This window comes from Dromiciops gliroides, chromosome 2 (genome assembly GCF_019393635.1).
Source record: "Dromiciops gliroides isolate mDroGli1 chromosome 2, mDroGli1.pri, whole genome shotgun sequence".
NCBI classification, from domain to species: Eukaryota; Metazoa; Chordata; class Mammalia; order Microbiotheria; family Microbiotheriidae; genus Dromiciops; species Dromiciops gliroides.
The window spans coordinates 622,069,629-622,141,717 of NC_057862.1; the positions used below are offsets into that span (position 1 = coordinate 622,069,629).

The 72,089-nt window shown below is 37.8% G+C and overlaps 1 protein-coding gene and 1 pseudogene across 1 annotated transcript; one reads left to right on the forward strand and one right to left on the reverse strand.

Moving 5' to 3' along the window:
• Positions 1 to 5,297: 5,297 nt before the first annotated feature.
• On the reverse strand, positions 5,298 to 6,266 carry LOC122739391 (annotated as a pseudogene).
• A 23,256-nt stretch (positions 6,267 to 29,522) lies between these two features.
• LOC122740399 (zinc finger protein 501-like) lies at positions 29,523 to 53,460 on the forward strand. Its single transcript, XM_043982531.1, has 6 exons — positions 29,523 to 30,181; positions 30,602 to 30,999; positions 32,707 to 32,798; positions 38,309 to 38,435; positions 38,807 to 38,902; positions 47,141 to 53,460. The coding sequence occupies exons 2-6, from the start codon at positions 30,966 to 30,968 to the stop codon at positions 48,367 to 48,369; spliced, it is 1,578 nt and encodes a 525-aa protein (XP_043838466.1). The 5' UTR covers positions 29,523 to 30,181; positions 30,602 to 30,965; the 3' UTR covers positions 48,370 to 53,460.
• The last annotated feature ends 18,629 nt before the right edge of the window (positions 53,461 to 72,089 follow it).

The following is a 72,089-nucleotide window of genomic DNA, read 5'->3' on the forward strand; positions in this document are numbered from 1 at the left end:
TGGCAGGTAGACTCCAAAATATTTTGTAAAATTCTATAGTTATTTTAAATGGAATTTCTCTTTCTATCTCTTTCTGCTGGGTTTTGTTGGTAATATATACACATGTTGAATATTTATGTGGATTGTTTTACACCTTGTAACTTTGCTGACGTTATTGTTTAAATTAATTTTTAGTTGACTAGGGTTCTCTAAGCTTCATATAATCTGCAAAAAGCAGTATTTTTGTTTGTTTTTTGTATATGCTTATTTCCTAAATTTTTTTTTCATATCTTCTTAAAATAGCTATCATTTTAAGCACTATATAAAATGGCAGTGGTGATTAGGGACATCCCTGCTCTATCTCTGATCTTACTGGAAAGACCCCTAATTAATATTCATGGTATAAAATGCTGGCTTTTAGTTTAGATGGATGCTACTTATGTTAAAGAATGGTCCATTTATTTCTAGTGTCTTTTTTTTCAACAGAAAAAATCTTAGATTTTTGCCACTATTGATATATTCACATAACTTTTTTTTGTTCTTGTTAATAATGTGGTTAATTATTTTTATACTTTTCCTAATATTGAACCAACCTTCTTTTCCTCACATAAATCCAACCTGTGACAGTGTATAATCTTTGTAATAGGTTGATGAAGACTCTTTCCTAATATTATATTTAGAATTTTTACATTAATATTCATGAAGAATATTGGTCTGTAGTTTTCTTTCTCTGTTTTGATTCTCCCTGGTTTAGCTCTTAAGACTATATTTATATGATTGAAGGACTTTAGTAGAATCCCTCATTTTCCTATTTTTTCTAACAATTTATGAAATTTTGGAATTAATTATTCTTTGAATGTTAAATAGAATTTGCTTATAAATCCACCTAGTCCCAGTAGGTTAGTCACCATCACCATCACCACCACCACCGCCGCCGCCACCATCATCATCATTATCATTATTTATGACTCATTAAATTTCTTTTTCTGAGATTGGGTTATTTACATTCTCCATTTCTTGCTGTTAATCTAGGTTTTTAATATTTTTGTAGTCATCCTTTTCATTTAACTCAGTAGTTTTGACATATAATTTCATGAAATAATTTATAAATAATTCCTTTATTTTTCCTTCATTTGTTGTGAATTTTTTTTTTTACTGTTAATTTGGTTTTCTCTTTCTTTTTAAAAATCAGATTAGCTAATTCTTCATGCATTTTATATTTTCCCCCAAAACAGTACCTAGCTGAATTTATTTATTTATTGCTTTTAGGTTTGTTCATTTCTTTGATTTTCAGAATTTATATTTTGGTGTTTAACAGGGTTTTAAAATTGATTAGTTTTATAGGTTTTATTAGTTCATTGATATTTTTTCCCTTTCTTTTTTGTTGGTTGTAAAGAATTAATTGTTATTTGAGGTTTTTATGTCTTGGTGCAAACTGGCCTGGGGCTCCGCAAACTGCATGGTGCTACACCCACTAGTTGTAGCCATTGCCATGGCACTGGCACCTCACGTCATCACCACTTGACAACGCCTACATGGGCCTGGCAAAATTATAATGATTGGAAGCCTCGTGAGGGCAGTCACGTGACTGTCAGAGTGGCCAGACAATTGGTTGGGGGCTGTGTGGGGTTTTGGGGAACGAGGAGAAGTTGCCATTCTAGCTGGAAGCTGGAAGGTGACAGGAGCTCTGCTGTGTATTCTCAGCTGATTCCTGGTCAGTGGTATTTTTTCAGGTTGTATAATTTCCCTTTCCCCATTTTATTTCCTTTCCCTTGATCCTACTGATCCTTGTTTGTGTGTGTGTTTTTTTTAAGTTCGTTCTTGTTAAAATAAATTTTGTTCTGTTTTGAGGGAGGCTGCCGGTCTCCTTCCTTGCCCCAATATTGTGGTGAGCCACTTAGCTAACACTCCCCAATTAAAAATTGGTCCCCACATGGTGAAAGTGTTTAGGATATAAATTTTCCCCATATTTTGGCATCTTTCCACAGATTTTGGTATTTTGTCTCATCATAGTAATTATCTTAAATGAAATTATCTGTTATTTATATACATTTTTGAACCACCAATTCTTTTTTTTTTTTTTGCGGGGCAATGGGGGTTAAGTGACTTGCCCAAGTCACACAGCTAGTAAGTGTCAAGTGTCTGAGGCCAGATTTGAACTCAGGTACTCCTGAATCCAAGGCCAGTGCTCTATCCACTATGCCACCTAGCTTCCCCCCAATTCTTTTTTATCATAAAAGTATTTTATTATTTTCCAATTACATGTAAACTTAGTTTTCAACATTTGTTTTCATAAGATTTTTAGTTCCACATTTTTCTCCCTCCCTCTCTTCCCTCCCCAAGACAACAAGCAATCTGATATAGGTTATATATGTACAATCACATTAAACATATTTCTGCATTAGTCGTATTGTGAAAGAAGAATCAGAACAAAAGGGAAAAACCTCAAAACCTCAAAACACACACACAAAAAGTAGAAACAATATGTTTCAATCTACATTCAGAATCCACAGTTCTTTTTTCCGGATGTGGAAAACATTTTCTATCATAAGTTCTTTGGAATTGTCTTGGATCATTGCACTTCTGAGAAGAACCAAGTCTATCACAGTTGATCATCACACAATGTTGCTATTACTATGTACAATATTCTCCCGGTTCTGCTCACTTCAGTCAGTATCGGTCCACTTAAGTCTTTCCAGGTTTTTCTGAAACCTGCCTGTTCATCATTTCTTATAGCACAATAGTATTCTATTATATTCATATACCACAACTTGTTCAGCCATTCCCCAATTGATGGGCATTCCCTCAATTTCCATTTCTTTGCCACCACAATGAAAGCTGCTATATTTTTTGTTTTGTTTTGTTTTTGTTTTGTTTTTTTTTTTGCAGGGCAATGAGGGTTAAGTGACTTGCCCAGGGTCACACAGCTAGTAAGTGGCAAGTGTCTGAGGCCGGATTTCCAGATTTGAACTCAGGTCCTCTTGAATCCAGGGCAGTGTTCTATCCACTGAGCCACCTAGCTGCCCCAATGAGAGCTGCTATATTTTTGTACATTGACCCTCTAATTCTTTTTACTCTGTAATTAATTTGTGTGTGTGTGTGTGAGGCAATTGGGGTTAAGTGACTTGCCCAGTGTTGCACAGCTAGTAAGTATCAAGTGTCTGAGGCCGGATTTGAACTCAGGTCCTCCTGAATCCAGGGCCAGTGCTTTATTCACTGTGCCACCTAGCTGCCCACCTTTGTTATTGCTTTGTATAAGATCATGATTGCTACTCCTGATTTTTTAGTTTACTTGAAGCATAACGAATTTTGCTCTCGTGCTTTATTTTAACTTCCTAAATCTGTTTCAAGTGAGTATTGTAAACAACAAATTTTTGGTTCCTGCTTTCTAATCAATTCTGCCTTCTCCTTTCCTTTTATGTTAGTTCATCCCATTCAAATTCATAGTTATGATCATTATTTTTATGTTTTTTCTCCATCCTATTCTCTTTTTCCCCCCTCACTTTGATCCATGATTCATTTACAAAGAAGTAGGTGGTTAGAGAAGAATGACCTTGGTATCAGTACTCTATGCTTGATGTAATCTTATGCTCCCCTCAATTGTCCTTTGTCTCTTTCTTTCTCCCAGATCCTAATCAGATATTTTTGTCCTTTCTTTCTTTACTTTTGAATTTTTTTTTTCTGTGATCCACCTTCCCAGGTTAGAGTCTGTTTTCTTTAACTCTAATTCCTCTATGAATCTACTCTCTCTTTTTAAAATAATAAAAGTTTTTATTTATAGTTTCGAGTTTCAAATTTTATCCGTCTTCACTCCCTTCCCTCCCCCCTTCCTGAGGTGGAAAGCAATCAGATATGGGTTATACATGTGCAATTATGTAAAACATTACCATATTAGTCATTTTGCACAAGAAAACTTGAATAAAATAAAGAATGAAGATGAAAAACAGCATACTTCAGTCTGTGTTCAATCAATATCAGTTCTTTCTTTGGAAGTGGATAGTATGTTTTATTAAGAGTTCTTTGGGATTGTTTTGGATAATTGTATTTCTGAGAATAGTTAAGTCATTCACAGTTCTTCATCAAACAATATTGCTGTCCCTGTGCACAATGTTCTCTTAGTTCTGTTCACTTCACTATATATCAGTTCATACAAGTCTATCCAGGCCTTTCTGAAGCCATCCTGCTTGTTATTTCTTATAGCACATTAATATTCTATCACTATTGTATACCACAGCTTGTTTAGTCATTCCTCCGTTGATGGGCATTCCTTTGATTTCCAATTCTTAGCCATTCTGTTTGGTCCATTGTAAGTTTTAAGATGTCTGTTACTTGGCCAAGGCTTTATACTTCTTGTACTAAACTGTCTCTAATTATTTCTGCTAGCATTTTCATTTCATTTATAAAATATTTTTTAAAATCTTTTGCTTCATTTCCCCCCAGAAATTTTAGTTGACTTTGTGTCCAAGCTCTGTTTTTCTTTAGAGCTTTGCTCATAGATGTTTTGGAATAATTTTCTTCTGGTTTTGGGTCTTGGGTAACTCTGTTTCCATAATAGCTTTTTGTCCTTGGAACATTTCTTTTTACTTATTTTTCCACATTTACTTTTCAAACTGTATTAGGACCAAGTTCTGCATACTTCTGAAAGGAATGTCTGGGCCTTATTTAGTCCTAGTTTGTCTTCTCTGCAGAGCTGCTGCTACTTTCTCTAAGTGTTGAGTACTCTGTTCTTCACAGGTTCAGGGTCCAATAAGGCAGGAAACTGCAAACTTTTAGTGAACTCTGTACCTTTGCAGAAGCTTTCACCTATGCCTGGAATGTTTTCCCTCTTTGCCTCTACAACTTGAAACTCCATTCTACCTACTTTAGGATGTCTTTCCTGATCTCCCCAGTTGTTAGTTTATTGGCTCCAAATCAATTTACTTTACTTTCTATATATGATTAGCTGTGAATGTGTTATATCCCTTTAGTAGAATATAAATTCTTCATGGACAAGGACGGTCTCATTTCTACATTTTCCCCCCTAGAGAAGTAATAAAATTTTATTGAGAATTCCTGAGAGACTTGCTATCTTCTTCTACCCTTGGAAAGAAACTAGCTATAGAAGAAATCATGGAGAAATCACACAGTTCTTGTACTCTAGGCCCCCAGCAAAATATGGGGAGGATTGAGTGGGAAAAGGAATGCATGTCAGTTTTCATTTATTTAATGGGATCAGGGAGAGTGATGGTGGTGGTATTAAAAAAGTCATCTAGTCGTGGGATAGGGAAGGTATACACCTTTGATGGATCCTTCAAAACTATAACTTGAGGAGGAACAGATCAGCTTTCCCTTGAGGTCATGATGAGGGCTCGATATTTCTTGCCCATGATGAAATTGTCACTTTCCTGCATAAGTTTTTATTCTGCAGGTTCTTCACAAGGTTTTCAGTGATGAGACAAACTGGGCTCTGAGGTTTGACAATTAGTTTTGGAAATGTTCTGGGCAGCTCAGATCTTATGATGTTTGATATAGCTGTGTTCTTGCCTCAGTGCTTACCAGATCATCTTGACAGCTTCAGGTTTTCTCTGAGGTAGAACTGTAATTCTCTGCTATTGCTCCTGCTTCTCTTCTATGAACTGAGCCTGCTGGGATTCCTGCTGGGCTACTTGCTTGGCCTCTATTGTAGCTGTTTATTTTCTGCTGAAGCTAAGCTCTGTGATTGCTACATCACCCAGAATGAGGCTGAAGTCCTTGGCCAGTTCTAATAGTCCCCAGTGGATCAGCAGGTATACTTGGGTCCACTGGGTAAAAAGCTGTGAGGCATTGAAATTAACCGCAACACTCGTGCACCTTGTTCACAATAAAAGTCAATACTTGTTCTTCAAAGCATAGCCTTAGACACTGGTACCTTCTAGGAAGCTTCAAGGCATTGAGACGGGACAATATTCACAGAGAGATGTTCGCCATCTGAGAGTCTTTGGAGACTATAGGAGAAGAGATCTTAGAGGACCTAACCTGGATGTCATGGATATTTTAATGTTGAAACCAGGAATCCTGAAGAATAGATTTTCTGGGTGGATGGTGTCCTGTTGCACATCCTCAATTTGATGAAAGAAAATGGATATCTGCCCATCTTCCATTGTAAACACTTCATAGGCCTCAGTCCCAGCCCTAGCTCTCAGCAGTAGGTTCAGTGAGGTGTTGATGCCTCTGGGACCACTGGGTAGCTATCCTGCAAAGTCTTTCATTTCTGAACCACATCTGCCCCCACCCCATGCCTCTCCTACACAAAGGTCTGTCACCAGCATGGCTCCTTCCAAGAGAGTCATACATTTGCATTCCTAGCATCTAACATTGTGACTGATACTTAGAAAATACTTAATCATTGCTTTCTGATTGATGATTGATTCACATTTTTCTAGAGGATTTTGCTGGGAAAAGGCTGTGTTCTGACCACATCCTTCTCAGCAGAATGTAATGTCCTTAGTTGGACATTACATCTGTGGTTTATTTTTTAAATCTTTGTGCCTCCAGTGCCAAGTATAGTGCCTTGCACATAAACCGTTCATGAATGTTTGTTGAATTAATCAATTTTAGAGTTGAAAGTGACCTTTGCAGCTGAGTTATAACAAGCAATTTTAGCATCTGGGGCCAGTTAGGGAATGGTGAGCTCAGCAGGAGTGTTGTACCCCACAATTGCACTGTGGAATTGAGATGTGGGCACAGAAGGAACTACCCCAAGAATGGGGTCATATTTACTCCACCCTGGTTATGGCTCTGCTCAGTAGCCATCTAGTCCAACTAATAACCAAACAGTAACCTACACTACAATATACCTGACAAATGGTCACCCATAAGGAGGCATCAATTACACTTTTGTTTAATTCTAATTGCGAAGAAGATTTTTTTTTTGGACATCAAACCTAAATTTGTCTATTTGCCGCTTCTACCCATAGTTCTTGGTTCTACCCTCTGGGGCAAATGAAGACAAATCTAATATTTCTTCCTCATGATAACCCTTCCAATGCTTGAAGACAGCTATCACATACATATCCCTTATTTTCTCTTCAGGCTGAAATGTTCTAAGTTCTTTCAATCAGTTCTCTGAAGGCATGGTCCAAGGCCTTTCACCATCCTGGTTGCCAACCCCTTCATATGTTCTTCAGCTTATCAGTATCCTTCCTGAAAGGTCACCTAGAAATGAATATATTACTCTGGATCTGATTAAAGCCTTTTTATTCCATTTTCCCCTTGTCTTTTGTTATATTGTCTCCTATTTATCTGGCTCTTCTATTTATCTGGCTACTCCTCAGTTTCTTTCAGAGCATTTATTTGTATAACCATAAAACATTGAACTAATAGAGTACAATTGAACTTTAAAATCTCCAACACAATGCTTCTCATGATTATGTTAATATCAATCAATATGCCTTAAAAGGAATAATTGACACAAACTTGGACTCAGTAACTGCAGTATTGAATTATTGTAGAATTTAGCCACTAATGCTAAGTAAATTCAAGTGAACTCATTGATTTCCTATCCCCTTTTTACAAGGATGCATAACAGCCCTCTCATAAGGAGAGACTGCAGTACCTGTCAGGCCTAGCTTAAGAAAATGCAGCTACATTTTCTTTGATTCCCTTTAGAAATAGGCATCACAAATTAAGGGGGTGCTTGAACAAGTTGTGGTATATGATTGTGATGGAATACTATTGTCCTCTCATAAATGATAAACTAGATGCTCTAGAAAAACCTGTACTTACATGAACTGATGCAGAGTGAAATGAGCAGAACAGGGAAAAGGCACACAGTAACAGCAATATTGCAAGATGATCAGCTGTGAATGACTTAGCTATTCTTAGCAGTACAATAATCCAAGACAATTCTAAAGTCCATATGATGAAAAATGCTATTAATTCCCAGAGAAAGAATTGATGGAATACAGATCAAAGTATACTTTTAAAAATTTATTTTTCTCGGGTTTTTATTTTGGTTGATGTTTTCTTTTATATGACTAATGTGGAAATCTGTTTTGCATGACTACCCATGTATAACCTATATCAAATTTCTTGCTGTCTCAATGAGGGAGTGGGGAGAAAGGGAGAGAATTTAGAACTCCATTTTAAAGACAAATGTTGAAGATTGTTTTTACATGCAATTGGGGGAAATAAAACACTAATTTAAAAAAAAGGAATAAACATGCTACTAGATTGTAAATTTAACTCTGATATAACACTAGCCCACCCCCCTCTAGAAATGTGAACCTATCAGGATTTGTCTTCTCTTATTAGGACAATTCATATTTAAAAGTAACCTGAGGCTGGAACTCGGAGCCTTGGCCATGCATGCCTTGTATGTTATAGTAATTTTTATATATAATTTTTATTATATTATATATTATATAATAAATTATATATAATTTTGTATACAGTATAATATATACCTATATATTATACTTTTTATATATAATTTCCTCCCCTAATTTTCCTGACCTTGCCTGATTCATTAGGGTGAAAACCTAATGAATTTTTCTTTGTACAATTTAATTAGCTAATCAGTCTGTGAACTAGCCATTTGTTAAGTACTTACACTCTAATGGGGGAGACAGGCAGGTAAACAAATAGATATGAACAAGTTACATGCAGAATAGATGGAAAGGAACTTAGAGGGGAAGGCTTAAGCTACTTCCCGGATGAGCAAGAATTGAGTCTTGAAGGGATCCTAAGAATCAGAGGTGAGATAGAGAGCATTCTGGCATGGGGGACATTCGGTACAAAGGTAAAGAGAAGAGAGACAGAGTGTGATGTGTGATGAATAGCAAATAGGCCAGAATCACTGGATTGTAGAGTACGGGGAGGGGAATAAAGTGGGAAAGGGAGGTTTACCTGTCAAACAAAGGATTTTATCTTTGACTCTGGAGGTAAAAGGGATCTATTGAAGTTTTACTGAATAGGAAAGGATTGTTGATAGACCTGTGGTTAGAAAAGGCTAGACCTTTTTTTCCCTTTAGCCAAAAAGAGTTCATTTATTTACAATAGAAAAATCCCATTTCCCACATTATTTACCTTCCATTAGAACAGGCTGCTTGGTACAGTCAGTGTATTCTTCCCCTCCCCTCCCTCCACAATCTTCCCTCACCCCCTCCCAGTTCAACCTCTCTCTTTCATGGTCAGAGTTGTATAAGGAGAGCCAGCCCCATCTCCACTAAGCCTTTCAAACCTAGCCTAAATGGTATCAGAACTTCCTCAAGGAAATAGCAGATTCACAGCTATGCTCCTTGTCCTTAGCAGAATTTAAAATGAACATCAAGCCTATGAGTGACTGCTTGCCCTCCAGCCCCAGCCTCAGCCCCAGCACATTGTGACTTCCCCAACTTGTCTGGAAGCAGCTATGCTCGAGCTGACTTCCTTGGTCCTTCCTGCCACGATTAGCTCCTTAGTGACCAAGGCTTTGAGTGTCATGAACTCCATCTGTTGGGTTGGTTTTACTTGTAGATATTCTTCAACATCTATAAGATTTAAGAGATTGAGAATGTCTCTGCCTAAAGGTGCAGAGGAAGATGGACAAATGGACAGAGAGTAATGTTGGACACTTCTAGGTGGAAATGCTTTTCCTGAAGGTCCTGGAGGTGATGGAACAGAGACCATTATGAACCATGGAGTTGAAACTAGTTTCACAAAAGAATCATTAAAAAGTAACTCAAATACGACATAAAAGAATTCAAAGGCAACTTAAAGAATAGAAACCAAGTAGAGTGAAACCTTTAATTATAGAGGCTGCAGAACAAATCTAACATAATCTTGACCATTAAAAAAATCCATTAGTTTTCTTTATAGGTGAAAAAATGAATCCAGATGGCCTTGTGGTTCGAATGGACTTTTGTGAGGGGAGTGACTCCATTCCCGCCCCCCCCCCCCGCCGCCCCCCCGCCCCCCCCCCCTGCCAAGGATGGTTTAAAAACAGAGAAATGTTGACAAATCTGGCTAATTACTTTGGATAAATTGTGGTTATAACTGCTTGCTGCTTTTTTTGTCATCCACAACAACACTAGAACTTGGACAAATTTGAGCTGGAGTAATTTTGAGCTTTATCCATTTTTAACCTTGATTTTTATGGATTGGAGGTATTGTTTTGAAAAATCATTATATAGGTTGTCCATCAGTAAATAAACATTTATTAAATGCCTATTATATGCACTTTACTAAGCACTGGGGATACAAAGAAACTGTCATGCGAGGATTTATAATAACAGAGGAGACAGATTACAAATTAAGCATTTTATTAGCAAGATAAGCATAATTAATTAGGTCAAAGACACAAAGCAGCAGGCATGAAGACCCTGAATACAGATTTTGCACAGATTTTATACAGTATAAGAAAACAAAAAACAGGAAACAGAACCAGATATAGGCTTTGGTGATCTGATTTCTTATTGGAGGAAAGATTATTAGGGAGTTTCTGAGTTGAGAGGGGATGAGCAAACAAGTGGAATTCCTCCAAATCAGGTGATTTGCAGGAATGTTTCAAAATAGAGGTTGTTCCCAATATGGAGTCAGTTTGGTTCTCACAATTACTCCCTTTGATCCTTGGGAACAGCTAGGCTCCCCTGCCTGCCATCGATCACTATCTACAAGCCAAATTTATGAGGTTTTTTTATATGCTCTTTATCAACATTATATACCAGTAAAAGATGACTGGGAGGGAATATTTCAAATCATTTTAGTCTAAGAATAATATGATGCATGAAGCAAAGGGAACCTCTTTACTTATGGTGGCTAAAATGACATTACCCCTCAACAAAAAGAACCAGGAGAAAGGATTCCACTGGGGTCACTTGGTTTAGGCAATTGCATTTCTACTATAACCTGTTGGATTGATTGATATTGGTTGGTTAATATAAGAACACCAAAATTGATTGATCATACCCCTTCCTACGAAGCCATAATAGGGAGTGTTACCCATCAATTGAGATCACTTTGGTGGATGTGATGACAAGCCCAGCATCGATGGGGCCCAGTTACTCTAAGATGATACAAAACATGCCTTATATCACCATAAAATTTACTAATAGCATTGTCTTTTCCAATCCTTCTGAGAGGAGTAGAATTTGAAAAGAGCAACCTATAATAACTTCAGAATTAAGCAATAACAAGGAAAATGAGCAAGATTTAAAACACATGATGAGTATGATTGTGAGGCATAAAGCATAGTTGACAATTTGTCATTTCCTAGATTAACTGGGGAAGGAGAAACACCGGCTGATGGTATTAAGAAAAAAACAAAACAAAAATATTTCAGATACATTGCTTTCATGTGAAATGGTAACGAAAAGGTTTTATGTGGGCATAGTATATACAAGAGTATTTTTTTATTATCTTAATTGCAGTTAGGATGGTCAGAAATACTTGGAATGGGCCTTCCCTGGCAGGCTGAGTTCTACTGGTCTGCTGGAAAATTTTTGATATAGACCTTTTTTCCAGGGTGAAAATCAGGTAGTGAAAAGTCCGAAGGCCCAGTTGGTATGGCAGCACATGCATCATGAAATTCCCTCAGTCTGTTTTGAAGTTCCTGTATTATAAGAAGCAATAGAAGTATCTCTTCCCAGTAATGGCATATAAGTTGGGGAGAAAGATTTTTGTCTTCATAGGAAAATAGCCAAAAAGCATTTCAAAAGAAGAAAGATGTAATTCCAATCTTGATCTGATTCACAGATGAAATAAAGCAAAGGGAAGTACTTCAGGCCATTTAAGGTGGATCTCAGAGCAGTTTGCTGATCATGTTCTTAAGTTCTTTGTTCATGTGTTCAACTTGACTAGAAATCTGGTGGTGATAAGGGGTATGAAACCTAGGAGTTACCCAAAGACAAGAATAAATTTGGGAGAGAATCATGTTAGTGAAAAGAGGCTCAGGGCAGCTGGGTGGTGCATTGGATAAAGCACTGGCCCTGGATTCAGGAGTACCTGAGTTCAAATCCGGCCTCAGACACTTGACACTTACTAGCTGTGTGACCCTGGGCAAGTCACTTAACCCCCATTGCCCCGCAAAAAAAAAAAAAAAAAAGAAAAGAGGCTCTCTGTCAGCATCAACACAAGCTAGTGGGTCAAACCAGGGGACAATCTCTTTGAGAATAGTTTTAGCCACAAAATTCACTGTGGTCTTAGAACTAGGAAATGACTTGACCCAATGAATGAGCTGATCAAGGACAACAAGGCAGACTTCATAGTGGCCAGACTTAGGCTTGCATATGAAATCAATTTGTAAATGCTTGAAAGAAATATAATCTGGGGGGTAGCCACCAAAAGTGATGGCAGGGATGTTGATTAAAGGCCTGAAAAGTGGGACAAGTGGGACAAGTGGGACAAGTGGGACAAATATGCATGGCAACAGAAGTAAGGTCTAGAGTGACCCACACTCTTCTAACCCTATGGACAGATAGACATAACTGGTCATAGAAACTCCAAGAGAAGAGTGATTTGGTTCTCACAGTCATCCAGACCTCATGTACCTGGTTGGCACAAAACCACTGTTTCTCTGTTGCAATTTCAAAGTCATTATAAGAGAGAGGTCAACATTATCAGAAACAAAGATGCCTGGGGCCCTCAAAGGCAGCAAGTTTTGCAGTAGCAAAAGAACAATTGTTCTCTTTGAACTGAATTAAAATGAATTGAACTGAAACAGGATCAATTCCATTGTGTATGTAGGACAATGGACCATAGCAAAAGCAATAGGAAGCTGTAGGATAGATAGATGTTCACTGATGTATTGTGTGTTCCCAATGATCTTACCAGAAGAAGTCAAGAAGCCCCTCTGCAACCATAGCATCCTAATGGCATGACAAACTCCAAAGGTATAACAAGGGTCAGTGTAGATGATTGCACTTGTGTAAGCACAACCATTTTGGCAGCTTGGGCCCTGAGCTTAGATGGTAGAGAGGCTGCCCAAATAGGGTCATGGTCAGAAATCATGGCAATTCCAGTGGAATGTATGTCATCTATCATAAAAGAGGAACCATCCGTTTATAGGATGTGGACTGAATTCTGCAAGGGGGGTGTCAGAAAGGTCATTGTAAGCTGGTTTTATTAAAAAAAAAACCCACTAAAACAAATAAACCATTGGTTAATTTGGTTAAAAAAATGAAAGAAGAAAACCAAATTATCAAAAAAATGAAAAGGGTGAATTCACCATCAATGAAGAGGAAATTAAAGTAATTATTAGGAGTTATTTTCCCCAATCAAGTGCCAATAAATTTGACAGTCTAAATGAAATAGATGAATATTTACAAAAATGTAAATTGCCCAGATAAACAGAAGAGGAAATAGTATACTTAAATAACTCCTATCTTAGAAAAATAAATTGAACAAGTCATCAATGAACTTCCTAAGAAAAAATCCCCAGGGCCAAATGGATTCACAAGTGAATTCTACCAAACATTTAAAGAATAATTTCCCTCTATTATATAAAGTATTTGGAAAAATAGACAAAGAAGGAATCCTACCAAATTTCTTTATGACACAAATATGGTGCTAATACCTAAATGAGGGAGAGTGAAAACAGAAAGAAAACTATAGACCAATTTTCCCAATGAATATCAATGCAAAGATTTTAAATAAAATACTATGAAGGTGATGACAGCAATATACCACAAGGATCATACACTGTGACCAGGTGAGACTTAATGCATGACTGGTTCAATATTAGGAAAACTATTAGCATAAGTGCGTTAATTTTATACTGTATCAATTAAAGTAAGTCTTCTCAAGTTTTTCTAAATTAATTTCTTTCATCATTTCTTATGTTTTAATAATGTTCCATTATATTCATGTATTTGTTCAGCCACTCCTCAACTGGTGGGGACCTACTTTGTTTCTGTGCTGGTATGAATATTTTTATACATGTGGATCCTTTCCCTCAGTTTTGATCTTTTTAGATGATATGCCTAATGGTGATATTACTGACTCAAAGTGTGTATACACTTTATTGATTTTTTTAGTATAGCTTCAAATCATTTCCCAGAATTATTGGATTAATTCATAGCTCCTTTAACAGTGTACCTGTCTTTCCAAATTACCTCCAATGGCCACTTTTATCTTTTACTATTTTTATTAAGCTGATGGATGGGAAGTGCAGGAGTTGTCTTAAAGCTTTGCATCATTTGTATTTCTCCTTATTATTGATTATTTGGAGCAATTTTTCCCATAATTGATAATAGCTTGCATTTCTTCATTAGAATACTTTTCACATCACTTGATCATTTATGTATTGGTTATGATTCTTATTATATTAAACTTTTGAATCAATTCCCTATATATCTTAGATAGTAGACCTTTGTCAGAGAAATGTTGCAAAAAATTTCCAAGTTAATTATAATTACATTGATTTTGCTTGTGCAAAAGTTTTCCAGTTTTATGAAGTTAAAATTGTCTATTTTATCTTTTATGATAACCTCTCTTGTTTTGTTAAGAATTATTCCCCTTGAATAATTGTGAAAAACCATTTCCTTTGCCTCTCCACTATTTTTAAAAATTCATAAATGTGATCTTTTATATTAAGGTAAAGTTCTATTTGGAGCTTATGGTGTGTTTTACATATCATGTAAGATACTTGTCTAAATCTGTTTTCTAGCAGGTTACTTTTCATTTATTCCAGTACTTTTTGTTGAATGGATACTACTCACCACAGGAGTTTGTGTCCTTGGTTTTATTGAGCACTATACTTCTATTTCAATATTAGGCTCTTAATTACCTAGCAAAGAGAATAACAATGTGTACATCTTCTGAGAAGATGTCTTCCTGGAAAACTAAAGGCATTTATTTTTTGTTTGGTCAACAATAAATGAGATATTCCTTCCACTGATTTTATAAAGGTGGCTCTACCTTTGCCTCAAATAATATAATCCCAGAAACTCCAGACACCTCAATTGAATCAACCCAAATTATAACTTATGTATGAATAAGCATTGTTTAAAAAATTATATTTTATTTTTAAAAATCAGTGGAAAAAAACCCCTGAATCTTTTTGGCTTATCTTTAATATTGTGATCACTGCATAAACTTTTTTCTTGGTTCTATTAACTTCACTCTGCGTCATTTCATATAAGTCTTCCCAGGTTTCTCTGTAAACCATCCCCTTCATTTTTTCTGATACAACAATATTCTATCACATTTATATACCATAGCTTGTTCAATCATTCCCTAATCTATGAGTTCCCCTCAGATTCTCATTCTTTGCCCCTTCAAAAAGAGCTATAAATATTTTACACACTCATATAATTTGTTTTCCTCAAGACTAATCACTTCTTTAAACTGTCCTCCTAATTTCACCTCCCTTCTCTAATTTCCCTGAGGGAGATGTATTTTTGTACTCAACTGTGTGTGTGTGTGTGTGTGTGTGTGTGTTCTTTCCTTCTTTGACCAGTTCAGGTGAGAGTGAAGTTGAAGTGTCAGCTGATTTCCCTATCTCCTCTTTTTTTTTTTTTTTTTGTATTGTGGTAGGAAAAAACTGGCTTACTCTTCCTGCTGCAAAGATAAGAAAAAAATTCTGACAGGTTCTCTCTTGAAATTCCTGCCATCATTTGCTCAAAGTATGTCATGTACTCTATTGAAGTCAGCAAAATGAAGCATGAGACAATAACCACAGCTCCAGTTTTAGCCATCTCCAGGCATCTATAGAATTTGCCTGAACCTGTTTGCAATTACTCTGGGACAGCTCCGAAGAATAGTGTGGGAGGAGAGTCGATTACTTTCCTGTAGTTAGAGCATCATCTGGTGGTCAAATAATAAACTACACCCTCTCTGCTAGTTAATTGTGGGACAATCAAGCTGTAAAAATAGCAGAAAGCTGTGGGCAGATAAACCAGGCATGGTATAGGAGGATATAGCTTTGGTGAGTCTAGCCTCTAGTACTCACTACTCACACAACTTATATTTTTATCTCCCCTAGTCCCAGCACAGTAAACAATTGGTGAATATTTGTTGAATGAATTCTTTGCAAGCTGTTAATTGCATGTTTCCACTTGTCCTGATACATTGATTTCCCTGTCATGCCTGGGATTACCATTGTGGTTTTTTTTTTTTTGTGGGGCAATGGAGGTTAAGTGACTTGCCCAGGGTCACACAGCTAGTAAGTGTTAAGTGTCTGAGGCCAGATTTGAACTCAGGTCCTCCTGAATCCAGGGCTGGTGCTCTATCCATTGTGCCATCTAGCTGCCCCCATTGTGTTTTAAAATATTCCAAATAGCTTTTGGAAAAAGTCATTTTATTAGAGAGACTTTTAAAAAGCTTGTAGATTTGAGAGGTGATTGAGAAAGTAGCATTTTCATAGGGTTGTTGTTAAGAAAGGACTACATACACTTTAATACAGCCCTACAGAAATAGGAGCTACCTTGGATTGATGACTGGAGGTTCTTAAAATAATCTCTAGACTGGGTTTTTGCATTTAAAAAAATCTTACTTTGTTTCTCCCCTGAAGAATACAGTCTTTGACAAGTAATATAGCCTGGAAATTCTATCTTTTAAGTCCTACTGCAAAATTCTGAGTTAGTGCTTAGAATCTCTGGAACTTGGAGAGAAAAGGTGAGGATTGGAAGGTTGTTTGGAAATGATCTGGTTTAACTGTCTCATTTTAAGGATGAGGAAATTGAGGCCAAGAGACTAGTGGGTATCATACCTTTGAAAGTCTTTCAATTAGACACAGGACTAACAGATTGCTCATTTGTCCTCACTGACAACAAAACAGATGCTGTGGGACTGACTCCAACTCCAAAACTCATGTTTCATAAGGAAGCTGTTAATTTTGGTCCCGGGTCAAGTGACAGTTGTCATGGAGACAGATATCCCACTTCCCTCCCCAACTCCTAGGCAGAGAGGAATCTGAGCTATGCTTCTGACGCACGGATTATTGCATGGTGAAGAGATGGCTCTAACACCTGTCTGTTTTTTCTTCTCAGCCTGGCCTTGAGACTGTGGGTCTGAGTGGGCAGGGTCTAGGGAAAAGAAAATATAGAGGATTGAGGCCCAAGAACTGAAGTTGCAGGATTAGGCTTGTGGGGTAAAGGAAGGGGTATTCACATGAGGCAAGGACTAATTATTCCATTTCCACAGCCCCCGCCCCGTGCCCAATATGAAAGATCAAGGATAGAAGGAAGAAGTGGGAGAGCAGAGTGAGGAACAGTTAGTTAACTGGGTGGGGATGACTAGGTTTGTCAGTTTAGGCTGGAGTTGATTGACAGCCATGGATTGTTATTTCACCTGGGGTTATGGTGTCTGTCTTTTTACTTTTTGTTTCCTGGGGATATGGGGACCTAAGAAATTGATAAACAAAGGGAAGGGGCCTGTGACCTACCTCTCCTTTGCATAGGTCAGTGCCTTCTCAGCCAGGTAGACTCTTAAAGAGTTGCCTAAAGCACTAAGAGATTATGGCAGAGGCAGGATTTGAATTTGGCTCCAAATATAGCTCTCTATCTGCTATTCCATGTTGCCAGTGATAGATATCCCATAGTTTCTTCTTCCTTGTCAAAATTGCTCTGAAACATTAGAATCTGGGAGAAAATATCAGTTGGTTTTCTCAGTGGTCTATGACTACCCTACATTTGGGAAATCTGCTCTCAATAAAGCAATCTCATTCAAGAGATTCAGAGAATTGACTCATTAGTGACCAAATAGTTTATTAAAGCACAGTAAAGGAAGAAGCAAATAGGAGTTGTTGAATAGCAGAAATGTAAAGATTTTGCTTCACAATGGAGCAAGGATAAAAAAAAATAACACTTTCTGAGAATCAATTTTTAGTTGCACACCAAGCATAATTAGTTCTAATTATCTTCTTTCTTTTCTGAGGACTCTTATACCAGTAATTAAACACAGATTTTTTTTTTTTAAGAGGCAATCGGGGTTAAGTGAGTTGCCTAGGGTCACATAGCTAGTAAGTGTCTGCATCTACATTTGAACTCAGCTCTTCCTGACTCCAGGGGCAGCACTCTATCCAATACATCACCTAGTTTCCCCAAACAGTCATTTTGTCTTTGTATCTCTAGTGCCTAGTATGGTGCCTGGCACATGGTTGGCACACTGGAATTGATAGTGGTAGTTTAAGGGTGAATGAAAGACATCATCTGGCTTCCTTACCCCCTTTGACTAACCATTTTTCTTTCATATTGATGTTCTGTAATCAAACTTACAAACACAAATCAGTTATCTATCCTGGTGATCATCCATTCTGGATGATCACACATAATTATGATGGAGCAATATGGCTTAGTTTCTGAGCACAGTTTGAGGTTTGAATACATGAGGTATCAGTGAAGGATTTTCTAGGTTCTTCACATCATCCTGTGGCAGTGAAATCAAGGGGCAGTGGTTATAACTTTTCTATATTCTCTCTTGTGCTAATTCCACTTAGCTTAACAACCTTTAACAGTTTTGTCTCTTAAATGAAGGAGGCAATGTGAATTTCAAAATACAAATTAGTCTACAGCAGAAATTCCATGAGTGAAAGCAGCTAGGTGGCACAGTGGATAAAGCACTGGCCCTAGATTCAGGAGGACCTGAATTCAAATCCAGCCTCAGACACTTGACACTTACTAGCTGTGTGACCCTGGACAAGTCACTTAACCCTCATTGCCCTGTATAAAAAAAGGAAAGAAATTCCATGAGTGATCATTCCCTTCAATGTTTCCTTCCACTCTTGAAGACACATTCAGCAGTTTCTCTTGATGGCCCCTCCCATTCCCAAAGTCTAACTGGGGGAGGGATTGGGGAGATGCCAGGTAAGGCAGGCATATGTGAATATATATGCATTCAGATCCTTGGATTTTCTCTTCTTGTGCCTTGAGATTTCTGCTATACTCTACCACCTTTCATCCTGCCAAAAACAGCTGTGGCTGCTAACATTGGTACAGGAGTGGAAGCATTGGGGTGCAGCAAAGGATGATTTGGGACATATCCTGAAACACTGTGATAGGACCAAGGTGATATGTGGGTGAAACAGTCAGGAAGTGCCATGTCAGTCTAAATATCATGGAAGAGCCCAGACTGGTAACTGTTGCTAGGAAACCTTATCCCCTAGTGAGATCAGGCAACCCTCAAGACTTTCTGATAGTGCTATTGGATTGTTTTCAGTAGCAGGTTCCAAACATGCCCTTCTGTTCTTTAAGATTCCCATGATCTATAACCTAGAAGGAGGTTTGGGGATAGAGTAATAGGGGTGGATATGAGATCAAGTGATGTGATTTCTTTTTAGTTTCACTCTGCAATAGCATCTAGACAGTTTTTCATTTTATTATTTTTAATAAACTATGTTGTCACTGAAAAGTCAATTGTAAGAATGAGAGCAGACTCTGAGGTACCATGCCAAACCTATCAGATTGTCTAATTTGACAAAAAAGGTAAATAATAAATGTTGGAGAAATTGTGGAAAAATGGGAACATTAATGCATTGTTGGTGGAGCTGTGAACTGAGCCAACCATTCTGGAGAGCAATTTGCAACTATGCCCAAAGAGCATACCCTTTAACTCAGCAACATTACTATTAGGTCTTTATCCCAAAGAGAGCATAAAAAGAGAAAAGAACCCACATGTATAAATATATTTATAGCAGCTCTTTTTGTGGTGGCAAAGAATTGGAAATCGAGGGGATGTCCAGCAATTGGGGAATGGCTGAACGAATTGTGGTATATGAATGTAATGGAATACTATTGTACTTTAAGAAACGATGAGCAGGCAGATTTCAGAGAAACCTGGAAGGACTTACATGAACTGAGGCTGAGTGAGATGAGGATAACAGGATAACATTGTACACAGTATCAACAACATTGTGTGATGATCAACTGTGATAGACTTAACTCTTCTCAGCAATACAATGGTCCAAGATAATTTCAAAGGACATGCTTTCCAAATCCAGAAAAAACAACAACTGTGCAAACTAGATATAGATTGGACCATACTGTTTCTACTTTTTTTGTTTTTCTTTTTTGAGGTTTTCCCCTTTTGTTCTGATTCTTTTTTAACAACATGACTAATGCAGAAATATGCTTAATGTGATTGTACGTATATAACCTATATCAGATTGCTTGCTGTCTTAGGGAGGGGGGAGGGAAGGGAGGGAGAAAAAAATTGGAGCTAGAAATCTTTTTTTTTTTTTTTTTTTGCAGAGCAATGAGGGTTAAGTTACATGTCCAGGGTCACACAGCTAGCAAGTGTCAAGTGTCTGAGGCCGGATTTGAACTCAGGTCCTCCTGAATCCAGGGCTGGTGCTTTATTCACTGTGCCACCTAGCTGCCCCCAACTAGAAATCTTAGAAAAACAATTGTTGAACACTATCTCTATATGTAACTGGAAAATAATAAAATACTTTCACGATAAAAAAGAATGAGAGAGGAAGATTTCTGAAATACAGGTAGGAGCAGACATGCTGAGGGAACCAATACAGTTCCTCCTCCCCTCCCCCCATAATTCCTATGTTTAAGAGTGATATTCCTTTCCCCTTGACTAAATTATGAATACAGTTAGTGAAGGCAACTAAACTTGTTCAGCCATAACTTTGGTGATGGGGGGAATAATTCAAGAGTTGGTGAATACCCCCTACTATCCTCAGGGAAAGCCCACGCATGGGGCTTCAATAGTCTCCACTGACACTACTTGGCTTGAGTGAAGTGCCATCTACAGGACAAATTATAAATTATGCTCCTGGTTAATTGACTGACAGCTTGCATTTCTGGAGCTTTTCAGAAAGCAGGAAACAAGCCAGGCATGGACTGATATTGCTGGAGCAGCACCTTGGGTCACCTGGGAGACCTACTAAATATATAGCCAATCTCCATGACTACAAAACAACGTGAAAGATTTATTTATACCGAAACTAAGGTTTAATGACATTCCCAAGACAAATACTTAATACAACCCTTTTAAGGGTCTAGACCAGTGATATCATTGGTATAAGGGGGTCCCAGTGAAGTAATACCCTCTACCAATGCAGATCAGTAACCTATTCATAATTGAAGGAAATGCTAAATTTCACTTACAGGTTAATGAAAAGAAAGGCATAATTTTTTCCCATCTAAATTCAGACTCCCTGAAATTCCATGCCCCTTTTAGGGGTGTGAACCTTAGCTTCAAGACATAATCCCAGGTTTTCCTGACTCTGAGGCCAAATAGTCATCTGCTGCATGGCTCTATTTCTTAACAACTAGTGATTTTTAATGAGTAATGTGTTCAGAGAATGCCTTTCAAACTCCATGAGTCCAAATATTATTTATTCTTTATAACCTCACCTCTCTAGATTTTTTCATCATCAAAGTATTTTATTATTTTCAGTTACATCTAAAGATAGTTTTCACTATTTGTTTTCATAAGATTTTTAGTTCCAAATTTTTCTCCCTCCTTTCCCTCCCCAAGATAGAAAGCAATCTGATATAGGTTATATATGTACAATCACATTAAACATATTTCTGCATTAGTCATTCTGTGAAAGAAGAATCAGAACAAAAGGGAAAAAACCTCAAAACAGAAAACACACACACACACACACACACACAAAAGTAGAAAGAGTATAGTTTAATCTGCATTCAGAAATCACAGTTCTTTTTTCTGAATGTGGAGAATATTTTTCATCATGAATCTTGGATCATTGTATTGTTAAGAAGAGCTAAGTCTATCGAAGTTGATCATCACACAATGTTGTTGATACTCTGTACAATGTTATCCTGGCTCTGCTCATCTCACTCAGCATCAGTTCATATAAGTCCTTCCAGGTTTTTCTGAAATCTGCCTGCTCATCATTTCTTACAGCACAATAGTATTCCATTACATTCATATACCACAACTTGTTCAGCCATTCCCCAATTGATGGGCATTCCTTCAATTTCCAATTCTTTGCCACCACAAAAGAGCTGCTATAAATATTGTTCAGGGCTAAAATTCTAGCTAAACTGTCTAAAATATTTAATGAGTGGTTGCCAATAAATTATAAGCTTTAGCAAGAGTTAGACTTTTAAGCATTTATTAAGGAGAATAAGAATTTGGTAAAGAGAGAGAAAGGCCTAGATTCCTATCTATTAAAGGGAGAGCACATTTCTAGCTCCGCTCTCCACCAGAGTCCAAAGGAAAGAAAGCCAGACAGAGCACTAGTCTCTTCCTTCTTCCTCCCACTACCCAACGTCACTTCCTGATGCCAAAGAAAAGACTCCTGGTCTTGCCCTCAAAGACCTTTGCTTCATGGGTGGAACTCTTCTACAGTAAGTCTCCAGCAGGTGGCGTCATTCCAATCATTACAATATATTTGTGCATGTGGGTCCTTTTCCTTTTTTAATGATCTCTTTGGGATAAAGACCAAATAGTGGTATTACTGGGTCAAAGGGTATGTACAGTTTTATAGCCCTTTGGGCATAGTTCCAAATGCCTTTTCAGAATGATTGGATCAGTTCACAATTCCACCAACAATGCATTAGTGTTCCAATTTTTCCACAGCTTCTCCAACATTTATTATTTTCCTTTTTTGTGTCAAATTAGCCAATCTGATAGGTGTGAGGTGGTATCTCAGAGTTGGTTTAATTTTCATTTCTCTAATCAATAGTGATTTAGAGCATTTTTTTCATATGGCAATAGGGAGCTTTGATTTCTTCATCTGAAAACTGCCTGTTCATATCCTTTGACTATTTCTCAATTGGGGAACGACTTGCATTCTTATAAGTTTGATTTACTTCCTGATATATTTTAGAAATGAGGCCTTTGGGGCAGCTAGGTGGTACAGTGGATAAAGCACTGGCCCTGGATTCAGGACTCCCTGAGTTCAAATCCGGCCTCAGACACTTGACACTTAACTAGCTGTGTGACCCTGGGCAAGTCACTTAACCCTCATTGCCCTGCAAAAACCAAAACAAAAAAAACAAAACAGAAATGAGGCCTTTATCAGAAATACTGGCTGTAAAAATTATTTCCCAACTTTCTGCTTCACTTCTAATTTTGGCTGCATCACATTTGTTTGTACAAAACCTTTTTAATTTAATGTAATAAAAATGATCCATTTTGCATTTCATAATATTCTTTATCTTGTTTGATCACAATTTCTTCTCCTCTCCATAGATCTGAAAGGTAAACTATTTCTTCCTTTCCTAATTTACCTATGGTATCACCCTTTATGTTTAAATCATGTATCCATTTTGACCTTATTTTGGTATACAGTGTAAGATGTTGGTCTTTGCCTAGTTTCTGCCATATTATCTTCCAGTTTTCCCAGCACCTTTTGTCAGATACCAAGTTATTATCCCAGAAGCTGGAGTCTTTGGGTTTACCGAACAATAGTCATTTACTATAGTCATTTACTATTGTGTCTTCTCTGACTAACCTATTCCATTGATCCCCCACTCTATTTCCTAGCCAGTACCAAATAGTTTTGATGACTGCCTCTTTATAGTATAACTTCAGATTTGGTACGGCTAGCCCACCTTCCTGTGCATTTTTCATCAGTTCCCTTGATATTCTTGACCTTTTGTTTTTCCAGATGAATTTGTTATTATTTTTTCTAGCTCTATAAAATCTCTAGATTTTTTTTGCCCCTTGTTGATTTCGATTTTATATTGTAAGCAGGTATGTTCACACACTTCTTTCTCATCCTTTATCAGCCAATATTCAGGGTCAGCCATTTCATCCTGTCTATTTGGGATTACCAGAAGGATGCATCTTAAATACTAGGCTGATGAATTACAAAGATGTATATAGTGATCCAAGAGAGGAAATGCAGATCAAAAGGGAGCCTATGATTCTGCTCCTATGATTCTGCTTTTCAGCTGGTTGATAGGGGCTGAGTCCAGAAGAAGACTATTCTCACCCAGACGGAAACTCAAGTCAGGAACTTGCAAAACTCAGACTAGGGGGAGAAATAGTCAGGCTTTTCCTTGGATCAGACCATTTTGGGAGCACTAAAGACTTGCAGGTCCTCAGATTGTCCCTGAGATCCTGGAATAATGCTATCCTCAATAGCCCAAGAAGGCAGTAACAGGACAAGTTCAGACTTTCCCTCCAGAAGTGCTTGGAACACATCCCTAACATCAAGTTCAAAGTCAGGAAGTAGGTTGGAAGAATAGGCAAACAAAAACCAATCCTACCATAATGAACTATTATATTGGAAGGGACACTCAAGACATAAATACCGAAGAAAATGACTATAAAACATCTATAAACTTTGTGTCAGAGGAAAACATAACTTGGGTACAAATTCAATTAGGATTCTTGGAAGAGATAAAGAAAGAGTTTAAAAATGTTTGAAATGTTTTAAGGAATAGAATAAGAATGCTTGAGTTCAAAATTGAAAAAAAAAATGAGAGTTACAAAAGAAAGAATTGGAGGGCAGCTAGCTGGTACAATGGATAAATCACTGGCCCTGGATTCAGGAGGACCTGAGTTCAAATATGGCCTCAGACACTTGACACTTACTAGCTGTATGACCCTGGGCAAGTCACTTAACCCTCATTGCCTTGAAAAAAAAAGAATTAGAAATGGAATTAACATCTTGGATAAAGTGGAAATAGAAAGGCTCCATTGGTTACCTCCTGAAAAAAAGAATCAGAAAATAAAAACTCCTAGTAACATTATAGCCAAAATCCAGAACTCTCAGGTCAAAGAAAAAATACTGCAAGCAGCCAGAAAGATAGAATTCAATTATCAAGGAATCTCAGTCAATATCACACACAATTTAGCAGCCATCATCACAAAGGAGTAGAGAATTTGTATTATGATATTCCAGAAGGCAAAGGATGTGGGTTTACAGCAAAGAATAACTTAGTTAACAAAACTGAGTATGATGCTAGGGGTGGGAGGGTAGTGATCTTTAATGAAACAGAAGACTACCAATCATTCCCGATGAAAAGACTAAAACTGCAAAGAAACTCTGAAGTACAAACAGAATTGAAGAGAAACATAAGGTAAACATGAATGAATAGTGATAAAAGACTAAACAAGGACAAACTACTTACATTCTAATGTGGGGAGATGATACATTTTTCCTCTCATGTAGAGAGTGCAATTAGATAAGGCTGAGATAAATTGTGTTATATCTTGATGAGCTTAAGAAAAGGATGGAAAGAGGTAGGAAGAACACATAGGATGGGGATGGGAAAGGAAGGTTAGGGGAAAGTATCTCACACACAAGTGCACAAGTAGATATGTTTTTAAATAAGGAGAAGGCGGTCTGGTGGAGGAAGCGGCTGATATCTGAAACTTACTGCCATCTGAACTGGCCAAAAGAAGGAAAAATACACACACACATACAGTTGAGTGCAAAAATATAATTTCATTCAACAGTGAAATAGGAAAGAGGAAAATGGGTGAGGGGGAATTAGGAGAGCAGATAAAAGGACAGATTAGTCCTAAGCAAAACAAATTCTGAGGATATACAATTTCTTTTGAGATGGCAAAGAATAGAAATCTAAGGGGTGCCCATAAATTGAGTTATTGGATGAACAAGTTATAGTACATAAATGTGATGGAAAACTATTGTGCTGAACTTTTATCAGCATAATGACCAACCAGGACTCTAGAGGACTGATAATGAAACATGCTTCCCATCTCCTGATGAAGAGGTGAAGAACTGATAATGAAGAATGAGACAGATTTTTGTTGAACATGACAAATGTGAAAATTTGTTTTGATACATGTGTATAATGAATCTTGTATTTCTTGTGTTCATAGTTAGGGCTGGGGTTGGTATGGAAATACAAGAAGGTGAATGTTGGCTGATTAAAACAATGTGTATTATAATATAAAAATATTAACATTATATATGAAAACTTGGGAACTGATCAACACAATGACTAGCTATAACTCCTGAATATTCATGATAAAACATGCTGCCCACCTCTTTATAGAGACGTGGTGGACTAAGCACAAATTGAGATATTATTTTTTAGAAATGATCAGTGAGAAATGTTGTTTTGCTTCATTACACATGTTGTAACAGGGCTTTTGTTTTTCTTGCTTTCTCAATGGAGGGAGGGAGAGAATTTGAAAGCTTCATTTTTGAAGATAAAATAAAATTTAATGAAAAAAGTACTGAGAGATTCATTGTTGACCATTGTTTGGCAAATTGTAGGAATTTAACAAATTTTCATTAACTGAAAAAAGGGAAGGTACTAAGTCACTAGAAAAAAATGAAGATAGAATTATAAAAAGTGGGGGGATTGAGAGAACATACATGGTGATTTTTAGACCTGCTTTGAAATCTATATGAAATGTAAGGTCAGCATCTAGAACATACTAAGCATTTTATAAATATCTCTACACAAACATATATGTATATCAATGGCATCTGATGAAAAGTATATAGTTCTCTTTCCCCTCTTTCAAGAAGGCAGGTGAAAGAAAATCCTTAGCTGTGTAACCCTGGGCAAGTCACTTAACCCCAATTGCCTCACTAAAAAAAAAAAAAAAGAAAGAAAATCCTGATTCTCAGAATGATGAAGACTTTCAAGTATTACCCTTGGAATCCTCTTATGACCTAAAGAATTGGCAGATGTTCTCGATCTACAATGTCTTCCAGGAAAGACAAGTCAATCAGTCTGGACACTGGTGGAAGATTTCAGGAGAGAAATGATGAGAGCCTGAACCAACATGATGGTCTTATGAACAAAAAAAGGGTGTATGTGTGTGATAGGTTCAAGGTATGTGGAGGTAGGAGTAAAAAAAAAGATTTCTTACTGGAAATCTTACTCACTATGTTAGGGAAGAGAGAGTGAGAAGCTAAGGGTAATGTTGAGGTTGTAAACCTAAGAACTTGGAAGGATGGTAATACCATTGACAGAAATAGGGAAGGTCAGAAAAAGAGTAACTTTAGTAGAAAATATGATGAGTTGGTTTTTGAACATGTTGGGTTGAAGATCTGAATAGGATAACCAGTTTGGAATGTCCAATAGGCAATTGGTAATGCAGAACTGGAGCTTATAAGGTAATCTAGGGCTAGATCTACACATCAGGGAGTCATCAATCCAGTGACCTAAACCCATGGAAGCTGATGAGGTGATTGAGAGAGTGTAAAAGAAAAGAGAATACAGCCCAAGACATGGTGTTAGGGTATGTCCAGAATTAGGAAGCATGTTATAAGTGAAGAAGAATGAGAAGTTAGAGAGTAGTATCACAAAAGTCTGGAGAGGAGAGAATATCTAAGAGGATAAGAGGGTAGTCAACAATTTAAAATGTTAAAGAGGGGAGAAGGATAAGGACTGAAAAAAAGCTATTACATCTGACAATTATGAGATCACTGGCAACTTTAGAGAGAGCAGTTACAGTTGAATGTTGAAGTTGGAAGCCAATTTGTAAAGGGTTGGGAAATGCATAAAAGGAGAAAAGGGGGGGCAGTTTTTTCTAGCAGTTTGATAGTGAAAGGAAGAAATAGAATAAGAACTTAAAGGGATGGCATTGTCAATTGAGGATTTTTTTTAAGGATAGGGAAGGATTTACAGACAACAAGGAAGGAATTGGTAGATGGTGAGAGACTGAAGATCAAAGGGGAAGGAGATGATTGTGGGGGCAATTTTCTTTTTTTCTTTTTTCTTTTTTTGCAGGGCAGTGAGGGTTAAGTGACTTGCCCAGGGTCACACAGCTAGTAAGTGCCAAGTGTCTGAGGCTGGATTTGAACACAAGTCCTCCTGAATCCAGGGCCATTGCTTTATCCACTGTGCCACCTAACTGCCCCCTTTTATCATTTTTTTTTTTGGCAGATGGGGGCAATTTTCTGGAGAAAGTAGGAGTGTATAAAGGTACATGTAGAATGATTGGGCTTAGAGAGAAGGGCTATATATCAGAGACTGGAGTAAAGGAGAGAATGAGGGTTGATACCAACCTTAATTTTCTTACAGGTTCATAGCATTGCCAAGTTTGAAGGGACTTTTGAAGTCAACTAGAAAAAACTTCCCCTGAAGAGGAAGCACCACTACAAAATACTGTATAAGTGGTTATTCAGCTTGACCACCTATGATGGGGAACTCACTTCTTCCTGAGGTAGCCCACTCCAGAATGTATTTGTCCTTGCAATGTTTGCCCTTTTCTCCTAGTACTGTTCTATTGGGACCACACAGAAGTATTATCCTTTCACATGACTATTCCTCAAATATTTACAAATTTATAGGATCATGTTGTTTCAAGGTGAAGGTGATTTTAGTGGTCATCTAATCCAATCACCTTGTTTTATTGAAGAAAATGGGGTCTACAGATGTTCAGACCTGGGTTTGAATCAAGGTTTCCTTTTTCTGAATCCAATGCTTTCCTCTCTATACCAAGCACTTTGCTCTTCCATGTGGCAGCTCTTCAAATACTTGGAGATAGTTATATTCCTACTATATCTTTTCTTCAAGTTAAACATGCCTATTTCTTTCAACTGATCATCAGGTGGTATGGTTTCAAACCCTCTCACTACTGTAGTTGTCTTCTAGGTGATTGTGACATGTCAGTGTCCTTCTTAAAATGTGCCTTGCTGACCTGAAGATAGTTTTCCAGTTATATTCTACCCAAGGAAGAGTTCAGTGAAAGACTAACTCTCCATTCTTGATACTATTGATCTTTTTTTTTTTTTTTTTTTTTGCAGGGCAATGGGGGTTAAGTGACTTGCCCAGGGTCACACAGCTAGTAAGTGTCAAGTGTCTGAGGCTGGATCTGAACTCAGGAACTCCTGAATCCAGGGCCGGTGCTTTATCCACTGCGCCACCTAGCTGCCCCCGATACTATTGATCTTAATGCAGCCCAAGTTTATATTAGATTTTTCAAGTACCATATCATATTGCTGAATGTGAAGTCCTTTAAAATCCTTAGGCATTTTGGTTTGTTATTACACTTGGTGGGGATGAGGGGGCCGGTGGGAAATGGGAAGACTTAGAAATGGAAGTTGCATCAATGTTTTTAAGAGACAAGTGAGCTTTGTTTTTATCATTGTGGTATTGTGGGGACATTTAAGGATGACTAATAATGGATTTCTTTCAAAGCTTGTCAGTGTTGTGGAGCCCTGATGCCATTAATTGCCTTTGGAAAATGCCTCAGACCCAGCTAAGTCACTGAGGTTTGTGAAAAGCACAGCTGCATTGTCAGGACTGCCAGAGATTTCTCTGCCTTGAATGCCATCTCTGGGAGGATGGTCAGGGACATTTTATAGGATTCTTCTTTAAGGCATCTTATCTGTTCCAGACAAATTTGGTATTTCCCCATTGTTTTCTCTGTCTCTGTGTCTCTGTCTCTCTCTGTCTCTCTCTCCCCCATTATTCCTATATTAGGCGAATCTGTGATGATAATGCCACCGGAAAATAGTTTAAGGCTGCATCTCTGATATGACCTTTCTTTGAACTTTACTCCATCAATCTTGGGGGTTGTTTGAGAACTCTAGACTTAACATTTTTTCATTGGAAAAAGTGTATCTAGTCATTGCCACAATCTCGCGATTATTTAGAACCAAAGATAGGACAATAGTGACTAGACCATAATTCATATGAAAAAGACCTGAGGGTTTTAATAAACCAAATGCTCTCAAATTAGGAGACTAAAATGTTACATTTTGTACAAAGGAGGGAGGTGTCAAGAAAGGTGATAGTACAGAAATACGATACAGACAATGTTGATTGGATCGTAAGGACCTGTGTTCAAATCTTCTCTCTGATACTGCTTGTGGGACCTTGGGAACAGCACAGAACCTCCCTGAGCTTCAATTCCCTCTTCTGTAGAATGAGTGGGTTGGACCAGATGGCCTCGGAGGTTCCTTCCAGCCCATAATCTATGATTACCCCACGTGATATCATAACGGAGGCGGTGTCACATACTACAGAGAGGCCAGGGAGGATGACAGAAAAAAGGCTATGGGATTCGATGATTTATCCATTTTAGTTGATTGACGTGATTGCTCAGTATGCTGAAGGAGACAGCACCTCCAGACTACAATTCCCAGAATCCTTCGAACAGCAGTTTATCCCTGGACCAGGCTTCATTTCCCACAAACCCACCGACAAAACCCCTTTGGGTCCGAGCCGGGGGGATCTTCAAACCTTTTCGGGACTGGACGGCGGCTCCCGGCGTCCTCTAGGAAACGTAGTCCGGGCCGGTGACAGGTGGCGGCGCAGGCGCAGGCGAAGTCTCGGGTGGGCCTGGACTTGCAGCCCTTTTGTTTTCCCGCCCGCTCCTAGCGTCTGTTCTTGCTCCGGGACCTGCGTCCCTCGCGCCTGTTGCGCTCAGGCCGGCCAGAGCCCCGAGGCCCGGAGGGAGGGTGAGAGCCCGACGGGAGGCGGGGGCTCCTCGTCCCGGCCCGCGGAGCCGCCGGAGCTAGTGCGGGGCCTCCTCGGGACACGCCGGCGGGAAGGGGGCTGTGTGTGTGTGTGTGTGTGTGTGTGTGTGTGTGTGTGTGTGTGTGTGTGTGTTCGCGCGCGCGCCAGGTGAGGGACGGTGTTTCTGTCTGTCGGTCTACAAGCATTTTTCAGGCTCCTCAGGTGTGCGGTGCCTTGGCAAAAGCAGGCCTGGCCTTGAGAGCACTCTCCGTGTGTGCGAGGGGGAGGAGGAGGGAGTGTGTAAATAAATCCCTACGTGCCCAGAGCCTCTAGACTGTCACGAGGCTGGGTGGGGGAGGCGACAGCCTTGGGTGTGAGTGCCTGTGGCGGGTTTCTCCAACCGAGCCTCTTTGTGTTTCCAGGCAGGACCCGGAGGGGCGGACGGCCCCTGTCAGCTCCTGGTAGTTGACAGCTGCGCCCCCTGCCCCGCCCCTCCTCGGGGCAGCTGAGCCCCAAAGAAGAAGCGCTGTTTTTGGTTCGAGTGGACTCGAACCCTCCTCCCCCAGCACGCGTGACCGCTTCTGGGCCATAGGAAGTTCAGATCCCCCGGTTCCACGCCCCCTGCCCCCTCTCCCCTCTCTCCTCTCCCAGGGCTTAGGTCTGCTAGCTGGCCTCGGCCAAGGAGCTGGGCCTGGAGCTGTTGGTGCTGAAGTAAGGCCTGGTCATTCTTCCAGGACTCCAGGAGTCTTCATTTCCTGGAAACAGCTGGGAAAGCAAGAGGTGACCATGAAGGGCTTGGCCCAGGCGCTTGGGGAGAGAGGTGAGAATTTACAAGAAGGGATGTGGGAGTTCTTGGGAAGGAATAGACTCAGGGAAGGGATCAATACTCGTGGCTGATTGCCACTCTTTCCTTCTTTTACATTACTCACACTTGTATATCCTAGCTCCTTGGTATTTTATCAGTTCTTAGTTGGTACCACTGTCACCTCTGTCCCTAAACTCCAGAGCCACTTCTGCTCTAGCTGTGGAAAAATCTTTTTAAAAGTTACTTCTTGGCTTTTTGCTTAAGATCAAATGAAAAATACTTATTTCCCCCTTTATCCAGTTGAGAGAAGATTATGGATTTTAAAAAAAGGAGCATTTACTAAAAAATAGAAGAATTAGAAAACAAAAACCTGGTACAGAAAGTCACTGAAATGGATGTACAGTGTGCACCTTTTTGGACCCAAATCGAATTAAAGTTTTGCCTGAGAGTTGGCAGTCTCAATTTTAAGTATGTACTTGTATCTGATTCATTGCTTTGGAGTACTCGACCTAGCTCTACCCTTTAGACATCCTATGATTCAAGAGTCTGGGTTAGGAGATAATATCTCAAGTGTATGGTAAAATGTACTATTAATTAATTATGGGGGGAAAGGGCATTATAGTCATTATATATGTATATGTCTACTTTTTTTTTTGCCAGACCTGTAATTTCATGGATGTAGGAAATTCCCTGTTTTGTAAATTCTTTCTGGAGATGTAGATTGGCAGTCTATCTGTAACTTATAGTCTTAAAAAAGTTGCCTGGAGCATTGAGATGCAGCAGCTCTACTTTTTGTAGAATCCATGGAGTAGAGACCATTCTCTTTTGCCCACTCCTATGAGAGGGTACATTCCAATCACCTTACTTTCTTTTAACTCTTATTTCCTAAGGCTTATTCTGTTTGTATAATGGAAACCTGAGACTCAGGTTAAATTAAATGTTCAACATTGCATAAGTTATTTAGCAACAGGATTAGGAGAAGTAGAAAGAGCATTAGAACAACTGCTTGACTAAGAGAGGACATGGGCTCAAAAAGCCAGGCTTTTCTGTTTACTAGCTTTGAGATGTTGAACAAGTTGTAATTACTTAACTGTAATGTGATGAAGTTGTCTTTCATGATCTCTAAGGTCCCCTATAACTATGCTTGTCATCCTATGACTTTAGTTTTTTAGTCTTTCCATATTACTCCTTTGATAGTTAAATTAATTTACATTTGATAGAATGTAAGCTCTAGGAGAGCAGGGACTGTTTGAATATTTTGTCTTTGGATCCCAGCACCTAGGACAGTGCCAGGCACATGTAGGATGCTTAACAGATACTTCTGGATTGCTTGATTGATTTGATATAGGAGCTCCCAGTTCTCAGAAGAATTCAACAAGATTCTTCACACATTCTTTGTATCAGGTAGAGGGATTAGAGTAATTTTTTGCATTAAATGAGACAACGAGGCATAGAGATACATATTCTGTATCACAAAGCAGATGGTGACAAAGCTGTGAATTAAAACTATGTGCCCTTACTCCCAGATTAGGTAGATTTATATGCCCTGGAACATGCTAGAAATACATGAATATTATTAGCTTTTTCTGATCCTAGACATGGATGTGGCTAAGGTTCTCTTGGACCTACTTCTAAGGAGTGTGGTGGTTACATTAAAATAGAATGTGATAATTTCTGCATTTTGGAAGAATTTTGTATTCATGGTTCCCTTTTCTTTGCCAGAGCTCCCTATTCAAGATTTTGTCTCTCTCCAAGAGAAGCCCACAGAGGAGCTGGGAAGGTTGATATCTGACCTGTCAAGAGCCAGAGCCCAGGTGAGTTGAGGGTTTCTTTTCCTTATCCTAGGAATTCTGGGGTTCCAGAAAGTAAAAACATTTTCTTTCCTTGTCCTGAGCAAAATCGTATCCAGGTACAAGAGCCCAAGTTGTGCTCCTCCAGGAGATTAGAATATTCTTGTTCAATAGAGAATTTTTCTAATTAACATAGTACCTTTGTTCTCTTTTTTCTGTCTAATATCCCCTCATGTATTCAACAGATTTTGCAAGTCTGCTGTGTGTATAGTAGCATGCTGAAGCCAGTGATTGAAGCAAAAGAAGTATAGGAAGAAATAGTCTTTGCCCCAAAGGAACTTGTAGTTTCATTGAGTTTATGTTAGGTTGGATGGCATCTGAGAACTCTTTTAATGTTATTTCACATGAACTCTTCATTCTAGTCAATCCAGTTTTCTTATTGGTCACTACAGATGGCATTCAGCAAGGCCCCAAGCATCTTGATGTTCTTACTCAGAATACTTTCTGTGACATCCTTTCCAATTACTCAAATTGAGGATTTCAAACATCCTGAAGATCACCTCAAATCCTGCACCTTTCAGGAAATTTTCTCTACCCATTTGAGCTCATTCTGACTGACTTCTTTCCCACTTCTCTGAATTCATACTATTTTCTGTTTAAACCAGTCATTTTTGGCTTTTTATATTTCCCTCTTTTTAAAAAAACTTCATATGTAGAAAAAGACTAATTATAATTCTTGTTACTTCATGTGCAAAGTAGAACAAAGACTGAAAAATGAATTTAAAAAAGTCTTTTACAAGCTTTTCAAAGAGTGGTTAGCCAGCTTCTGCTTGAAGACTTCTAGGATAGGAAAACCCTTCCATTCCATTTTCCTTTTAAATTTTCTTTCTTTTATTACATTTTGAGTTCTGAGCTGTTTTTCTCCCTCCCTTCCTAACCCTTCAGAAAAGAAAGCCAACATTTTATGAAATTATATATGTGAAACTGTACACTACATATTTCCATATATCAGTTCTTTCTCTGAAAGTGGATAACATCTTTCATCATTGGTCCTTTGTAGTCAATTTGAATATTTATATGACTCAGAATAACTTAATTATTCAAAATTATTCTTTGAACAATATTGCTGTTACTGTATACAATGATCTCTTGATTCTACTTGTTTCACTCTTCATTATTTCATAAAAGTCTTTCCATGTTTTTCTAAAATCAACCTGCTCATCATTGCTTACAGTACAGTAGTATTCCAATGAGGGTTAAGTGACTTGCCCAGGGTCATACAGCTAGTAAGTGTCAAGTGTCTGAGGCCAGATTTGAATGCAGGTCTTCCTGAATCCAGGGCTAGTGCTTTATCCACTGCACCACCTAGCTGCTCCCTAGTATAGTAGTATTCTCTACCTCGTTTCTTCCCCTCTTATGTTTTTCATCATCCACACAGCTACCAAATTTTATTCCTAAAGAAAAGCTTCAGCTGTGTAACTCCTCTGCTAGGTCACTTCCAGTGGTTCCCTATTGGTTGGTTGGTTGGTTGTTGTCCTTCATACTCGAAGACCAAAATAACATCACTATGTTAGAGTCAAGTTACAGTGTGTCCCAAGTTAAAGTGTGTCCTACTGTGGCTGATCAGACCAATATGAGCTAGGAATGCTCTACCATAGTTTGAGCACAAGTAGTCCATGTGAACATTTGCATATCTCATATTTCTTTTGAGCTACTTCAATTCTGCTTTGCTTTGAGGGCATGTCATGCTGGGTGGCTCTGTGCCAGTGTCTCCCATGACATGCAATCAATTCCATAGTTCTTTTTTTTTTGTGTGTGTGTATTTCTGTGGGGCAATGAGGGTTAAATGACTTGCCCAGGGTCACACAGCTAGTAAGTGTCAAGTATCTGAGGCTGGATCCGAACTCAGGTCCCTCTGAATCCAGGGCAGGTATAAAGTATCCACTGTGCCACCTAGCTGCCCTCCATAGTTCTTAAGTGTCTTTGTAGTACTTCTTCTGACCACCATGTGAATGCTTGCCTTATGTGAGTTCTCCATAAAATAGTCTTTTAGGCAAGCATACATTTGGCATTCACATGTGGCTAGCTCATTGGAGTTGTGCTTTCTGCAGTAGCGTTTGAACACTTAGCATTTCAGTGTTGGATACCTTATCCTGTCAGGTGATCTTCAGAATCTTCCCAAGACAATTCCTGAGACAAGCAGTTCAGTTTCCTACCATGACACTGGTATAGTGTTCAGGTTTCACAGGCATACAACAATGAAGTCAATACAAAGGTTCTGTAGACCTTCAGTTTGGTCAGCAGCCTAATACCTCTTCTCTCCCACACTTTACTTTGGAGCCTCCCTAACACTGACCTGGCTCTGACAATGCGTGAGTCAACCTCATTGTCAATGTGTATATCCCTAGATAGTATATTGCCAAGGTAAGTGAACTTATTCACAGTATTCAGAACTTCTCCATTTGCTGTAACTAGTCGTTCCATGTATGAATGGTGTGTTCCTGGAGAGGTGGGCTGAATGCCACCATAGTGTTCTCAACAGACTATCATCAATCAATGTTGAAGCCATTGACCATTTATTTCAGGTTGAAGTCAATCCCTCTCTAGCCAAATTTCCAAATGGAGAAGAGGTTTTGAATGCCATTAGGCACCTCTCCTGGGACAAAACACCTGGTTCTGTCCTTTGAGTATGAAGGACATCAACCAACCAACCAGCTGAAATTTACAAGGTCAGGGGTCCATTGCTCATATGAAAGCTGACTGAACTTTTCTGAGTTATATGGCAAGAGTAGGTTATCTACTAGGAGTTTAAGGATGCCTTCATTGTCCACCTTTATAAAGGTAAAGGAAATAGATTGTCCTGTGACAATCCCAGGGGGTCTCCCTTTCTTAGTCGTTGCTGCTAAGATTCTTGCCAGAGTCCTCTTTGTTAGGTTGATCCTTCACCTGGAAGATGGTCATCTAGCTGAGAGCCAGTGTGGCTTCAGAAAGGGTTAAAGGAATGGTGGATATGGTGTTTGCTGCATGACAACTCCAGGAGAAACACCAGGAGCAGACCAGAAGTCTGTCCACAACATTTGTCGATTTGTCCAAGGCCTTTGATACTGTCATTTGTTAGGGCTTATGGACTTGCACCACCAGTGGGGTGAAACAAGGCTGTGTGCTTGCTCCCATGCTTTTTAGCATGACGTTTTCAGCTATGTTGTCAATGAGGATGCACACAGAATCAAAGTCAGCTACCACACTGATGGTCAGTTATTTAACCTGAATAGGCTACAAGCCAAGACTAAAGTGGAGGGAGAATTGGTATATGATTTTTTTGTTCTCAGATGCTTTGTGCATTCAATGCAGCCTTTGAAGCTGAGATGCAACAGAGTATGGATTGATTTTCTGCTGGTTGTGCTAATTTTGGCCTAACAACACCAAGAAAACACAGGTTCCCTATTACTTCTAAAATAAAATGTAGATTTTTCTGTTTGGCAGTTAAAGTCCTTTCCCACCTGTTTCCAGCCTACTTTCCAGCCTTGTTATGTTATTCCCCATCATGTATTCAATGTTTCAACTCAACTAGCCTTCTTAATGTTTCTATCTTTTTTTGGGGGGGGTCACTTTCAGTTTTGTTTTTATATTAAATATATTTATAGATTTCTTTTGTTTTGTGAGAGTTCCTTTTTTTAACAAGATAAGATGGTAAAGTAACATGAATAATACAGTGACTTCATGTGAAAGTGTATGCATTAGTATTACCTTCCAACCTTCTTTCTTTAAATGAACAGAAATCTATTTTTCTTCTTCCCACCCCTACCTTGTTGGGAAAAAAAGACAAGAAATAACCAAATTTCTTGAAAAAAATGTGCATAATCAAGCAAAACAAATTACCCAGCGTCTCTAAACAAAAATATACATATCTAATTCTCCATTTTAAATTCATCACCTCTCTGTAATGGATAGCATGTCTCACCATTGGTTCTCTGGAATCATATATTGATCATATTTCTTACAGCTTTCAGAGTTTATTTTTTATAGTGTTATTGTCATTGTATAAACTTTTCTCCTGGTTCTGCTCATTTCGTTTTTTTTTCAGTTTATAAAAATCCTCAATATTGTTCATATTCAGGATACTGATGTTATTGTAAAAATTAATCTGGTTCTACTTGTTTAATTCTGCATCAATTCATATAAGTTTGTTTTTGTTTTGGCCAGGCAGTGAGGGTTAAGTGACTTGCCTAGGGTTACACAGCTAGTAAGTGTCAAGTGTCTGAGGCCAGATTTGAACTCAGGTCCTCCTGAATGCAGGGCCAGTGTTTTATCTACTGTGCCACCTAGCTGCCCCTCATATAAGTTTTTTCATGTCTTTTTGAAATCATATATTTTCTCATTTCTTATAAAACATAATTCATATACCACAACTTATTTAACCATTCCTTAATTGTATGTTTTCTTAGTTTCTAGTTGTTTACCATCACAAAGAGAGCTGCTATATTTTTGTATGTAGTGGACATTTCCCTCATTCTTTGATCTCTTTTGAGGATTGCACAGGCTTTCCTTTTTTTTCTTTAATTTAAAAATTTTTAATTTATTTATTTTTGTGGGGCAATGAGGGTTAAGTGACTAGCCCAGGGTCACACAGCAAGTGTCAAATATCTGAGACTGGATTTGAACTCAGGCCCTCCTGAAACCAGGGCTGGTGCTTTATATGCACAGGCTTTCTTGAAAGCCTAGAAATATGTTCCCTCCCTACCTTTACCTCTTTAAGTCTTTAGTTTCCTTTAAAGCTCAGCTCAAATTCCTGACTCCTCAGAAATTAGTCTCCCTGCTTCCCTACCTTTAAATTTTTTAGTATACTAGTGTATTTGTATGTGCATATGTCAATCCTAATTTAAAAAAATGAAATTATCCTTATCATTGCCAGAATTTCTATAATGCTTACTATGTGCTAGGCACTGTGCTAAGTGACTTACAAATATTACTTCAGGAAAATCGTAAGTATATTTAAAACAAATTTTAGGAATCAATAGTTTTTTTTTATCAATAGAGATTTTAAAATGCTGGATTTTCTTGTTTCATGAAGCCTCCAGGTATTTCAGGAACTCACAGTCCAAATACCCACTTATTATATCCATTAAGATAGTTGTACAAAAAGAAAAACACGTACAAATGTGTACTTATAACAGTCACCCCTGAGATACAGATCCTTATGTTAAAAAATCAGAACTAAAACATAATCAGAGTCAAAGAATTTGAATATTGGAAGGGCCTTATTGGCCTCTAGTGTGACCTATATATAAGGGGAATCCCTACTATAACATATCATTCAAGTAGTTATCCAGTTTCTATTTGAAGAACTCCACCTCAGAAGGCCTCATTCCTTTTTTTGAACAGTTCTAATTATTAAAGTTTTTCCTGACATCAAGTCTAAGTTGACCACTTTACAACTTCTACCTATTGCTTCTGGTTCTTCCCTCTGGATCTCCTCAATTCTCCTCAAGACTCTTTTGGGAGATGATTGAATAGAAATGTCTTTGATATTTCAGGAGTCATTGACTTTCAAGGATGTTGCAGTGAACTTTACCCGGGAGGAGTGGAGGCACCTGGACCTTGGTCAGAGGGATCTATACAGGGAGGTTATGCTGGAGAACTATAGGAACCTAGTCTCATTGGGTAAGATATCTATTTAATATTCAAAAATTGTAAATGAAGTATATTTATGTCTCCAATTGTTAAAATGTATGAAACTTCTAAAATGCTTGCTGAATTTAGGCCTGAGTTAACAAAATTAAAGGTTCTCTTTTGGGCACAGAATAGAATGTTTATTACCTTTGGTCAGATCATGATATTGTTTTGGTTAACAGATGAAAAGTGTTTATTATATGGAAATTAAAATGGGAAGCTACTTTGTATGTCTGTGATGTTTTAGCTCTTTTATTCCTCAGCATCCTTAAGAAGAAGAAGAAGAAACTGGAAATGAACTCTGGGATTATTCTTTGTTCCAAAGTGAACATCCAATTTCTGTGTCTTTCTTTTTTGAGCAGGGCATCACATTTCCAAACCAAATATGATTTCCCAGTTAGAAAAAGGAAAAGAGCCATGGATGGTAGAGAGTGGAACCTCAAGATGCACTTGTTCAAGTAAGTGGAAAATTAAAAAAAAAAGAAAGAAATCTCAGGGAAATGGGAGAGAGGATAGGTAAACCATAAGTGGTGTAATATTGAAAATGTTGATTGGGTTATTCTCAAAGCCTTTCATAGGCCTGTGGAAATGATTGGTGTCATTTACCACATTCTGCCAGAGCCCTGGACTTCACCCCAAAGTATCATAGATGCTTAGAGTTGGGAGTCATCTTAGAAGTCACTTTAATTCTCTACCCAATGCAAGAATCTCTCCTGTAATATCCCTGACAAGTGAACACTTCCAGGGACAAAGATCTCACTCCTTTGCCTATTCCATTTTAATTACTGGATAATTCTTTATATTGTGTTGAAATCTTCTTCCCTATAGTTTCCATTCTGATCTCCTTTTACTATATATAAAAATGTCAGCCTAATCCTTCTTCCACATAATAGCCCTTCACATTTTTGAAGATAATTTATGGGGAGAATGATAGCCTTTTCCTTATCTATGCTTCTTTAATACTTTCCTCTGGTATCAGAAGAGGTGTTACTTATCTTCTTTAAACTGAACTCTTCCTGTAATTTTGCATCCCTTCTTACCTTCTTGACCTTCTGATTTTTTTCTCATTCTCTGTCATCTTCCTTCTTTCCATGTTGACAGTTCTTTCTTTTCTTTCATTGCTTTCACTGCTGATCTCAATCTTATAGCTTTTCCCTAAAGGCTTTCATTTCTATTCTCTTCTTAACCCCCTCCACATGGCTTTCCCCCATACTTCCCACAATAGGTATTTTAAATGTCTTCACTGATTTTCTTCTTGCAGAAGTGATCACCTTTTTTGAGTCTTCATGTGCCTTTTATTTGACATGTTGAACACTGTTTTGGAACCTTTCTTTCTTTGTGCAATAAGGCACTTTCTTGTAGTTGGGTTAGAACCTTTTGGCATGGAGGTCTTCAGGTAATGGGAAGTACTTGATCAGTGAGAACCACACCCACTAATCAACAAATATTAACAGCTGGTAGCTTTCTAGCAAAATATGTTTTGGGGTTTAGGGATTTGCAGCTGTTAATTGAGAGGTAGTATGGCATTATTAATTTCAAGTCAAGAAGGAGCAAAGGTACTGGCATCATGTAACAGCTGGAACTACACTTTCTTTAGGTTCTGTCAAAGCATATTAGATCTGTTTTAATCAGTGTCTTGTTTTGGCAGGGTCTGACATTGGTAATGTCATTGTTGTGCTCCTCCCCTTCACTCTTTCTTACCTCTTCCCAGCATGCTGGAAAGGGTATTTTGCAGAGTACAGACTGTGTATGATTCTGTAGCTGAGATGCTTGTGCAGAACTTTGGACCCGGAGAAGCCCTACCACTGCAATGTCTTGGATCCTTTCCTCAGCTGACCCTTTGTGAGTTTTTGTGTCTACCTCTGGGTCAGCAGCTCTGGTGTTGGTACTCAGGAAATCTATTGTATCCTTTTCCTGGGACACATGGGGACCCTTTGGGGGGAGGCCTTTTCTAATTTGTCTCTTTCTTTGGGTGGTTGGAAGATGCCAGAGAATTGGTTTGAGTTGGTCAGGTTGGAATGGGCAATGGGTACTAGGTTAGGCTAATTTTGGTGGCATCTGAGAATATGTCTGTGGGTCTAACCTGGATAAAAAGAAAGTCCCTCCTCGTGTACTTCTGTAGTCTCTTCTTACCGCTGTCTCTTATCCTTTCCCTTTCGTCTTTTTTTTTTTTTTCAGATTTCTGATTTTAGGCATCTTTTAAGGCTTTATCACTAGCTTTCCATTTAGCTTTCTCTACAGAGACAAAGGATGGCTTCAATGGTTCCTTTTGTGCTGATAACTCAAAGATACATTTCTGTCTTGACTATCTCACCTATATTTCAGGCTTATCTTTAAAATTACTTATAAGACATTTTTACTTGGGTTCTTATTGTCTCCTGAAACTGAACACATGAAAAATTGAACTTATATTTATGTCCCAGCTCCATTTTCAAGTTTTATATTTCTGACTAGGGGTACCACTAGAAAAGTCTTAAAATGGAATTAATTTTGAATACTCCCTGTCTTTTGTCCTTTTTGTTCTATCTGTTTCAAGTCCTTTTGTTTTCTTCCTTTGAAATATTCCCTAAGCTTTATCTCTTACTGTCCATTCAGCCACCAACCTTATAGGCATGGTCCATATCACTTCATAACTTAATGAAATTCTTATTTGACCTCCCCAACAATTCCCTTTTGTTCTGCTAACAGACCTAAATGACTTCCATGCCAGCACAAATAATGTAGTTATTATTTTGCAAATCTGTAAAGATTATACAGAAAAAATAACAGAAACACCATCTCTGTGCCCCAGACTGACTGGGAATCTCTCAGGTACAAAATCAGCTGAGACAATAGCTTTTTAGAATTGAGGAGTAAAGGGCAGAATGCATGTTGAGGAATCTGTACCTTGTTACCTAATCCAAAAATTTACAGTGCCTTCTTGTTGGAGAGGCAGCATGGCATAGTGGCTACGACTCTGGATTTGGCATCAGGAAAACCTGTGTTCAAATCCTTCCTCAGACATTTGCTAGCTATATGAACCTGGGTGAATCATTCTCTGTGCCTCAGTTTCCTCATCTTTAAAATTTGGATTTGGACTATGACTTGTAAAGTTCATTCCTGCTCTAAATCTTTTTTTTTTTTTTTTTTTTTTTTTTTTTGCGGGGCAATGGGGCTTAAGTGACTTGCCCAAGGTCACACAGCTAGTAAGTGTCAAGTGTCTGAGGCCGGATTTGAACTCAAGAACTCCTGAATCCAGGGCCGGTGCTTTATCCACTGCACCACCTAGCCGCCCCTCCTGCTCTAAATCTTTGAATCTATTGTCAGTTTTTCCATTTAAATTGTATTTTGCTTCATTGTCCCCCAAACAACCTTTATTCCTTTAAGTATTATCATCTTCTCTAGAAGCCATGTGTCTCTTCCTAAAATACCTTCTTCCTTTCTGCCTATCCAAATTATTTCCATCCTTTAATGCCTACCTAAGTTCTACTTCCTCCATGAAACTTGGCTTGATTCTTTTATTTTCTGAGCTTCTAGAGCAGCTGTAGTACATACGATATAATATAAGGTTCTTAATGACTTTATCTTATACTTTAATTCTTTGTCCAAGCCATGATAATAGGGGAACTCCTTATACTTCATGCTAATTGAAACCCATTCATGCCTTCTCACTTTTGTGATTATTGCCCATATCATTTCACAAATTCATTTCAATTCCATATCCATTCACTAAGCAGTGCTGAGGATATACTGACAAAAATGAAACTGTCAATGCTGTCAAGGATCTTTGAAAAAAGGGTTCAGCATGTATGTACATAAAGTACAGGAAAATTGAGAGAGAGGAGAGAGGAGAGAGAGGAGAGAGGAGAGAGAGAGAAAGAGAGAAAGAGAGAGAGAAACTACCTACTAGGGAGAATCAGGAAAAGTTTTATAGAGGAAGTAGCACCTTAGGTGAACCGTGAAGGAAGGATTTTGAGAGACGGGGGAGGGAATACATTCTAGGAGTGAAGGATTGTGAAAATGAAAAGTGGCGGGAGATGGCCTAACAAGTACAGGGAGTGGCTGGTGGTCCAGTAAAGTTGGAATATAGTATTTGTGAAGAGGAGTGTTATGAAATCATACTGAACTACTTGAACAGGGATGGTTTTTAATTTCATTGGTTTCTCCTGTGCTTAGGACAATACTTAGTGATTGCTCAATAAATGCTTGGTGATTGACTGACTGAATGTGACAGGAATGGTAGGTAGAAGCCAGGTTGTAGGAATCCTTAAGTGCTAGGCTAAGGAGTCTATATTTAATCCCATAGACAGTGGGGAGCCAGTAAATATTTTTGAGAACAGAAAAGGATGATATGGTGATACTTGTGCCTTAGTTAAATTATTTTGGCAAATATGAGAAAGTTAAACTAGAGGCAGGAGAACATGGAATCAGGGAAACCATTTAGGAGGATATTACATTAATTTGGGTGAGTCATGATGAGGGTCTGAACTAGGGTCGTAGCTATAGAAGTGGAGAATGCTATGTAGGTAGAGCTGACAAATCTTGGCAACTGATTAGAATAGGAAGGGAAGAGTCACAGCTGAGATAATGAATGTGAGTGATTTGGATAATAGTGGTTTCCTCAATAGAAACAAGGAAAGTTAAAGTAGGAGAAGGCTGTTTGGGACACATTGAGTTTGAGATGCCTATGGGGTATGTTGGAGGAGTTGTCAAGTAGGCAGCGGATAACATAACGGGAGTTCAGTATAGTGTTAGATAGATTAGGATAATTTACAAAGAGATGTCAATTGAATCCATTGGAGTTGAAATCTTCAGGGGAGTTTGTATAGAGAAAAAAAGAGGGACTAGGACAGAGCCCTGAAGAACTCCAGCACTAAGGATGCAGTGATGATTGAGGAAAGAAGGACGGGTTGACAGGTAGGAAGAGAATCAGGAAAGAGAATTTCATGAAAGTGGAAGGAACAGAATGTTTAGGAGGGTGGGGTGGTCAGCAAAATAAAAAACTTCAGAGAAGTCAAGTTAGTTGAGTTAATGGCTTTACACTTTATGCTGGAGACCTAGATATTTTATTATTTCATAGTTTTCATTGTAGCACTCAGCTTTTCTCTTTGGCATCCCTTGCTTTCACTACATGACTGACCACCTCCCTCTTCTAGTCATAGAAATGATATTAATATGGTATTATTAATTATATAATGGTTAATATGTTATATACACTATATATCCTATAATCTCATATATCTAATTTTTTATGTATGTTAGTCTTTAACGAACATTCATTTTCTTCTAGGAACTAAGAATCTAGTTGGAAATTTAAGACAGATTTAAATATACATATTTAAACATGAACAATATTAAGGCAACAGTACAAGAGAATATTATATGATTGGTTGACAAAATAGTTGATATAATCAATCAGGAAGCATTTCTTAAGCATTTTCTTTGAGCCAAGTACTGTACTATGTTGTGGGGCTGCAGAGGTAGACAAAAACAGTTCCTGATTCCAAGGAGCCTGTCTAATAGGGTAGAAAAGATGTACATAAGGTATACTTTAATAGGTATGTGAACATACATGAAGAGTGGATGGAAGGCAACTTAGATAGAAAAGCTTTAGCTGCTGGGGGGACTGGAAAAGGCCTCCAGGAGGAGGTGACAGTTGAGCTGAAAAGCTAGAGATTCTAAGAGGCATAAGTTAGAAGGGAAAATAACCATTGCAAAGGCTGGGAGATGGGAGATAGAGTGTCATGTTTGAGGAATAGCAAATAGGCCAGGATTACTAGACAGAAGATTGTGTAGAGAAGACTGAGGTGTAAAAAGACTAAAAAGATAGGAAAGGGTCAGGTTGTGGACAAAGCACTTTATATTTGATTGGATTAATAGGAACCTACTGGTTTTGTCAGGGGTGGAAGTAAGAGGTATGTGTGGCATGGTTAGAACTCTATTTTAGGAAAATCACTTTGGGAGCTGTGGATTGGAGTGGGAAGAGACTTGATGCAAGGAGACCAATTAAGATTATTGCAGTAATATAGGTCAGAGGTAGTAAGGATGTGAATTATGAAGATGGCTATATGAGTTATTGTGAAGGAAGAAAGGATAAAGATATAGTAACTAATTGGATATGTGGGCTGAATGAGGGTGAGGAGTCAAGGATGATACAGACCTGGAGGTTGTGAGAATGGGAAGATGGTAATGCCCTTGGCAATAATAGGAGAGTTTAGAAGAAGGTTTTGAAGAAAAGATGATTTTATTTTGGATATATTTAAGATGCTCACGGGACATCTACTTAAAATGTTAGTGATGCAGAACTAGAGCTCAGAAGAGAAACCAGGACTGGATATAAAAATCTGAGAATCTTAATATGAATCATTCAAGGGGATTAATTTAAGAGGTATTTTTGAATGCCTTCTGTGTTCAAAAGCTTTTGCTACATTCTATGGGCAATATAAAGAAGAATAATATATAACCCTTGCCCTCATGGAGCCTGCAGTCTATTACAAGTAATCAGATGTGAACAGATATAGCTATCATACAAGACATAACATTAAAACAAAAGGGAAATCTATGGATTAAATTGGGTGTAGAGGGATTTTTGTTTGTTTGTAGAACTTATGCTGAATACCAAAGGGTGTTTATAATTTGAACAGTTGAAGAGGAAGGGAAGAACATGTTTCAAGTCAGGAGTCAGGAGTGATAGGAGGATCATTAGAATACCGATTTTACTAGAGTGTAGAATACTTGTGGAAGAATGGAATATAAATTTCAGTAGGTATTTGGAGGCTTTGTTTTGTAATGTCCACAGGCTGAGCACAGTGGACACCATCTTTTAGCCTTTAAAGGTTTTCCAAAGAGACATGACATTATGCTGTAGTAGAAAGAATGTTGGATTGGGAATCAGGAGACACCAGGGCTGAAATTCTACTCTGAAATTTACAAGTTGTATAACCATGTTTCAGTTTTTTCATTTGTGAAATGGGATTATTAATAGCCCAGCGTTATTTCAAAGATCAAGCAAAAAAAGAATATAAAATGCTTTGCAAACCTATATAAATATAACTATATAAATGTGAATTATTGAGGTTAGATTTTGGGGGGCAAGGATGGCAGTTGGTAATTGTCAGTCATGGTCAAGTGGGGATCACACTAGTAAAGATTTATATAGGCCTCTAGGACCAGCAAACCAGGCTTAGTTAGAAATTGACTAAATATTTGAAAATGAAGTTAAAATGGAGGTTAGGAATTTTGGTACTAACGATTAGACAAAATGTCTCTTAGTAGTTAGAGCAGGTGAGTGTCCTCATTCCAGGAAGTATAAGAGAACAAGAACAAAATACTATTGATTAAAATGCAAAAGTGAGCCTGACTCTGGGGCAAATATGGTTTGTGCATTGACTCCTTTGTAGTTCTTGATAGATATAGATGACTCTGGTCCTTTAGATTGACATAGAAATTATTTGTGGAGGTCAGGATAATTACAGTAGTAGATGGGCTCTGGCTGTGTTTAGCCAGTCTATGAGCATTTATTAAATACTTGCTATATGTCAGGTACTCTGCTAAGTGCTGGATATAAAACTTCCAAAGAGATAATTCTTGCCCACATGATGCTCACTTTCTGCTAGGATGGGTATAGGAGTTATGGGAGTATTTTTACAAACATGAAATTGTTTTTTATTAAAGATTACTTTGGTAGTGGTATTGTATAGGTTCATTTGGAGGAGACAGGTGACTGGTGACAGGAAGACTAATTAGAAGCCTTTTACAATTTAATTCACTAAACACTTATTAAGACTTTAGTAATAATGAATAAGTTTGTGTAGCACTTTAATATTTACAGAACATTTTCCTCACCATAATCCAGTGAGGTAGTTAAAAAATTACTTTCATTTTGCAGATGAGGAAACTAAGACTGAGTTGTTCCATGATCACATAATTAGTAAATGTCTGAGGCAGGATATTTACTGAGTATAAGGGACTGTGTTATAGTCTGGCCTAAAATAGCTTATTTATGTAGTGTTTTATAATTTAAAAAATAATTTTCCTTAGATCAGAGGTTTATAACCTTTTCTGAGTCATAGACCCTTTGGGTAGTCTGGTGAAACCTTTGGACTCCTCAGAATAATGTTCTGAAGTGCATAAAATAAAATATATAGGATTACAAAGGAAACTATGTTGAAATATAATTAGAAATATATTTTTTTAAAAGTTCACAGACCCCATACTATTATATTTAATATTTACAAAACCCAGTGAAGTACAGTCTGTAGGTAAGTAATACAGTTGTTACAGTTGAGTAAATTTATGTTCACAGAGATGCAGTTACTTTTCTGGAATTATATAGCTAGCTACTGAGTTGTTTGACTCCAAAATAGGTGTTCTTGCCATTGTATCTTAGTGAGATGATAATGAATTGAGGATTTGATGCCAGACTACCACCTTTAATCTTGGTCCTCCTCCTTGATATTTTCTACGAGCCACATCCTCTGTGCTTAAAGATGGTCACTCATCATATCAACCAGTATGGTTTGGTGAATTCTTTATGTTCATCTTTCACATTGCATCAGTCCTACCTATAATCACTTCTATTTCTCTTTATAGCTACTCCTTTCCCTTTCTTTCCCCAGAATTTTAAAGAACTTTTTACAAAGTGCAAAAACCCAAATATGCCTTGTACTTATTATCTGTTTTATTTTTCCATTCTCATTGCATTTCATTTCTTTCAGACAGGGCAACTAGGCCTGAAGCCAAAGATTCAACTCCAAAGGAAGGCATTTCCAAAGAGAACTCACGCCAGGAAGGAATCACCACGAGTGGTCTCTGTTCTTCCATATTAGGAAAAACCTGGGAATGTGGTAGCCAGTCATATTGTCAACAGGGAATCCAGGAAAGGCAAGTGAAACAAGTGGAAGTTACTCAGAAGAAAAATCTCACTGAGAAGAGACCCCCTAAATCTAATAAATTTCGAGTAAGCTATAGTCTGAACTCTGCCACTGCTTCTCAGGAAGTTTCTATAGGAGAGAAATGTCATAAATGTGACATGTGTAGAAAGAGCTTCAAAGAGAATTCTGGCCTAATTAAACATAAGAGAATTTGTTCAGGGAAGAAACGCTTTGAATGTAATGAATGTGATAAAGCTTTCAGCCAGCGTGCACACCTTATTCAACATCAGAGAATTCATACTGGAGAGAGACCATATGAATGTAATGAATGTGGTAAAGCTTTTAGACGGACTATAGACCTTACTCAGCATCAGAGAATTCATACTGGAGAAAAGCCCTACGAATGTAATCTATGTGAGAGAGCTTTCAGCCAGCGTGCACACCTTATTCAACATCAGAGAATCCATACTGGAGAGAGACCCTATGAATGCAGTGAATGTTCGAAAGCCTTTAGCTGGAGTACACACCTTACTGAACATCAGAAAATTCATACAGGAGAGAAGCCCTATGAATGTAATGAATGTGGGAAAGCATTCCGAAAAAGTACAGACCTTAATCGACATCAAAGAATTCATACTGGAGAGAAACCCTATGAATGTAATGAATGTGAGAAAGCTTTCAGCCAGCGTGCACATCTTACTCAACATCAGAGGATTCATACTGGTGAGAAACCCTATGAATGCAATGAATGTGGGAAAACCTTCAGATGGAGTACACACCTTACTCAACATCAGCGAATCCATACTGGAGAAAAACCATATGAATGCAATGAATGTGGGAAAACTTTCCGTCGGAGTACTGAACTTACTCAACATCAAAGAATTCATACTGGAGAGAAGCCATATAAATGTAATGAATGTGAGAAAGCCTTCAGCTGTAGGACACACCTTATTCACCATAAAAGTACTCATAGTGGAGAGAAACCATATGAATGCAATGAATGTGGTAAAACCTTCAACCGTAGCTCATCTCTTACTCAACATCAGAGAATCCATACTGGAGAGGAACCTTAACTATATGGTGAATGTGGAAAAACTTATGAAAGATGATCTGTCACATTAGAAAATTCACATATGGTGAGTGTTAGAATATAGGCATCTGATATTTATATGCTTTTAAGAATAAAAAAATAACATGACCAGCCAACCCATCATAAAAAAGAAGATAACATGCTAGAACATAAAAAGTATGCCATATTTCAGGTCAGAAACTCAAGGTTTGACTTCTTTGGCTTTCTTGACCCTGCAGCTCATGATGATATTTTATCCCGACCCTTCCATCCCATTTTTTTTCCTGCTTACCTATAATTATATTTAACACTGCCTGAATCCCTGACTTCAACTTTTGTTGTTTCTGTGTGGTGTGATTCCTCTCTTCCCCTAGTTTTACCTTTTGACTGATTATTTAACTTTCACTTAATTATTGCTTATCCTGGTTCTGGTGCCTAACTCACTCTTCCAGTACTTTTTTTTTTTACTGATGCAAGCCTGACTGTTAAGACTTGTCTTGCTAGAGTTGGCTGACTGAATATAACAGAAACAGTATTTATGAAAATATGGGAAAACTTTCAGCCAGCATAACTTACTGAATATCAGAATACCAGAGAGAAATATAAGCAAACGGAATATATGAAAGGGCTTCAGAATCAGCTCAGCATTTGAAAAATGTTATTGTGTTCATATTGGAGAGAATTCCTGTGAAGATAATGAATGTTTGGAACCCTTTTGCCAGAGTACACACCTTACTCAACATCAGGTAATTTATACTGGTGAGGAATCCTATGCATACAATGAATAAAAGTCTTCAATTGTAATTTAGCCCTCATCTCACACTGGAGATTTCACAACGGAGAGTAACTATGGTAAAGTTACTGAATGAAGGGAAATCTTTCAAGCTCATCTATTAGTTCGATAACCTGCAGTCAAGATTTCAGTTTCTCACCCATTAACTCTGATTTTATTTGGTATATTTGAAAGTATGCGCTCAGCTCTTACCTTAAACAACCAGCTTAGGTAAGTTCACAGAAGACCTTCACCAGAAAATTGACTACCAGGTGAAAAATCAATTTGGTCACAAAACTCATGAAAGCTAAGTGTAGAAGAATTGCAGACTGCATTGTTGGAATCATGGATCTGTGAAATATTGATGTATTTGAAAGACAGAAGTGTTTTTTCCCTTTTAAATATTTTTCCCTTAAATATAAATTGGCTGCTACTAGCTAGCAATAGAATTTTACAAATCAGAGTGTGCTGGTCTGTTTACTCAGAACAACCATTTAAGTACAAGATTTCTGGAAAATATAGGAATCTGATTGCTAAAGTAACTAAAGCTTTTGCAACAAAGAAAACAGTGGGACTTAAAACTTTTTGGAGCAAAGGAACTGAACAGTTTGTTTTTATGTTTATGGCAGATTCCCTTACTGGAAAACTGAAATGATTTAAGTTTAGTATTTCACATGAAATCAATGTTATAATGTAGGGTTGGGAATCAAGATTCCTGACCAGGTGACTTGTCCAAAGTTTTTTTATAGAAATGATTACAAATACTATATTTAATCAATTATAAATGCTATAGATGCATGATAAGTTTTCTAAAGTGTATATAAATTGTTAAATAGGCAACTCAGTAATGTATCATCCAAAATTGTATTTGATATGAAATTTTATTTTTGTTTAGACCTTTGATTTCATTAATGTGAAGAACTCCCCATGTAGAATCTAACCCTAATGATGCAGATCAACAACTTGTTTTTAACTTGGAGTCATAGATAAGTACCTGAGAAATTGAGAGAGCAGGTGATTTGTTCATGGTCACATAGCTATTATGTTCCGGAGGCAGGTCTTGAATTTAAATCATTTGGACTCCAAGGCCAGCCACTCTTATCTATTACTTCTTACTGTTTCTCAGGCTTCTTTATTATTCTTATCTTATTTTATATGACAATAAATCAGAAGGTGAAGGAACACTTTCCCTAGGGTCATGAAATTCAGAAGGACTTCTTTTTGGGCTATTTTCACAGGTGCTTCACAAGGCTTTTGGGAAAACAAGAAGTTTTTGAAGACTTTTTGAGAAACTGATTCAGAAACTTATTTTTCTATCCTTTTTTATTCACTGCAAATTTTCTTCTTTTAACAAGCATAGGAATTTAAGTGAGAGCATGTCATAATGGAAAGAGTTTGCATCAAAGTTGGAGAACTCCGAATTAAACTCATGCCTCTAGAAGATGGAGGCTATGTAATCCTGGGCAAATTACCTAGCCTCTCTGTGCCCTATGCAACATTTTAAGATTATAAGTTACAGAGATGATCAGTGCCAATCATCAGTAGAAGAAATCTCTCCTAGGGAGCACCTTATGTTGATGAAATCACTGGTCCCTTCACATCCCAGGCATTTGAGACCAAATTAGTTATTTTAATTTGAAAGCAAGATGGTTTCCTGTAATTCAAGGTACCATCTCATTAATAATTAACTTAGTTAATTAATCTTTTTTTGGTCATGCCTTACTAGTGGAATGAATGGATGGGCATGATTGAAGGCATCTCACAAACAGAAAAGTGATAAGAAAACAGTGCTTCTTATGGTTGCATATGAACCCTACAGAAATTGCCGTTTTCTTCCCAACCCTCCCCTTTCCCCCATTTTTATTACATATGTGGTACATTTGTGTGGTTTAATGTGTCTGGAATAGTTTAGTTCATTTACCCATGTTAATGCCTTTCCTTTTTACTGATTTTGATTATAGATTGTTCTCTTTATATTGTTGATATATCACCCTTGGTTTGTTTGTAGACTTGCCTTTTGGAGTGTTATTCCTTTTGGGCTGTGATAACCTTTTTTGCTTTATCCATTTCACTTCCCCATTCTCCTTAGTGAGATGGAAGGAACACGCTTCTAATCCTAGGGCTATCAGCAGATACAGAGAAATGGATGAAATGTATCACCACACTTCAGGCACAGGTAGATTGAATATGATTAGAAAATGGCAGCTTGTAAGGAAAGGTGATAGTGCTGAAGGAAGATACTCAGTTGTAGAAACTGTTGGAATAGTTCTCCCAACCCTGTAAATTTCTTAGATAAATTTTCATAGTTCTAGTATAAAATTTCTGGGTTTCTGACTTTGATGAATTTATATCTGAAAACCAGCTTGTGAGATGTCTTCACGGATCACCCAAAGATGGAATTTCTGAGATTTACATGATTCACTCATATGGACTGCTAAATATTATTGATGATACTAGCCAGCTACCTGTTAGCACACCTTCATTGTTTATGGCTGAAATTGAATATATAAAGTCACTTTGAGACCTAAGACTGACACTTAACAAATTTTCATAAATGCCTGAGGGGTTGGATTGTAGATGGAATATGCTATTACTTTCAGGATAGTGAGCTAAGACTTTTGAGTATAGTGAAGATACTATGATGGACCAAATTAGGGAAGGCTTATTAATAAACTCAATTCAGACAAACTTGTTTTCACCAAAAGTCACAATTCTCCAAGGCCTGCTTATAGAGAGAAGCCTGCTTTTACCCTAAGCCCTATGCCATTTCTTATGTCCAAGGTACAAGAATTTCCTCTACTAATGCTGAATTTGGAAATGCATTTAGGTAGACCTGTGGCCCAATTGAGTTGTGTGAAGTAGAAAAATAAACTAGAAGGGAAATGATTCTCATTCTGTTAGATGCTGGGGTACCATCAGCTCATCTTATTCTAGGGCCCATAAGATTAGGAGCTGGAGGTCAGTGGAAGTGCTTTATTGTAAAAGATCTTACCCAAACCTCTATCATTAGGTGTGCTTAATCAATCACATGTTTCCCAGTCAAGCAAATATTCTCCAAACACTGGGTTACACAACTACACTAGCTACAGATTCAAGGTCTTGAGGCAAATTCAGGGACCTTAGGCTAGTCTAATGCTAGGGAATCCTGAGCCAACTCCAAGGTAAACTTAAGACACTTAGGGCCATAGATAAGTGGGTGGGTGACCCTTCTTGGTTTTCCTAGTGCCTGACACACTTATTTTCCTGGTAACTAACTAGCTTAATCACAAAGAAAACTACTGAAGTTTCCAAATGGGAGAACACAAAGAAATGCTAGTCCTAAATCTAGTGAACTCTCCCCAATGCCTGATCATGCTCAGAATCTGGTGGCCATAATTTATTAAGTCATGTATTTTTGGGGAGAACTTGGCAGATGACTTTTAGCTTAAAATTCAGCAGCCAGCACTGCTATGGTATGATCCCATTGGCTACAAAGAATAGTTCTCCTTTGGTTGATCCTCATCCAGATCTCTAGAAATAATAAATATTTAGAGGCATAATCTACCCCTTGCATTTTGAAACCCTGGCCATATGTCAGATCTATAATTGTCGTAGGTTTGGTTCTAGAAATCCAAATTGTAAAGAGCTATACTTATGACCCAATTCAGATATCCTTTTGAAGTTTTTCATTAAACTCCAGAGATTTAGGTGAACTTTTCACCTCACCTAAATAAGACGTATAATATTTGTGAAGTGGAAAAATGGGGAATTTTGGTTTTCTAATTATTTCCAGGTCTTTTATACAATTATAATTTAAAACTGATTCCCAATCTGGTGGACCAGCTAGGGCAGGCCACACTTCAGAAACAAGGACAAGAACAAAGACAAGAACAACAAATCGCTTAATCTGGCCTGCACATACCAGGGTAACAATTCCAGACCTGCTTTCTCTAATTTCTTTAATCACCCACTACCTTTTTCACTCTATAATGAACTTGGCATATTTCGTTTGGCATGTTTGTACCATGACCTACCTGACCTGACCAGGGAATGACAATATTGGAATCCAGCACTATATATTCTGCTGACTACAGCTAGTTCATGACTGAGTAAAGCACTTATGAAGAATATAGAAAAATGCCTGTTCGGTCTGACTGAACCAAAATCTAGGAGTCATGTCTTAGGGAACTAAAGAGTTAGGATAGGAGCTTAGAAGATGGATGCAGTTGGAATATTGAACACTAGGAAGAACCTTGAACAATTTGCACATTGTGGGAAGCTTTACTGGAGATTCATCATAGGATTTTCTTTCTTGATTTCCACTCAACCATGAAAAAAAAATCATTAAAAGAACAGGTAGATTTCTCTCTCTTTTTTTTCTTTTTAGGATACATTGGTCATTTGTTAATTTATTTTTATTTTTTTATTTTTTATTTATTTTATTTTTTTAGTGAGGCAGTTGGGGTTAAGTGACTTGCCCAGGGTCACCCAGCTAGTAAGTGTTAAGTGTCTGAGGCCAGATTTGAACTCAGGTACTCCTGACTCCATGGCCGGTGCTTTATCCACTGCGCCACCTAGCTGCCCCTTTTTTTAATAATTTATTTTTTTTTAATTTATTTTATTTACATTGGTCATTTGTGCTGGAGGTAGGTGCTTCCAGTGTAGCCATCAGTCACCCTCTCTTGCTTGGTCCATGGGGACTTAAATTTTTAAAATTAATTTTAATTTTTATTTAAAAAATTTTATTTATTAAATTTTTTTTTTGCATTTTTCTAACCATAAGCTCTCTATAGCAAAGCACAATTATGTAATCTAAGAAAGACACTATTCATTTTTTTGCAGAAATGGATTTATTTTGTGTGACTAGGCAAGTTAAAAGCAGTTAGGTGACACTGGAGATAGAGTCGGGAAGACCTTAAAGTGTTATATAAATGTAAGGCTACATACAATCATCATTTTTTTCCTTTTTAAAAAAAATATTTTATCTTTCTTCAATTACATGTAAAAACAATATTTATTTTTAAAACTTTGAGTTCCAAATTCCTTTCCCTCCTTCCCACCCTACTCCCATCCTCCCCAATGAGAAGGCAAGCAATTTGATATAGGCTATACATGTGTAGTCATGCAAAACATTTCCATATTAGTGACATAGTAAAAGAAAACATGGACAAAAAATTCAAGTAAAATAAAGTAAAAAAAAATATATTTTTGTCTATTCAGACACCATCAGTTCATTTTTCTGGGGATGGATAGCATTTTTCATCATAAGTCCTTCAGAATTCTCTTGGATCCTTGTACTGCTCAGAATAGCTGAGTCATTCACAGCTGAACATCTTACTATATTGCTGTTACTTTGCATACAGTACATTTCACTTTGCATCAGCTCATGTAAGTCCAGGTTTTTCTGAGAGCATCTTGCTCATCATTTCTTATAGTACAATAGTATTCCATCATAATCACACTACAATTTGTTCAACCATTCTCCAGTTGATGGGCATCCTGGAAGAAACTATTCATGATAAATTTTTTTTTTATTTGGTGTCACTACCTGGAGGAAGTGTGACATTCTGGCATGGAGTCTAACTTGAAAACTGATAATTCCCTAAACTGAGCAAAATTGGTGAGCTCTGTCTTTCAGGGAAGAAGCATGGTACAGTGGCAAGAACATTGGCTCTGGAATCACGACCAATTTCCACATCTTGCCTCTTATACTTACTATTGTAACCTTGGGAAAGTCACTTGAGCTTCCTAGCTATCAGTTTTCTTATCTACATAATGAAGGGGTTAAACAAGATGGCCTCTGGCCCCTTTCCAGTTCTAAGTCTCTGATCCTACATATTCCTTTTGTTTCCAAATTCATTTCGTCTCTAGATGACACAAAGTGTAAAGGTTAAGACAGTTTTTTGATTGTGCTGTGTTTCAGGATATGGCCCTGATATACAAGCCTGGAGGCTACTTGGGCCCCTGAATAACTGACCATTACTAATTCCTGGTAGACCAACAATTGAATCCACTTACATCCTATCCCTATGCTAGACCTAAAGGATTTATCCTATCTTCAATCCCTCCAACTTCTAATTTGTGCATTTCATTAAAATTCTGAAGACAACCATGCTTTACCTTCAGTCTTAAGTGAATGAAGACATGAAATTCAAGATCCAGGAGATCATAGATTAGAAAAAAAGATCTCCAAAAGCAACAAGATCCCCTGTTCAAAGTCATCAAACATCTGGTCACACTCTATGAGGTCTTCATCATGGACAAGTTATACTTTGTAATTGCCTTTTGTGGTATCTCCCTAAGATACTCCAGGTGCAAGTACTTATTGTTAATCAAGAAACAATGCAATTACTGTTACTTCACATCTGAAAAGGGAGTAAATGTTCTACCTGCCCATGGCTGAACTTTATAAGAATAATGTGTAATCTCCCAATGCCTTGTGTATGACCCTGGGCAAGTAACTGGTATTCAGTATGAGTACCTATAAAGAGAGTTAAACAGGATGTTCTATGGAAATTCTATGACTTCTAGAAACTTTTATTAAGGACCAACACTTTAAGGGATAATTTTAGGAAATTCCAGAGGGTTTGAAACCTGAAGAGTCATGAAGAAAGAATCAATTTCCCATTGACCAGTATTTGAATACCTTCATATACATCCTGGTCCTTGAAAATTAGGTTCCTGATTTTCATATCTCCTGCCTCTAACTTGCCTATCCCACTAGAATTCCCAAGACAAAAGGATCATGCCAATATACATTCTAAATGAGGGAAGAGACAGAATAAAAGGTCCATCAGTTCCTAAATTGTAAGAAAATCTAACATTAATGCTGGATAGAGTGGAAGGGTTTCAGATCAGACCACTGATCATGGGAGTTAGTGGAAAATATTCATGCCCCTTAATCACTTACTAGACTGTATATCAACAATGCCTTGAAAAATTGCTCGTTTCCAAATATTGGAGGTAAGAGATAAGGTAGTTTGGGGTGTAACCCACCCACTGCTGATTAAAATGGGCTGAGCTATTAGTCATCGCCTGAGCTTATCTGAGCTTGCCCATATAACTTGAATCTTCCCCTTTCTGTGGGCAGAAAGCAGCTTGCTCCTATTCAGGGTCATGACTTTTCTCTCCCAAGTAACTCAACCCTCTTCCTTTATGGGGGCCATGCCTTTCTTTTCAAACCTTTTATGTTAAATGATTGCCCACAGGGAAAAGAAAATGATAGACTGCAGTAATTAACAGCTTATGGCTTGGGGTATCTGGATTTTGTTTTTGCTTACCAGACTTGTAACAGTTCAATACTAGTCCGTTCAAACTTCCCATAGGTAGAACTATCCCCACATCTGGACCATTTAAAAAAGAAAAACAACAATGCTCTCCCTTTTATCTTAAATATATGATTGCCAAATAAAATGTGATATACAGCTTGGAATTCCTGTTGGGCAACATTTAAAAAAAATAGACAAAACCTAAATTTAAGTAATATAAGTAGCTTGTTTTATACATATGTATCTAATGAGGGGACACGTAACTAGTAGGAGATAGAAGGGGTTACAGAATTGGTTCTGAATTCCCAGCAGACTTTCACCACTGGCTTTGTTCTCAATGGTAGCCAAATTGCAGCCCAGAATTATCCCAGCATTCTGACAGACCCTTGTGGCATGTCTTTCATGTCATGTGGACCACTCCGATTTTGATGGCTTCCTTTTTTGTGTTTGCTTTTCTTCATTACTCCTACTGATTCCTAATTCTCTTATCCACAAGTCAGTAACACTGGATAATCTGCACTTAAATAATTTTGGGACCCCTGAGATTTTGGGGTCCCTTATCTCTTTTCTCCTTTATTTGGAAATGTGGAGTTTTTCAAGGCACTATTGATACACAGTCTAGTAACTGCTTAAGGGGCATGAATATCTTCCACTAACTCCCATAATCAGTGGTCTGATCTGAAACCCTTCCATTCTATCCAGCATTAATAATGTTAGTTTTTCTTACAATTTAGGAACTCCTGAACCTTTTATTCTGTCTCTTCCCTCATTTAGAATTGGGAACACAGTGCAAAGCTGCTTCAGGAAGTATATGTCCAAATTACAGATAGGATGTAGTAGATATATATCACTGCAGTAAATGCATAAGCACAGGAAACTGGAAAATAAACATGACAAAATAATGCAAACAAATAACTGCATTAATAGGCCTGCAAAATTGATTGAGCATTTGCAATTCAAATAGCAACACAATGTACAAATAGATTTAGCTATAGTATATTACAGTAGTCCATAATCAAGTGAACACAAATAGCAAACAGAACAACATCAATGTAATTCATGGTATTTAGTCATGGCATTCAATAATTGATATAAACATTGCTAAAGATATGATTGCAGGCAGGGTATACATGATATTGGTTAATACGTTAATAGTACCTTTGTCTAACTATATATGTAAACACCTTCAGTTTTATCTGTTACAGCATAGGTTGGTTTAGTCATGAGGAGAAAAGACTGAGCTTTCTTGTGATTTGCTGATCTGTCTAACAATATCTGAACATCATGGTGATGGTATGGATTGATCAGAGTCCTCAGAACTATAGACCAGCATTCCTAAACCTAAACTTGTGGAGAGCCCAAACTGGCTGATAGCATTTTTAGAATCTGTGAAGCATATGTGTTCTAGAACTCTGACTGAAATTCTAGGCAGGGTAGTCACTGCTTCTGCGTTCAGCCAGTTCTCTCCCCCTTTTGGAACTGCACCTAGGCAAGACTATGGGGCTACTGTACACACTGGAAATGTACTTCACTGGAAATTTTGCTGAGCCACTGTTTGGTACAGATGTCATTGTACATGATGTGAGTAGTTTTACTTATTGGTCGTGCAGATGTCAGTCAACTATCATTAAATGCATATGTGCCAGGCACTGTGCTAAAATACTGCAGACGCAAAGAAAGTCAAAAAGCAAAAGCAAAAAACCACTCCATTTTCAACCTAATAAGAGCAGGGGAGGACAATATATACTACTATGTCCAAACGAAATATATACAGGATAAATTAGTAATAATTTCAGAGGGAGGTTTCTAAGATTATGGAGGACTGGGAAAGGCTTCCTGTAGAATATGGTACTTCAGCTGAGACTTGAAAGAAGCCCAGGTAAGCTAGGAGGCTAGAGCTGAGGAGAGAGAGCATTTCAGGAATGGGGGATAATCAATGCAAATGCCTCTTAATTGAGAGATGGAGCCTCATATTAGAAGAACAGTAAAGAGTCCATTGTCACTGGATCTTAGGGTGAGAGGGAGTAACATGTAAGGAGACTGGAATGGAGAAAGCGGTCAGGTACTGATGGGCATTAAACATCAAAGAAAATTTTACATGGATCCTGGAGGTAATAGGAAGCTATTGGAGTTTATAGAATATGTGTGTGTGTGTGTGTGTGTGTGTGTGTGTGTGTGTGTGTGTGTGTGTGAGATATGGTCAGACTTGTGTTTTAGGAAGATTCATTTGATTGCTGAGTGGAGGATGGATTGGAATAGGGAGAGAATTGAGTCGGTGAGCCATCTATTGCAATGTTCAAGGTATGAGGTGATAAGGGCAGTATTACAGTAGAGGAAAGGACATATTCAAGCAATGTTATGAAGGTAGGATTTGACAGGGGATTGGATATGGGGATAGTGAGAGAGAGTGAGGAGTTGAAGATGACATGTAGTTTCTGAGCCTGGGTGAGTATAAGGATAGTGATGTGGGTGATAGAGATCTTGATAGTAATAGGGAAGTTAGGAAGAGGGGAAGGTTGGGGGAGGTAAAGATAATGAGGTCTATTTGGGAGTTGCTGAATTTACTAATTTCTATAGGACATCCATTTTAAGATGTTCAATAGGTAGCTGAAGAAGTGAGGCTGGAGGTTAGGAGAGAGGTTAGGGCTGAAGTAGATTTCAGAGTCATCTGCATAGACATGATAATTGCAACAATGAGAGCTGATGAGATCGCTGGGTGAGTAGTATAGTGGGATAAGAGAAGAGGGCCCAGGACAGAGCCTTGGGGAATCCACATGGTTAGTGAAAATGACATAGATGTAGATCTAGCAAAAGACAGAGGAGGAGAACCAGTAGAAAATAATGTTACAAACAGAGCATCAAGGGTAATTGGCAGTGTCAAAGACTGTAGGATGGTTAAGAAGGATGTATGGGCAAAGGCCATTAGATTTGTCAATTAGCACTGTGTCAAACACTTAACAATTATTTCATTTGATATTCAAAATGACACAGTGAGTTAGGTGCTGGAAGAGAGAGTGAGGCTGACAATTTTGTGCAACTCTGCCATTTTACCACTGAGGAAACTGAGGCAAATAGAGGTCACACAGCTAGTAAGAGTCTGAGACTGGATTCGAACTCAGGTCTTCCTGAGTACTCCAGGGTAGTGTTCTATCCACTAAACAAACTAGCTGCCAAAAAAGCTAGTTGTCCATTCTCTTCACAATTAGGTATGTAGTTGTTTTCCAACAATCTGAAACCTTATGGGTCCTGGGAATACTAAGATTTCTCTGCAAAACTGTTTTTCTCTGTCAAGGGTCTTGACAATTAACTTAGGCAACTTACTGTAACTCAGCATATTAGAGCAATTTGTTTCCAACAGCCATGAAGATGGCTGAAAAAGGAGCTGTGGATTGCTCAGAGCTTGGTCAGATGCTGAAGACCATAAGGTCATCCACTGCATCCTGGGCCATTTCCAGTTGTCCTGACTCTTGTCTTGCCACTGGACTTTGAAAACTCTGGAAAAGAGAGTAAGGCTGACAATTTTGTGCAATTCTGCCTCACTTAAATCCAATTCATGTACAAGTCAAGGCATCACCCTGTGAAGTCATCAGTCTTCTTCAGAAACTAAAGACAAACAGCAACAATGACAAAGTTCCCCCCACCCCTTCCATCTTGTTTGTATAGATGTATACTTGTGCACCTTGATTATATGAAATTATTTTCACTACTCATTCTTTTCTCCTCTCCTCCTCCCATGTGTTCTTCTTCCCTTATGTTTCCATTCTTAAGTTCATCAAGACATAATACAACCAACTTCCGACCTTGTCTAATTAGACTCCATCTATGACCCTTGATAATATTAGGGTTTAGATGGACCTCCTGAACCATCTCATATTTGAATGTAAGCAGTTTATCCTTGCTTAGTCCTTCATCATTGTTCATTCATGTTTGTAAGAGTAGTCTGCTTCTGGACTCAGCCCCTATAAGTCAACTGAAAATCTTATTGGTTCAGAATGACAGAATTGGGGCTCCCCTTTTGTCTTTGATTCCTGTCTTGGTTATTCCTTTGCAGGCTGATCTAAATGGTCAATGTGACACTTTGCAATGCCAGGGCTCTGAGCCATACCACTGCTGCTGTTGCCTTCTGAACTTCTACCTTTCTACTTACACAGGACAGGGCCTCCATACCCAGGAATGCTACCCCTATGCCATGTTTCCTAAGTTCAAACCAGCAGCTTTGTTGTCCTCTATCCAGTTCTGGGTCATAGACCTAAGACAGACCTTGGACAAATCACTTAACCTCTTTAGAAATCAGTTTCCTCATTTGCAAAACGTGGGGTTGCACTCATTGATTTTTTTTCAAATGAATTCTTTTTTTTTGGTAAGGTAATTCGGGTTAAGTGACTTGCCCAGGGTCACACAGCTAGTAAGTGTCAAGTGTCTGAAGACGAATTTGAACTCAGGTCCTCCTGAATCCAAGGCCAGTGCTTTATCCACTGTGCCACTTAGCTGCCCCTACACTCATTGATTTTAATGTCCCCCCCAGCTGTAAATCTATGGTCATATGAATTTTTGGCATAGTGGATTTTAAAAATTGTTTTTGTTTAATGTCCATTAGTCTATATACATTTGTATCTTTTCCATTCTTCCATATTTCCACTATTGGTGATAAACACAGGTTGCTGGGCTCTGTGATCTTGTCATTGGCCAATACGTATTTGAGGTTATTTCTAGAGTGTTCCTTTAGACATAAAAGGAAACTTCCTAGATTATTCCTGGAGTGGATAAGAGTTGGTAAGCTCGATATTAGTTGCTCCTTGAGTACATTTTACACACCACTCATGCAGTGAGAATACACCTGTTATCTTGCTGAGTTTCTGTCTCAACCAAATCTATCATGCTTCTGGTACTAATCCAAGGTAAATTTCTTGGTATCCATTTCTAGAGTTTAGAGACCAGTGCTCTCTCAATGTTCATTGTCACCACTCGACTCTATTCTCCCATCCTGGGACTCACCATATTGATTCTGGACTTAGTGTAGACACTTGAATAACTTTAACTCTAGTGAAACTCAGAACTCTGAAGCTCAAGTGATCCATCAGCCTCAGCTTCCCCAGTAGTAGCAATTACAGGAATGCACCACCACTCCCCACCTTGTTTTTTGTCTTGTTAGCCTTTTAAAGAGGACAATTTTATTCTAAGTTCCCTATCTTATCATATTTTTGTCAGTTCTTATGATCAAGTCTGCATCTGCAGTGTGGCTCCTTTGCTTTCCCAGATGTTCTTGAGGTTGTTGGAGCAGAATTTTTGCTAGATGTGTTAGTCAGTGTACTCTGTACCCGTTGCTTGTTTACTTTCACTTAGTCTAACAATTTCTCAAAAATCCATGGTGTTTTTGCTCCTAGTGCATTCTTTAGGGATAACTTTAAATGAGTCTATCTCTGTAGCCCTTTGTTCATTTGGGTCATTTTGACTGTCTGCTTCTTTTAGGAGTATCACCTCTATTCCTATTAGTCTCAGTAGAAGGCTTACCAACCTCATCACACATTTGGAAGGCAGTTCTCCTTTGTAATACGTGGTATTGATGAATGTAAATGTTATCTCAACAATTAGGCTAGGTTCATAGAACAATTTGAACTCTTGATATGTGATTTCAGTATTTGCTATTCTCGGAGACTTCACATATTCAAAAGTGGGTTCTCTGGTATTTTCTATTAATTAACTCTTGCTATCTGGTAGGCCTACCAGCTCTACCAATAGTTCTGATAGACCCTGTGAGGTCAGAGCTCTTTCCTCTGAAAAATCCTATCCTGTCTTTATGATATATCTCTGCCACAAGATATCTAACTTCAGCCTTATCCACTGATATTTCTACTTTTTTAGAGAGTTATTTGCTGGTGCTATAGGGAGCCCATTTTTAGCTTTACCCCCAGGTAAGCCTTCTCTTTCTTATGTAGGGGTGGTGGTAGGGTGTGTGTGCTGTTTTATTTTGTTCATGTAGGTTTTGTATGTCTGCATTTTTTTACATAGATATGCCTCTTGGAGGCAAGAATGTCTGTCTATCCATCTATATCTATCATCTATTTATCTATCTATCTATCTATCTATCTATCTATCTATCTATCTATCTATCTATCTATCATCGATCTGTCTGTCTGTCTGTCTGTCTGTCTGTCTATCTATCTATCTAAACCATCACCTATCATCTCATTCCCTGACCCTTCACCAAGGGAAACTTTGGCTCCTTCAGGGAAAGGAAGCAGGAGTTGAAGGCTAGAGGCTGGTCACTCTGGTCTCCTCATGGGGTGGGTGGGGGTACTAGAATTATATCTATTTGCTCCCTTAAATATTATTAGTGTAAGTAATTTTTAGGGTTAAGTTATACTCTTGATCACTATCTCTTAGTAGGAAAGGAATGCCCCCATGCTATCAATCTAAGGCTTAACTCCCTTTCTATCAGATATACCAGTTCCACAATAAACACACATAGTAAATAGCAAATGAACTCATTTATCTAAGTTGAGAACAAGACAGAAATAAGAGAAAGTATACACAGAATATATACCATACAATACAGAATGAATTTCTTCTCTCTCTCTCTCAATCAGATTGTGATAACTCATTTCTTTTTTTTCTTTCAAATTTCAGGGCAATGAGGGTTAAGTGACTTGCCCAGGGTCACACAGTTAGTAAGTGCCAAGTGTCTGAGGTCGGATTTGAACTCCGGTCCTTCTGAATCCAGGGCTGAAGCTCTATCCACTGTGCCACCTAGCTGCCCCAGAGCTTGCTCAAGGGGAATTCCTGAAGTCTCTAGTGTATCAAGCTGGACATAGGGACATGATAGAGATTGCTAGCTCCTCTACATGTTGGTTTCTTTTCAGAGTTTTCCTCTCTCTTCCAGCACCTGAAGATCATTGAAATATGGATCAACTGCATTTTGGGTAATCTTCCTTTAGGTCAAATACAAGGGTCCTAGCAGCTAGGGAACACCATGAGGGGAAAAGACAGGCCTTTGTCTCTCCTTGATCTGTTTTTTTAGGCAGAACTCAAAAGGTGGGTTAAATGTATATTGTAAAGGAGTGGGTGGGTCATATTATCAAAGCAGTCCTGTTGGTCCAAATACATGCTTGGTTCAAACCTTAGGGAACTGCTGTCCAGAGCTATAAACTACCCACATAAGTCTTATTAGGGTCATCTAGGAAAGGACATGATGAATAGCCATGATGACTGCTGGTGAAGACGCCTACATTGTTGACTTAGGTATGTGTGCTTAAATATAGTCTAAGGATAGGGCAACATCAAGCAAAAAGCTCTTATCATGACTGTATAAGCTCTGTAGAACCTTGCCCCCCAGTCCTCCATTGCTGTATAGCATGTATTAATCTGACTTTTGTGGGTTTTATGCTTCTACAATTATTCTTTATTTCTACTTCATTTTCATTTTGAAATATATCCCCCTTCCTCTACTCAGCATACAATCTCTGGTAACAAAGATTAAAAAAGAAAGAGAAAACCCCCTGCTATTTATTTTAATTATTGATAATCCTCTTTGTCTGGCCTTGGCTTTTTTATTATTAGACTTAAACCCTTTCAATTATCTTTGTTGGTCTTGGGTCTGGGCTCCTGACATGAATGTTTTTGTTTTTCTTCATACTATTAGCACTTAGCATAGTGCCTGGCACATAGTAAGAGTTTAATAAATGTTTGTTGACTTATTGACTACTTGTTGACCTTTATCTTCAGAATGGATGAGAACCCTTACTGTTGTTCAATTTTAATTCTTTGATTCATCATCACATTAAAACTAAATCTTAACAAGCCTCAGAGCTTTAGTTTAAATGGAATTCAAACTCAAAGGTCACAGTTAATGGGTTTGATTTTAAATCCTTAAGATTAAAAGCCTTTTCCATTTTAGTCCTAATCCTACATGTTGCCTTTTCCCAGAAAACTGGAATTAGAACATTACATTTGCTTAAAGAAACAACTGTGTGCTAATTGAATGATAAAAGTGATAAAAATTTCTTTACATTAAAAAAATCATACCAGAACCTCTCTATATAAATTCAGAACAATTACATTTGTAGATAATACATTTATTCCAATGAGTCTATTATTGTTCAAAACATTTGTGAAACTTGTTTGCAATTACCTTAAAAGCCATTTTATCAATTCATTCTTATTTCTCCTTGGTACAACACATTTTTCTCATTTTTCCTCTCTCAAGTAACTCCAGTTAGTTTATATCCCTTTCTATAAGGGCCAGAGAGGTTAAGTAACTTCTTTAAGATTGAGTTCATTTGGCTATTTATTGACAAAATTAGTTTAATTATATTATATGACAAGCATTTATAATCAAATCTATCTAATCATAAGAACTTATGCTTAGCTCTAGGGACTTAGGCAACAGGCATGGTGCACAAGCTAGAAATAATGAAACAGACCTCTGCCCAGAATCATAAAAGCACTAAAAGAAATTAGGTCCACCATTAGAGCCATGAAGTATTAGGTTCAAGTCCTGTCTCTCGTATATACTATCTGTGTGTTCTAGGTAATTCTCTGATATTATGAGTTGCAGAGAACATGCTGACCTGAATGGGTGGAGGGAGTTTCTTAGTCAGGAATCCTTTATACCAGTGAGATCATAGGTTCAATCCTTATTCTAAAGATTAGAACAGAGTAGTAGTAGTACTGGAGGTGATGGTGATGGTGGCAACAGAGGCAGGGCAGCAGCACTAGTAGGGTTTTTTTTTTAGTTGTGTTAAACTCTTTGTGATCCCATTTGGTTTTTTCTTGGCAGAGATACTGGAGTGGTTTGCCATTTCCTTCTCCAGATCATTTTACAGTTGAGGAAACTGAGGCAAATGGGGTTAAGTGACTACCCTAGGGTCACACTGTTAGTAAGTGTCTGAGGCCAGATTTGAACTCAGAAAGATGAGTCTTGGTCCAGTCTTAGCATTCTTTCCACTGCTCTACCTAGCTGTAGCAGCAGCAGCAGCAGCAGCAGCAGCAGTAGTAGTAGTAGTAGTAGTAATAGTAGCAGCAGCAGCAACAGTAGTGGTAGTAACAAAAATAATAATGATATAGTCTTTATCATCTGCAAATCATTTTATATAAACTAATTCATTTTATCCTCATAGGATCCTTTGCTATAGGTATTATCATCGTTATTGTACAGAAACCAAGTCTCAGAGAGATTATATAACTTGCCTTTGTTTACACAGATAGTAAATGTTAGTATTTGAACCTAGATCTTATTGACTTCAACTCAACATTAATTCACTGTGTCATAATGAAGTACATATGTAGACTTTTTGTAGCTGAATGTACCTAGAACTATATTAAAATGTAAGTAGGATATGTGTAACAAAATAAATAAAAATATAATACAGTGTAGATAATGTTAATTTGTGGTTTTCTAAATCAATATGTAGGTTTCTATTTCTACACCATTGATGTAGACAACTCTCTCCTTGCCTGGAAGACTTGCAGACAGAAGAGACACTCAGTTCTCCATTATTGTTATTTGGTAGATCTTGTGATTAACTACCATGACAAATGATCTACCCGCCACATCTATTAATTGCACTGGGAGTTCTTGATGGAGTCTTTAAATATGTATGTATATATACACACAAATATTGAACATATTTTATTGATCGTTTGTATTTATTTTGCCTAGATATATCTCTCTATATCTTTCCTCTTCCAACTCTCAGAGAGCTATCCATTATAGCAAAAACTTTTTTTTTTGAAGAGAAAGATTAAAAAAATTCAGCAAAACCAATCAACATATCAAAAAATCTGACATTATATATAGAGTGTTCTACACCTGTGGGAGACCCCTCATCTCTGCAAAGGATTTCTGGGGTGAGTAGTCTTCTCATATCGCCTTTTTGTTTTGGTGAGGCAACTGGGGTTAAGTGACTTGCCCAGGGTCACACAGCTAGTAAGTATTAAATGTCTGAGGCCAGATTTGAACTCAGGTCCTCCTGAATCCAGGGCTGGTGCTCTATCTACTGTGCCACCTAGCTGCCCTCATATCTCCTTTTGGGGGCCAAGTTTATTTTTTGTAATTTTGATACATTCATTTTTATTGTTTTGTGGTTGTCCTTTACATTTATATTGTTGTCATATATGCTGTTTTCCTGGTTCTGCTTATTTCACTTTGCATCAGGTCAAGTAAATGAGTGAGACTTTTTTTGGGGGAAGGGCAGGACAATGAGGGTTAAGTGACTTGCCCAGTGTCACACAGCTAAGAGACCTTTTATTTTTATTTTTAACAGGGTGCTTCCTGTTCTTTTCTGGAGCTTCCCTTGTCTTGCCTGATGGCACGATGTTAATTTGCTCAGGTGACTTTGAACCATAATTAATCATATTCCACTCAAAGTCCTAATGGAAACATAAGCCATTCTTGGTTATTGTCTGTAAGAAATCCAATCTCTAATCACACCCCTGCTCTTCTTTTCTCTTTATTTTTCCACTCACCAGGTTCCTACTCCTGATCCACATGCCTATTCCCCTAAAGCCATTTTACTTTCTGATTCTTTCTTTCATAAAGCTGAAATCTGCCTCTTTGTAACTTCCACTTATTCTGCTCTCTGGGACTAACAGAGCAAGAATAATACCCTTTTCAACATGACAGCCTTTCAAATACTGGAAGACAATAATTAAGTCCACCCCCCACTCAAATCTTTTTTGTCCAGACCAAACATGGCTAGTTCCTCTAATTGATCCTTGTATATTCTAGTTTCCAATTCCCTACCAGGCCTCCTCAGGATATACTTCAGTTTTTCTAAGTACTTCTCAAGTCATCAAATAAACAAGAATTCATGAAGCACCTACTATGTACTGGACACAGATACAATTTCATCAGATCTTATATTTTGTTTGAGAATAAAGTGTTTGAGAATCCATAGTCAGTAGTAGGTCAAAAAGAATTTAAGTGCTTATTGTGTGCCAGGAATTATGTTAAAGTGCTGGGGACACAAAGAAAAGCAAAACCACTCTGCTCTAAAAGAGCTCTCAATCTAATGGGGGAAAATATGTAAACACCTATGAAAAAGTAAAATACATATGGGATACATTGGGGTTAGTCTTAGAGGGAAGGCACTAAAATGAAGAAAGACTGGGAAGGGTTCTTGGAAAAGGTGGGACCTTAGCTGAGACTTGAAGAAAGCCATGTGGGAGAGAGATGAGGAGGGAGAGAATGCTAGACCTGGCTATAATACTTTAGATGTGGTCTGATCAGGTTCCAATAAAATCACTTAATTTTTAAATTTTGGATTTTGTTACTTTAAGCTACCTTTGTTTCTGTATCTAAAGCCAGTTACTAAAAATAGTCATCTAATAATTACTCTAGCTGCCATATTCAGATGGTGATAGTATACGAAGTGTTATTTTGAACAACGAACACTTTTACTAAATTCTTACTTCAGCATTTCATTCAAGTATAGTGTACTTATTTACCTTTCCATGTTGTCTCTCCCCTTAGAATGTATACTCCTTGAGGTCAGGGACTGTTTTTACTTTTTTGGGGGTATCTCTTAGCACAGTGCCTGGTACATAATAAGCGATTATCAATTTTTTTTTTGCAGGGTAGTGAGGGTCAAATGATTTGTCCAGGATCACATAGCTAGTAAGTATCAAGTGTCTGAGGCCAGATTTGAACTCAGGTCCTCCTGAATCCAGGGCTGGTGTTTTATCCATTGGGCCACCTAGCTGCTCCAACAAATTCTTTTTGACCTACTGACTGACCCTGGATGCTCAAATACTATTTTAGTATAATACAAACTGTGAAAAAATTATGCCAAACTTAAAAAGGCTGTTTGGATCTTGTCGCAAATTATTGTCATGGGAGGACCAACCTAGTTATGTTTGGCAAGATGCATTTGGCCACAGGGTGATGAATTTTTGGTCATTGCCTTTCTCCCAAGTCTTTTAAGTCATGGAGTTACATCCTGCTTCAGGGAAGGGGAATAACTACAGCATTAAAATCAGAGATCATTGAAAAGCTAACAACAAAAGCATACTCTATAGCTTTGTTTAAGTCCATGTACCCTCTAAGTGACTAGAAGCATTGTCTTTATTTCCTTCCTCCCTTCCTCCCTCCCTCCCACTCTCCACCCCTTCCTTCCTTCCTTCCTTCCTTCCTTCCTTCCTTCCTTCCTTCCTTCCTTCCTTCCTTCCTTCCTTCCTTCCTTCCTTCCTTCCTTCCTTCCTTCCTTCCTTCCTTCCTTCCTTCTTTTTTCTTTTTCACAGGAGGATGAAGTGCTGAGATAGCTGACTGCATCTGAAATTCTCCATAAGAATTATCTTGGAAGTAGGTTTTAGAAGAGGGCATCTCAAATGATTGCCTGAGTTGTAATGCCCATACCTGAAGCCAAGAAACAAGCTGACTGGGGTAGGCAACTATAGAGATGAGGGGAATCCCAATTGACAGGGGTGAAATGAAACAGTGGATTAAAATAACCAAGTCCTTTTTGAAACTGAAGGCACAGTTAAACAGTGTAAAGAGCTAAGAAAGGAAATGGTTAAATATTAGATTTAGAACTCACTTTTATGAATGTAATTAAAATTTGTTTTTTAAAGTGTCATAATAGGTTACCCTTAAAGTATTGTTTAAAGTTGTTTAACATCTGTTTTCAAAATAGAGGTGATATGTTTAATAAAAAATATATATTTTATAATTAAGGTACAAAATTCATTTCTATAAATCTGTAAGATGAATTTCAGTTGAGATACTCTATCTCCTACCTTTAAGAAGGCACACAGAATGTAGCTTGAATAGCTCTGAGCATGTACTTAAATTGCAAGTGTGGTTTTTAAGGGGCAAATAAACTCCTTGAAGTTCAGCTTGAAAACAAATCTTTTGTAACAGTCTAGTGACATCCTGTGTAATGCAATGGCTGAATATTTTCATCCACCTTCAAATTACAGGCAATAGTTCACTAGCATCCCCTTTTGGTTTCTAGTTGCCACCACCTTGCCCATTACAAACCTGAGTTCCCTTGAAATCTAATTTAGCCTATAGAAGAATACAAAGGTCTCTCCTTTTTTCTCTTGTCATAAAGCTTGGAAATACAGGATGGTGACTGAAGAAAAGATCCAGTGAGGATACAGGAAAGGCCTGAGGACTCTACTTTGCCCCTATCTAGCAGGGAAGAGGGAACAGAAAGGATCTAGAACCAACTGACCAACTCGACTTTCCTGATACCCACTGACACCACTCGGCATTTTAGGGAAACATATCACTGGTGATTTTTTTGGATTCAGAAGGAGAAAGTTATGTGTCAGAAAAGAGGCTGGAGGAGAAAGATTAATTGAATAAGGAAAGAGAAATTATTAAGGTGATTTGGAGGGCTTTAGTATTGTGAAGAAGGTGAGACATTGAATTCGGGAAGGAGAAATTAGGAACAATCTTTTAAAAATCATCAGTAGCATATTGGTTTCAGCAAAACTGATGATTTTTCTTTTCACAATTAATATTGTACTTAGAGGCAGGACATTCAACAGAAGTGAATGAGAATTTCAGAGGTAGCTCACTTTTATTGAATGTTCACTAAAAAATGAAATTTTATACCTTTTACAGATGTACCCAAATTTAGATAGTTATATCACATTGACACAGTAGTGCTTCAAGACCATAAAACCCTTTTTGAATCTCCTAAAGTTAAAAAAGGCTTCATCTTTTAGGAATTAGCACTTTCACCAAAGGTTAAAAAATGGGAAGAGAAACTACATCCAGATTCCTAAGTTCATGCTTTCACATGCCAATGCCTTTTTCCCACTATGAACTTCATATACTGCCCAACTTCTTAAGATATTGGTTGTGAAGCAATAGGTTATGATAGCAAAGACACAAATTCTGTCCGTGAGGATCTAGCTGTCTTGGTTATTCGGGACAATTCACTCAGCTGTCCAGTCAAATTAGGGAGATCTTGAAGAAAAGACAATGAGGAATTAATTGGAAGGAGAAAGTTTGAGGAGTAAGACCTGGGTAAAATAATTTAAGAAGGAGAGGTACTTGGCAAGGCAAAGTAAATGAAGAGAGAATAAAGCAAATTTGATAAGACATGGTAAGAAGTTATGGAGAAAAGGGAAAGGAGATTAAATGTTTCTATCGGGCTTTTAAGGGCAGCTATACAGGCTTTCTAGTCAGTGATTAGGTGCTAATGAATTGAGTAATTTTAATTGTGTATAACAATTTGAAAGATAGAAACTGAAATTCTCACTTGCAGGAGGTATGGAAAGCAAGGCAAATTCTTCTCTGACTTACATGGAATGTACAAAGCTTGTATTTCTGCTACAGCCAAGTGATTGCTATTCATAATAAAAGTGCAGTGTTTCCTGATCCTCTTTAATGCTAGTGCTTTCCATCTGTGATTATCTCCAATTTGTCCTGTCTATATCTTGTTTGCACACTCCCCCCATTAGACTGTGAGCTCCTTGAGAGCAGGGACTGACTTTTGCTTTTGTATCCCTAGCACTCAGCACAGTACCTGACAAATAGTAAGTATTAAATTAATATTTGTTGACTTCCAAGCCAGTCTCCTCCCTAAAGGAGAAGACAAATGAGCTTAAAGAATGCTTCTCCATCCTCTAGGTTTTCATGGACAATATCTCACAATATTGCTCCCAACTGTATACTTCTTTCCTTCAATAGAACCACCACCCTACTACTGTTCCCTCATCACCACTCTCTTGGACTATTATAATAGACTCCTAATTGGTTCCCTTCCCCTGTCTTGTCCCATTCCAATACATCTTCCACCTATCTGTCAAAGTGAGGGCACATCAGTTGGCCCTTGCTCTCAGTTGGCAGGGAAAAGTCAGGATAAACCATTTTCCACCTTTCTTAGGTTTTTCTTTTTTTTTTAAATAATATTTTATTTTTCCTCCATTTACATGTAAATACAATTTTAAATATTCATTCAAAATTTTTTTGAGTTCCAAATGTTTTCTCTCCCTCCCTCACCTCCCCTTTCTCTGAGATAGTAAGATAGGTTATACTTGGGGGCAGCTAGGTGGTGTAGTGGATAGAGCACCAGCCCTGGATTCAGGAGGACCTGAGTTCAAATCGGGTCTCAAACACTTGACAATTACTAGCTGTGTGACCCCGGGCAAGTCACTTAACCCTCATTGCCCTGCGAAAATAAAATAACATTTAAAAAATGTAGGCTATACCTGTTCAATCATGCAAAATCTATTATCATATTAGTTACATTGTGAAAGACACAGACCCAAAGGAAAAACAAAAACCATGAAAAAAAGTGAAAAATTATCACAGAAAGTGAAAAATTGTATGCTTCAATCTTCATTTAGACTATCAGTTCTCTTTTTGCAGGTGAATAGCATTTTTCATTTTGAGTCCTTTGGAAATGTCGGCTCATTTTATTGCTGAGAATAGTTGTCATTCATAGTTGATAATCTTACAGTATTTCTGTTACTGTGTATAATGTTCTCCTGGTTCCATTTACTTCACGTCAGTGTATATATGTCTTTATAGATTTTTCTGAAATCATCTGAAATCATAAAGCTCATAATATCTTATAGCATATTAATATTCTATTATAATTATATGCCACAACTTGTTTAGTCATTCCCCAATTGATGACATCCCCATTATTTCCAATTCTTTGCCATCACAAAAAGAGCTGCTATAAATATTCTTGCACAAATAGTCCTCCCCCCTTTTAATGTCTTTTGGATACAGAACTAGTAGTAGTA

Coding starts and splice junctions, on each gene's coding strand:
- LOC122740399 (XM_043982531.1), top strand. CDS start 30,966: ATGAAGGGCTTGGCCCAGGCGCTTGGGGAGAGAG. Junction 32,799..38,308: donor TGTCAAGAGCCAGAGCCCAG/GTGAGTTGAGGG, acceptor TTGATATTTCAG/GAGTCATTGACTTTCAAGGA. Junction 38,436..38,806: donor TAGGAACCTAGTCTCATTGG/GTAAGATATCTA, acceptor TTTTTTGAGCAG/GGCATCACATTTCCAAACCA.